We start from the raw sequence: 72089 nt of genomic DNA on the forward strand, positions 1-72089 counted from the left end.
AATCAAAAACCAATAACAAAAAGATTTCTGGAAAACTCCCACATTTTTGCAAACAAAACAACACACTTCTAAATAACCCATGGATAAAAGAAGAGGGCAGAGGGGAAACAGAAAGTATTTGAGCTAATTGAAAAAACAAAAAAAAGAACATAAAAAAGTTGGGAGGATGTCATTAAAGAAGTATTTGTATGGGGTGGGAGGGATTTGTAACACTAAATGCCTTTATTAAAAAGAGAAGAAATATCTCAAATAAGTGATCTCAACATTCCCTTAAGAAGCCAGAAAAAGAATAAATAAACCCAAAATAAGCAGAAGAAAGCAAATAGTAAAAATCAGAGTGGAATTCAATAAAATTGAAGTCAGAAAGATAATCGAGAAAATCACTGAAACTGAAAGGGGATAGTAAAGATCAATAAAAATTATAAGCCTCTAGCCAGATTGGTCAGGATAAAAAGAGGGAAGACACAAATTACAAATATCAGGACTGAAAAAGGTGACATTACTACAGATTCTAGATATTATAAGGGTATATAAACAACTTCATGCCAAAATTATATACAGCTTAGATGAAATAGAACATTTTTTTGAAAGACAGAAACTACCAAAGCTAATCCTAAAATTCACACAGTACAGCAAAAGACTTCAAAAAGTCAAAGCAATCCTAAGAAAGCTGGAAGCACCACAATTTCTGCTTTTAAAACATATAATACAGAATACAATATATTACAAAGCTATTACAACAGTATGGTACAGGAATAAAAACAGACCATTGGAACAGAATAGAGAGCCCAGAAATAAACCAATGCATATGCAGTCAAAGGTGCCAAGAATATACAATGGGAAAAAGATAGTCTCTTCAACAAAACTGGATATTCACATGTAAAAGAATGAAATTGAACCCTTATCCTACACCATAGGTGAAAATTAACTTAACATGGATTAAAGACTTAAAAGCATAAAACCTGAAACTTAAAAAACTCCTAAAGAAAAATGGGAAAAATCTTCATAACATTGGTGTAAGCAATGATACCTTGGATATGACACTAAAAACATAAGCAACAAATCAAAAGGAGACAAGTGGGACCACATCAAACTAAAAAGCTTCTGTGCAGTAAAGGAAACAGTCAATTGCTTTTCATGCAGTCAACAGAGTGAAAAGGCAATTTACAGAATGGGAGAAAATGTTTCCAAACCATGTATTTGATAAGGGGTTAATATCCAAAGTGTATAAGGAATTCCTGCTAACTAACAGCAAAAATAAATAAATAAATAAATAATAAAAATCTGATTTTAAAATGGGCAAAGGACTTGAGTAGATATTTTTTCAAAGAAGATATACAAATGGGCAAAAGATATGTGAAAAGATGCTCAATATCATTAATCAACACGGTTGCGTGAGTGCGCACTCACTCAGTCGTGTCCAGCTCTTTGCAACCCCATGGGCTGTAGCCCACCAGGCTCCTCTGTCCATGGAATTTCTCCAGGCAAGAATACTGGAGTGGGCTGCCATTTCCTTCTCCAGGGGATCTTCCCAACCCAGAGATTGTCTCTTACGTCTCCTGCATTGGAAGGCAGGTTCTTACCACTACCACCTCCTGGGAAGCCCCTGATCAACATGGCAATGTATATAAGTCAAATCCACAGTGAAATACTTCACACCTGTCAGGATGGCTATTATCATAAAAACGAAAGCCAACTAGTGAGGATGTGGAGAAACTGGGATATTTGTACATTGCTGGTAGCAATGTAAAACTGTAAAGTGATGCAGCCACCGCATCAGTAGTACGGAGGTTTCGCAAAAATTAAAAACTGAACTACCATATGATTCAGCAATCCATCTTCTGGGAATATATTCAAGAGAATTAAAACTGAAATATATTCAAACTTGAAATATATCAAGAGAATTGAAATATATTCAGGAAAATCTCAAAGAAATAACTGCATTTCCAAGTTCATTGCAGTATTACTCATAATGCCAAGGTATGGCAACAAACTACATGTACACTGATGGACAAATGGATAAAGAAAATGTGGTATTACACACGATGGAATGTTACTCAGGAAATCCTGCCATATGCAATGATGTGGATGAATCTGGAGGACATTCAGTTCAGTTCAATTCAGCCGCTCAGTCGTCTCCGACTCTTTGCAACCCCATGAATCACAGCACGCCAGCTAAGTGAAATGAGCCAGTCACAAAAGACGTACTGCATGAATCCACTTATATATGTAAAATAGTTACAGAAACAGGGAGTAGAAGGTGATTGTCAGGGGGTTGGTGTTGGCGGAAATAAGGTGTTGCTCTGTTCAATAGTGTAGGTTCAGTTATGCAAGATAAATAAGCTCTAGATATCTACTGTGCCACATTATGCCTATATTAATACTGTATTGTGCACGTGGAAATTTGTTAAGAGGGTAGATATGATGTTAAGTGTTCTTGCAAAAATAATTTGAATAAAGATATAACCTGAAAAGTCTTATATCTATTAAAGAAAGAATTCTATCAAATTCATACAAATTCTTCCAAAAAAAAACTGAAGAGGAGAAAACACCTTCCAACTCATTCTATATAGCAACCATTATCCTGATAACAAAACTAGACAAAGAAATTAAAAGAAAACTGTAATTTCTCTCATGACTGATGTAAAAATTCAAAACAATATTTTGAAAAATCAAATACTGTATATGTGAGGCTAAGTCTGTTTGCTGTCCACCTGATTGTTAATCAGCTATACTTTAATACAAAACAAAAAGTTTAAAAAAATTAGAGGGAAGATGGAGGGAGATTACAGACCAAAAGCAATTTAAAAAATAATAAAATCAAATCTGACTATAAATAAGAGGGTAATACATAGCAATTAAGAAAGGTTTATCCCAAGAATGCAAGATGGGCTTAACATTAAAAAAATCAATGTAAATTATCATATTAACATTTTTTAACCATATGATTATATCAGTAGATTCATATATGAATGCAGTAGCTCTATTTGTAATTGATCAGAAACTGAGGAGAAAAAACAAATTTCTACCAACAGGTGAGTCTGTTCATTGTGGTTTATCCACACAAGGGATGCACTATTGATACCCTCTGTAACTTGGATGAATCTCAAAATAAGTAGGCTGAATGAAAGAAGTCGTATAAAGAGTACATAGTGTATGATTTCATCTACCTAAGATTTTAGAAAATGCAAACCAAACTGTTCTCACAGAAAACAGAACAGTTGTTGCCTGAGGAGGAGGGATGGAGAGAAGTGGGAAGAAGGAATTGCAAGGATCTGAAGACAGGGAGGTCCGGCATGCTGCAATTCATGGGGTCGCAAAGAGTCGGACGCTACTGAGTGACTGAACTGAACTGAACTGAAGATACTTCTGGGCACAATGAGTGAGTTCATTGTCTTGATTACAGTGGTAGTCTCAAAGGTGTGCACTTATGCCCCAAACTTAACCTCTCTAACCTTCTCTTTAAACCTCCATTCCAGAATACTATTAGTTTTACATTTGTTCTGTAACTCCAATTACTTTTGGATGCATTTTCTATAAATTCTTTTTCTTTTCATTGAAAACTAAAAAACAGTATCCACAATACTGTTTGTATAGCAATGTTGTTCACTGCAGAACTGAGAAGTACCGTTAAGCCTGTAGAAGTACCATTACTTTACTGTTGGAAGTAGAAAATAACTTGAAAGTTTGGAGAGGATTAGGATGGCACAGGTTTATAATGATGTAATATGCCTTTGCCTTGTCAACTTCTTAATCACTGTATTTGTTAGAAGAAACCCATACTCTACCAAGAGAGATTCTTCACAGAGCCTCTGACTTCTGTTCTAATTTGAACTGAAGGCTCTCTAGCTCTGCTTCAAAGTTCTCATTTTGGCATTGCTTTTCACTACAATCCTGGGTTAGCTCCACTGCTCCTTGGAACCTATGACTTCCTCTTACTTGGATTCTCTTTGTTTTGCTTGAGTAATTCTTTCAGAACTAGTCTGTGGGTGGTAAATGGTCTGAGCTCTTGCATGTTTGAAAATGTCTCCCTCTCGACTGGTAGTTTGGCTAGGTACAGAATTCTAGATTCAAAAACATTTTTCCCCTCAGCATTTACAGACATGCTGTTTGTTTATTGTTTTGTTTTTTCCCTGCCATATAGAGTTGCTGATGATCTATCCACTGTCACCTGGATCTGCATTTCTTTTTGAGTGACCTATTTCATTAGCTTTCAGAATATTCCCTCTCTTCCTAGTGTCTAAAATGTCACAAGAATGTGTCTTAGGGTGAGTTTATTCATTCATCATCTGCATTTTCTAAGCCCTTACAATCTGAAGTCCTATGTGTTCACACTTAGAAATTGTTTATTGTGCTTCTCTGTTTCGTGAGTTTTTTCATTCCGAACATCCTGTTGGATATTAGAAGTTTTAGACTGTTCTCTAATCTCTTCATTTTTCCTCCCATATTTTCCATCCCTTTAACTTTTTGTCCTACATGCAGAGATAGTTCTTCCATTCTTTCATCCACTGAATTTTTAACTTTGACAATTTTTTTTTTTTCATTTTAAGGACACTTTTTAGGTTAAATTGCTGTTTTCCTTAGCAGCCCATTTTGCTTCACAGTTTTTTTTGTTTTTTTTTTAATTTTCTTCTCTGAGGAAATAGAATTATTTTAAAGATATTTTTCTGAATTATTTGTTTCCTCCAGAGTCAGTTTATTGCTACCTGCCTTTCTGGCCTCATTTTTTCTCAGATGTTTATGATCCTTTGGTTATCAATTAATAGTTATAACTGAGGCAGACCAGCTTATTTAATACAGATAGCTCTGCTTGCCTCAGTTGGTCTCACCTTCTGTCCATGTGGGTGGGCCTTTTGACTGGCAGACTTTGCTTTAGACCTTGAGGGGAGAGAGGAGGTGGAAGATGCCCCTCCCTTTCACCTCCCAGCCTGAAAGAGAATTTTATTCAGAGTGGGCATCACCCCTTCTCGGGCTACATCCTAAGCAGACACTTCTCAACTATTTCAAAGATTAATCCTCTGGTTTTAGCCTAAGCATGTGACGCAGGGAAGGGGAATGCAGGCCATGACTCACAGTTATTCCACAGTTGACTTCTGTCCAACTTTCTCTCATGCTCCAAGTTTTGAGCCTCTCTGTGAGTCTGCTGCCAGGAAAAAATAACTCTGGCCCCGACTGCAGCCCTCTCCTGTAAATGCGATTGAATCTGTTAATAGAGCTCCAAGTAGCTTTTACTTCTGAGCCATGTGTCTCTATCTCTAGTATCCCAGTGCCCCTTCCCCTGTGCCCAGGACTATCTTTCGTGTGTTATTTTCTGTCCCTCTTGACTGACATTACTATGGGGTTTGAGGGCCAAAAAGAGATGCATGTGTGTGCTCTGTCTGCCGTCCTGAACAAGAATTCCCATTGTCTCTTTGCACACCTTTGTGAGTCCTTCATTTCTGTTGTTCAGTTGCTAAGTCAAGTCCGACTCTTTGCGACCCCATGGACTGCAGTGCACCAGCCTTCCCTGTCCTTCATAAGATTTCTTTCTTATTTTTGGGCAAAAAACTCCTTATAGCTTCCACTGAGGGTCAGCCATAGGCTCACGCCGAATTTCTACTTAGGCTCTCCAAATATCTGAAACTAGTTTTATATCCTCCTATCTTCCCCAGGTCAAATATTTCTAGTTTTACTAACTATGTCTCTTTGACTTTTTAGTCTTCCTATCATTCTGCTCATTTTCTTCAGGTCCTCCTCCATCTCTCTAAAGGAATTCAGTGTAGTGCCTAGGGGAATGAGACTGCATACTTCCACAGTATGCATCCAGCCTGTCCAGCTGTTTCCCTGCCTGAGACACACACCACCAGCACCTGCTGGAGAGACTCTCTGTAATGATGCTATATTTAAAAGCCACAACATTATGGGAAGATAGCAAGAAGAATTTTCATCCAAGAATTTCCAGGCTCTCTAGTCCAGCTTCTGACTTATACACAATTATTTTATCACTTAAATAAAGGTCATTTTAAAACACAGTTTTAATTATTTTGTAAAGAATGGTACTATGGGATGAGGAAGACATTGGGGGATAAATTGTTCCAAGTTTGACTGAATCATGCAACTGAATCCACTATATATATTTTTAAGTATTTCAAAGCGTTAGTCACTCCGTTGTGTCCAACTTTTTGCAACCCCATGGACTGTAGCCTGCCAGGCTCCTCTGTCCATGAAATTCTCCAAGCGAGAATACTGGAGCAGGTTGCCATTGCCTTCTCCAGGGGATCTTTTCACCTCAGGGAATGACCTGGATCTGGGTCCCTGGGTCTCCCGTATTGCAGGTAGATTCTTTACGACAGACCTGAGCCACCTGGGAAGCCTCAAGTATTTGAAATGCAACTTCAAACCCCAAAGTATTTCTCATTAGCAAAAATGAACCCTTTTCTAAGACCCTCGGATCATTATAAAATTATTACTAGTTAAAATATATATAAAACTTAAAGATCAATAAAAAGAAGATAAAGAAAAGCATTATGCCAATCTAACACATCACAGTTATAGTGACATCCCAATATAGCAGACAGTTTTAAAAGGCAAACAAAATATTGCCTGACAAAATGACATGGTACAGTTATCAGCTAATACAAATATTTTTTGTGATATGTATACCTTCTTTGGAATATCCCCTGCCTTCAGTTCCTTGAAGAGCACATTTTAAAACTACTGTACAAGAAAAGGTTTCTGTGTATATTAATATATATGGAAAAATTTATAAATCTGATGAAAGACCAAAACATTTTATAGGAATTTTGTAGGAGTTTTCAAAATCTGTTTGTTAAAGAGAGTTGTTTAGGAAACTACTATGTGCTGGGTATTAGTGGTTCAATAAGACACTAGCAAGGTCTGCAGTCTATTTTCATGGAGTCTGTTTATTCAAATTCATTAAATTATTTCATAGTCAATTTATCAGATTTATTAAAGTGCCTTTCTTCTACAACTTTGGTTAAGGAAGGTGGATTCAGATGTACATGAAATGATGCCACCAGCCTCTAGAAAGCAAGAATCTTTTCCATTCTCTGGGCCAAGTGGACTATGTCAGCAACATTTGTGGAATGTTGACTATGAGGAATCAGAGCGGAAAAGTTGGCAAGAAGCTAAGAAGTCATCTCAGGAAAAATTTGTTATCCCACCCTTGCCTTCTCTGATAAATCAAGTTACTTTCTTTGGTCAGTGGTAATTTGGGGAGAAGTCACTCCAGTTCCTGCAGGTGTGTGGCAGCACCTGGCATTACCTGGCATTGGAGGCCCTGTGGGATCCCCTACCTTCACGACTGGCTCTCCTACAAGCCTCATAAACACACACTGGGCTCTAGGCCTGGGCTGCTATTTTTAGTTCTCTGTGGATGTCACACTCTCCCATACCTCCTTTCTTTTGCCTGAAATGCCCTTCCTCTCCTCATTCAACTGGAGTCCCCTTACTCAGGTTCTGGGGGACAGCTCCAACACGGCTTCCTCTGAGAAGCCCTCACCTGGCTGGCTTGTCAGCTCAGTGGCTGTGTAGAACAGTGGTGAGAAAGGATAGACCAGGAAATGGATCTGGGGTTCTAGCTTTTAGGTACAGAACTGTGTAAACTTTCTAAACATTAGTTTTCCCCACTGATAAAATACAGAGGCCTTTCAGGGTGTTTTGAGGATGAAGTACAATGGTAACAATAAAGCGTCCCAAGCAGAGAGCCTGGCTCACGGGCAGCGCTCAGTAAATACTGCTTTCCACACCCTCCTCTCTGTCACACCTGGAAATGGCACGAAACTAGCATTTATGCTAGATCAATCATAGTCATTATTTTGACAGCCACTAGGATTATGATAATCTAAAGTTTCAAATTAAAAACAGTGTTATAAATCAAAGCTCATTAAAGAGTTTCCAATTACAAAGATCCTTTGCGTGAAGAATAAAATAATTAGGGTGATCTTTTACTTCAAGTGTATGCACGCAATACTTTCAAAGATCTTGATCAAAAGCCTCTGCACAGTGTGCCAGGCCTATAAATTTTACATAGAGGTCATCGCTGTATTCTTAGCAATCACGTCTGCTCTTGCACCCATTTTACAAACTCAGAGCTAGTCCAAGAACAGCAGTACATCAATAGCAAAGGTTTCTAAAAGACAGTAACATTATAAAAGCAATCATTTTGCATGTAATAAGAATTTACATTTTTTCCAAATTTCTCACTCATGCCTTAAACACATTACAAAGACTTACAAAGTCTTAAAAGTCTTCTTCATGGCATCTTCTGTGGGAGGTCAGTGGGGCTGGGGGGCTCAGTTGTCCCAGTCTCCAGAGCTGTGTGCAGAAGTCCTTCCATATCAGCGTAGCCGAGCAATGCTGAGTGTGTTTTTTTGAATAGGAGGAACCCAATGAGGAATATGGAATCCTCCCAAACCGGCCAGAAAGTTTCATTTTCCAGTATAGTTTTCATTCCATTTGGAGATATTTGGGAATCTTTAATACCTTACTTAGCTATTCACTCAGCAACTAGTGGGTAGAAACACAGAATCTGGGTTCAAATTCCAGCTGTACCACTTGTAGCTATGAGGCCTTGGGCGAGTTACTTCCTCTGTGGTTTAGCTTCCCATCTGTAAAACTGGGAGAACTACCACACCTACATCCTAAGACTATGGGGAGCAGTGCCCAGGATATAATTAATATTCCTGATTACTGGGAACTATTAGCATTAACTTTTATTCCTGTCCCGGGACCTGAGATGCAATGGTAAACAAAGGCACTCAGTAAATATTTACTTGATGAATAATGTAAAACCACAATAGAATGAAGCTTATATACATACTTTTGGATACCCAGTGGCTTCCACAAATGGTTGATGTCAGAGAACAAAAATTTAATTAAACATTCATATGATTAAGTCTCAGCAACATGCTCATTTGCCCAAGAGCAGAAATAGAAAGATATAATGAAACTATTCACCTGACATCACAAAAGACAGACCAATGAGAATAAGCCAGGTACCTCTGTGCACAATTATTCTTTCTTGGACGCATTATGAATTTTTTAATAAGCTTATAAATCTCGTTTAATTTTTAGCCAAATACAGTGACTCTCCAATGAGGTCATGTTTGGAAAAATATGTATCAATATTTAAACAACTCAAAACCATAAGAAAATCTTAAATACTTCAGCCAAATTTTGTCTCAATATTGAAATAAGTAAAGCGTGAAAATTAAAGGAAGGCATACTCTTAGGATCATTGTTTTTTGTTACCTTTTATATATGAAGTGAAAGTGAAGTCGCTCAGTCGTGTCCGACTCTTTGCGACCCCATGGACTGTAGCCTATCAGGCTCCTCCGTCCATGGGATTTTCCAGGCAAGTGTGCTGGAGTAGACTGCCATTTCCTTCTCCAGATTTATATATGAGTGCAGAGTAAAGGCATTTCAGGATATTATCATTAAAACCGTTTGTAGTTATAAACCAGTTCTAATCATGGCCAAACTTCCAGCACTCTTTAAAAAATACTCAGGAGAGCAGAACCACAATATTTATGTCTGCCTACAAGCACATAATCATCTTCAGTCTCAATTTTAAATACAAATATCTTCTTTTAAAGTTCTTCAAAATGTATGTTCTGTGGAAAGAATTCTAAAAGCATTACCTAAGGCTGCAGAAAAGCTAGAGGTCTTAAGAAAGGTGTGGAAAGAGTCAGTGCAAGCAACTGATACAAATCAAAAATGGCACAGCAGGTCAAAGAACAGAGAGGGATGGAGTAAGACAATCACTTTCTTCCAACTATTGAGAGGAGAATGTGTGTCCACCTGACTAGGAGTGCTGGCTGTTTATATTTCCCCAGAGATGATGAAATATTAGGAACCAGGCATACCTAGAAAGTTGACCTTTTAGAAGTCAGGACAGATATAAGGGTTGTTGTTTTTAAACAACTAATGAAAACAGATTACTGACAAGAGGGAATAGGAAACCAGAAAGAATGGGGAAGCTGTCCTGACCTTCAAAATACAGTCATGGGAAGCTGCCTTCAGTAACTGTGCACCCTGAAAATCATATACACATTCAAAAGTAATGATTGATAAAGGGCAGAATTAACTGTTACTCAGAAATACTTTTGCAGGAATTCCCTGGTGGTCCAGGGGTTAAGAATCCACCAGTCAGTGGATTCTCCTGCCAGTACAGGAGACATAGGTTTGATCCTTGGTCTGGGAAGATTCCATATGCTGAGGAGCAACGAAGCCTGTGCACCACAACTATTAATACTTAACAATAGTTCTGACATCAAAAGTGTGGGGTTTTTCCTGATCTCAAAAAACCAATTCGATTCTCCAGACACAAAACAGTTGTTCTACCACTGAATTCAATTCTGACACTAACTCCTGGAGGTAGTGCAGACTGCATAGGACTGAGTCCTTCTCCCACTCCAGACAGGCTGTCACCTGTACTTCTGACCAACCTGCTATAAACTGGGGGTTCCCACTACTCCCTCCCAGGTCCAGTTTGCTATAAAGGCTCATAGAATTCAAGGAAACACTTGACCTAAGTTTACCAGTTTATTATAAAGGACACAATAAAAGATGAAAAGGCGCATAAGGGTGAGATCTAGGAGAGTCCTGAGCACAGAAGCTTCCATTCTTGTGGAGTTAGGGTGCACCAATCTTCCTGCTTATGGATGCCAACCACCAACCCAGAACCTCTCCAAACCCTCCAGCTGAGAGATTTTTATGAAGGCTTTGTCACAGGCAGGCATGATAGGTTACTAACTCACTCTCCAACCCCCCTTCCCTCCCCTGAGATCAGAGGGTAGGACTTGGTTTTGCCAGTGACCAACCCTATGCTGATACCACCTAGGGGCCCCCAGTCACCGGTCATCTCATTAGTTACAAAAAGGCATTCTTATCACTACGGAGATTCCAAGCATTTTAGAAGCTCTTGTGTCAGAAACTAGGGACTAAGATCAAGTACACATTTCTTATTCTACCACAATATCACAGGTGTCAACACATGAATTTGGGGAGGGGCAAGCATAGTTCAGTCCATAATATCATGTCCTCTAACATATTCAGAGCCTCTGGGAATTAGGACATGGACATGTTTGGTAGAGCCATCGTTCTGTCTGCCACAGGGCGGTCTTTTGAGCAGCAGCCCCACCATAATATGCTCCTGAGGGCAAATGAAGGCACAATGGTGGGCTGATCACAGACAGGACTGGAGGAATGACACTGTGTGAGACAATGGCTCCTTGGTTGTCATGGATGCTTGGGCCACCTCCAAACAGAGAGCTGGCTTCCCTTCCTCTCTGGCACCAGTTCAGGGGAAGATCAACTTGAGCCTGTGCTCAGAGTAGAAGGGGAATGCGGCAGTGGTATAGGGCCCTCCAAACCTTCGGGCTGGGATGGTTGCAACACCGAGGTGACTTGCAGGTGCCCAGGGGTTAATCTGAACATAGTTAAATGGTGTGTGTTGAGCAGATCCTGGGGAAGGGCCTGGGGGTCAAACACTCTGCACTGGGTTTTAAAATCCACATTTCAAGAGTGCATGATGCATGAAAAAGACAAGAAATGAGTACATGTCATAAAGGAGTTGCCTCTGTAAAGTCCAAGGAGAAGAAGCTCCTGATTCCCGAAGAAGGCAAAACCTCCCATGTGGATATTCCCCTTTTATCATTTATGAAGGTCACTGGGTTAATCATGCCCATTATTCATCATTCGTGTGTCAGGACACACAGGGATGCAGCCATCTTGATAAAATGCCTTACTGCTCTCAAGAGGAAATAATTAGCTCGGGGAGTAAGAAATTTGCAGATTCCAAGGCTCAGAGGAGACAGCAAGTATCTGGAGAAAGAAAATCTGCAGTTTCCTCCCTGTCATCTCTACTAGTCCACCTCTTACTGCTGGCCAGATGCTTGGTAATAAATTTTTACCCAGAATTAGCTACCATCCTGATATCACCTGAAATATCTAACAGTGATAGGAAATACTTTTTTGTCCTCCTATCCCACTGAACACACACACAAGCCGTACTGATATAAAAAACATTTATGCCCTTCACGTTATGTTGATTCCTCAAGAAAAAGAGAAAATCAAACACCTATACATTAATTAAGATCTAGTCTCTGCCATGTCCTGAATACAATGTCCACACATCAAGACAAGACCTGAGGCAACGCTTAGTGGAATATAGAAAAGTCTGTTCAACCACGAAACTTTTCCTATGCCCATGGCAGACACTGCTAATCAATCATAGCATTATTTCCTATGAACACAGAGGAAAAAGGCAAGATTCTAGGTAGCCACTATTCAGGGCTGACATTAAATATGGCACCTTTGCCTGCCTTCCTGGTATACAATGTTTCTAATTTCTCCCTTGCTACAGTCTTTTTCCTCACTTCCTCCAAATATACTCAGTATTCCTGCCTGGAGAAGCCCATGGACAGAGGAGCCTGGCGGGCTACTGTCCATAGGGTAGCAAAGAGTTGGACATGACTGAAGCGACTGAGTGCGCACACACACACACATTGTGTGCCATGCACCATTTAAGGCGATGGAAATACAGAGATAGCAAAAACTAGCGTGATCTCTAGTAAGGAGATCAAACCAGTCAATCCTAAAAGAAATCAACCCTGAATATTCACTAGAAGGACTGATGCTGAAGCTGAAGCTCCAATACTTTGGCCACCGTGATGCAAAGAGCCAACTCATTGGAAAAGACCGATGCTGGAAAAGATTGAGGGCAAGAGCAGAAGGGGGTGACAGAGGATGAGAGGGTGGATGGCATCATTGACTCAATGGACATGAGTTTGAATAAACTCCAGGAGATAGTGAAGGATAGGGAAGCCTGGCATGCTGCAGTCCATGGGGTCACAAAGAGTCAGACATGACTGAGCAGCTGAACATTAGTCTAATGTAAGTTACACTTAATGAGGGAGACAGACAATAAACAATCATTAAACTTACAAACAAGATAATTCCAGATACTAATAAATGCTTAAAAAAAAAAAATAAAGCAGGGCAGTATGATGGAGAAGGACTGGGGGTGGGGGGAAGGGCATCGGTAGGGTAGTCAGGGAAGTGCTATCTGAATAGGTGGAGTCAGATCTAATGAATGATGAGTCAAGCACCACACAAGGAGGGGAGGAGTGTCTCAGTGGAGGGAGCAGGAAGTACAAAGGTCCTGAGGCAGAATGAGACAGACATCCAGGGGACACACAGAAGACAAGTGTGGCTAGAGCATACTGAGCTGGGGAGAATGAAGTCAAATAAGGTTGGAAAGTGGTGCGCAACAGATGGTGGAGGGTTTTGAAGGAATGTCAAGGAAATGGCCCGTTTTATCAGTGTGATGAGAGGGCACTGGAGAGTTTAAGTAGAAGGCTCAACAGCCTGGTTTCCTTTGGCATCTCCCTGGGCTTCCCTGGTGGCTCAGACGGTAAAGCGTCTGCCCGCAATGCGGGAGGCCGGGGTTCGATTCCTGGGTCGGGAAGATCCCCTGGAGAAGGAAACGGCAATGCACTCCAGCACTCTCGCCTGGAAAATCCCATGGACGGAGAAGCCTGATAGGCTACAGTCCCTGGGGTTGCAAAGAGTCGGACACGCCTGAGCGACTTCACTTTCACTTTCACCGCTGGGACTGGATCTACACCCACCACAGCATTCCTCACATGGCCCTCCTCCTTCACCACTTGAGGAAACACTCCATTTCCTTCACTCTCCTAAAACCTTTTGGAGAGGGTCTCTCTTTGACACTCTCCAAGCACTTTTACTTACTCAAGAGTTCTACTGAGGCACCATTTTGCCCCAAACTCTATACTAGCCTCTGGGGATTCCATGGTAAGCAGTCCTGGCCCTCATGAAACTTAAAGGCCAACAGTCAAGCCAGTTCTAACAATGAAGCTGAAGGTCTCTGAAGGCGGGGCTTGTGGTTATTAATGGGAAAGCACAGTGGAGCAGCTCGGACAGCCTGGGGAGGCCTGAGTGGTGGCGGGACAGGGAGGGCAGGGAAAGCATGGCCACCTGAGGCTTAAGGACAGCAAGCATTAGCCAGGCTACAGAGAAGGGGAGAACCACACCCAGGTGGTGGAAACTGGAGGTGAGAAGAGCACAGCAAGCGTTAGGGGCCAAAATGGTCCAGGTATGTGCCCGAGAGCCCGAGGAGACAGGAAATGAACTGCCTACTCCTTACTAAAGTGCTCCGCTCACAGGATCCATAGCAATCTACTTCTCTTTTGTCTTCTTTACAAATACTTTTTTCTTAAAGTATATTAGATTTTAAAAAATATTAAGATGTGAATGCTCGTTGTGAAAATTGATGAAACCTATCTAAAGAAAATTAAAATTAAAATCAACTCCCTGCTAAAACACTAGTCTATTTCTCTTTGTTTTTCCTTTGCCATCTCTCTGCCTCCGCCTCCTTTGGAGGAGAGGGCATTCAGTTTTGCATCTTATTTTATTTTTGAAAGGGAAAATTTTTGGCTTAATATTTTGATGTGAATATTTTCCCCATGAAAATGCATAAATTTCTTATACTTTAAGCAATTCTCTGATGGAAACAAGGTTTCTCCTTAGTTTGAAGGCAGGAGGAGAAGAGGACAACAGAGGATGAGATGATTGGATGGCATCATCGACTTGATGGACAAGAGTTTGAGCAAGCTCCAGGAGTTGGTGATGGACAGGGAAGCCTGGCATGCTGCAGTCCATGGGTCACAACGAGTCAGACACAACTGAGCGACTGAACTGATATATAATTATGATTATCCTTGTACACAAATCTTTGTTTATATCATGGATTATTCTGAGAGATATTTCTGGAAGTAGAATTGCCAGGTAAAAGGATGTGAGATTTTCTGAAGTTGTCATACAGGTCACCAAGTTGCTCTCCAGAAAGGTTCTGCTAATTATACCCCAGCAGCATCAGCTAAATGTTTAGAGCCACCCCACACCCTTACTAGCATGGAGGATTTTTGTTTTATTAATTGTTGATTTTCTTTTATATTTTTAAATTTATTTTTATAGGTTAAAATTTTTCATCGTTCTAATTTACATTAGTTTGGATCACAATTTTAATTTTTTTTGGTCAATTTACATTTCTTATATAAAATTTTCAAACATGTCATTTGCCATGCTTGTGGTTTATTAGTGTTTTTCTTAGTGATTTAAAAAGTCCTTAATAGATTAATTAAACTGAATTGGTGCACCTTGAGATTTTATAGGCAAGAAGTCCTCTCTCAAATTTGTCAGATAGAAATCTTTTACTTATCTGTAATTTTTATATAGTCAGATTTTATAAAACACACTTTCACCCCAGTCTATGCAACTCTAGTTATAACAATAACAACACAAATGGTACCTTTGCATGGTCTTTTAACCCCCACCTCACCTCACTTCCTAAACAGAACGTGTGGTGTGAGGCCTTTATTAATCCTATCAGACACTTTGTCCCTAAGTTCTCTCAGGCGGTTAGGGCTCTACTGTCTCACCAAGTCTCACCGTTTCCACTTGGCTCCCTTCCAGTGTTTCTCTATAGGAAATCTGAATGACTGTTTAAAAATCTGCTTTAAATGCTTCAGTGGCTTCCTGGGGCATTCAGAACAAATTCCCAACTCCTCAACGTGGTCTAAACAGCCTTTTCTGTGGTCTGGCCTCCCTTTTTCCTCCTCCTCATCTTGTGTCATCTTTCCTTTTGACTCCAGTCAGTATTCTTGCCTGGAAAATTCCATGGACAGAGGAGCCTGGTAGGCTACAGTCATCGGGATCACAAAGAGTCAGATATGACTGAACACACACACACACACAGTTGATTAACAATGTTGTGATAGCTGGTCACCAAATCCCAAATTCCAGGCTCACAGGCCTCCTGCCATGCCCTGGGATTTCCTTTTTCTCTTTTAACTGATTCTATTTAATTTTTTAATAATTTTTTTAAACTTTTTTATTTTACATTGGAATATAGTTGATTAGAGCTTCCCAGGGGGTGCAGTGGTAAAGTAGCCACCTGCCAATGCAGGAGTCACAAGAAAGACAGGTTCAGTCCCTGGGTCTGGAAGATCCCCTAGCAAAGGGAATGGCAACCCACTCCAGTCAGTATTCTTGCCTGGAAAATTTCACGGACAGAGGAGCCTGGTGGGCTACAGTCCATGGGGGTCACAAAGAATCAGATATGACTGAACACACACACACACACAGTTGATTAACAATGTTGTGACCGTTTCTGGTGTACAGCAAAGTGATTCCCTTATATAAATTCATGTATCTATTCTTTTTCAAATTCTTTCCCCATTTAGGTTGTTACATGATATTAAACAGAGTTCTCTGCTACACAGCAGACCCTTATTGGTTATGTATTTTAAATACAGCAATGTGTATATGTCCTGGGCTTCTGAGTTGCCCTCACCCTTCAGAATACCACACCAACACTGTCATACCAGAGGGGGCTTTGCTGACTGCCCAGCCCACTTTTCTTTCTCACAATATCTAGCTCCTTTTCCCTCATGACACTTCTCATGATTTATACCTGACATTTTCAGGATTATCTGTTAAACATCTGGCCCCCCCTCCCCTATTAAAATGGTATCTCCAGACACCCCTCTCTGCTCGGTTGGGAGTGAATGCCCAGAGGGTAAGATGGAGGGGAGCAGGGCAAAGAATCTCACATCACTTCCACTCACCTTCTACTCAGCAAAACTTCCTCCCGGGTGCTAAGACTGCCAATCTTAGCTTTTGGAAAGGGCCACCTTGCCCAAGCTCAGGTAGAGGAGGGCTTTGGAGAGGAAGTGATGATATCTGGCCTGAACTGAGGCCCACCGAGAAACAGAGTTTGGGAAAGACATTCTTCACAGAGCATGCATTTGTACAGTTGTTGTGACTTGAGAATGTGGCACATTTGAGGAAACCACAAGACAAAAAGGCTTCACCCTTCAAAACAAAGGAATTATCCTTCATTTTCTTATTCTGCAAAAAGCAAACAAACAAAAACAGCTCTGTCTCTGCCTAGCCCTTACATTAGGCCAAGGAAAAAAATCATATACACAGAGTGCTTAATAGATATTGGATGACCAGAAGAATGGATGATACATGCCAGGCCCAGCTGTAGCAAGTCTCTGTTAGAATGCTCTTTTTCTCTCTACCACTTGGACCATCAAGCCCTGGCTGGAGACCCACTCCCTGAAGCTTTCCTTATCTAGCAGCAGCACAAATAACCTTTCCTTGCTCAGAATTACATCTTTTATTAATGTTTTCTATCCAATCTTATCTTCTCAGTTAACATAAAGTCAACTGGAATCTATCTCCTTCACCTTCTCTTTTTTCTTACAGGGGGTGGTTATTTTGTTTTGTTGTATTCAAATGTCTGTACACTAAAAGTATGACTTCTATGGAAGGAAGGAGGGAGGGAGGAGGAAATGAAGGGAAACCTAAAGAAAAGGATAGCTGTTGGAGGGAGATTTGGCATAGCCCCCTTTTCCATCTTGTTTCTTTCTTTTTCACAAATTCTTTTAAAGATACAATTCCTGAAATTTTTTGAATTCAATTAATAAATGAGATTTTCTCCAAAGAAGACATACGGATGGCTAACAAACACATGAAAAGATGCTCAACATCACTCATTATCAGAGAAATGCAAATCAAAACCACAATGAGGTACCACTTCACACCAGTCAGAATGGCTGCGATCCAAAAATCTGCAAGCAATAAATGCTGGAGAGGGTGTGGAGAAAAGGGAACCCTCCTACACTGTTGGTGGGAATGCAAACTAGTACAGCCACTATGGAGAACAGTGTGGAGATTCCTTAAAAAATTGCAAATAGAACTACCTTATGACCCAGCAATCCCACTGCTGGGTATACACACCGAGGAAACCAGAATTGAAAGAGACACATGTACCCCAATGTTCATCGCAGCACTGTTTATAATAGCCAGGACATGGAAACAACCTAGATGTCCATCAGCAGATGAATGGATAAGAAAGCTCTGGTACATGTACACAATGGAGTATTACTCAGCCGTTAAAAAGAATTCATTTGAATCAGTTCCGATGAGATGGATGAAACTGGAGCCGATTATACAGAGTGAAGTAAGCCAGAAAGAAAAACACCAATACAGTATACTAACACATATATATGGAATTTAGAAAGATGGCAATGACGACCCTGTATGCAAGACAGGAAAAAAGACACAGCTGTGTATAACGGACTTTTGGACTCAGAGAGAGAGGGAGAGGGCGGGATGATTTGGGAGAATGGCATTCTATCATGTATACTATCATGTAAGAATTGAATCGCCAGTCTATGTCTGACGCAGGATATAGCATGCTTGGGGCTGGTGCATGGGGATCACCCACAGAGATGTTATGGGGAGGGAGGTGGGAGGGGGTTTCATGTTTGGGAACACATGTAAGAATTAAAGATTTTAAAATTTAATTAAAAAAATAAAATAAAATAAAATAAAAAGTAAAAAAAAAAAATAATAAATGAGATTTGACTCAAAGTCCTCAAATTTCAGCAAGAGATAAATAGCTTACTCAGTTCAGTTCAGTTCAGTCACTCAGTCGTGTCCAACTCTCTGCGACCCCATGAATCACAGCACGCCAGGCCTCCCTGTCCATCACCATCTCCGGGAGTTCACGCAGACTCACGTCCATCGAGTCCGTGATGCCATCCAGCCATCTCATCCTCGGTCATCCCCTTTTCCTCCTGCCCCCAATCCCTCCCAGCATCAGAGTCTTTTCCAATGAGTCAACTCTTTGCATGAGGTGGCCAAAGTACTGGAGCTTCAGCTTCAGCATCATTCCCTCCAAAGAAATCCCAGGGCTGATCTCCTTCAGAATGGACTGGTTGGATCTCCTTGCAGTCCAAGGGACTCTCAAGAGTCTTCTCCAACACCACAGTTCAAAAGCATCAATTCTTCGGCGCTCAGCCTTCTTCACAGTCCAACTCTCATATCCATACATGACCACTGGAAAAACCATAGCCTTGACTAGACGGACCTTTGTTGGCAAAGTAATGTCTCTGCTTTTCAATATACTATCTAGGTTGGTCACAACTTCCCTTCCAAGGAGTAAGTGTCTTTTAATTTCATGGCTGCAATCACCATCTGCAGTGATTTTGGCTTACTAGTACTTTATAATAACTCTATACCCATAGGCATTAATCTTCACCCTTCTCTTTTCTCTAGCAAACCAGAAACTGTATCTATCTCCTTTTGATGCAATGTAGCAAATCAAACACTGAAGTAGCAACAGCTACTTTTCATGCACAAAGAAACACCATTATTATTTCTACTTTAATAACTCTGCATCTTAAAAAGCCCTCCAATCCGTCCTCTTTGAAAATCTGCATTCCTGCCCTAGGCTCTCAATTTACATCTCCTGAGAACACTTCGCATTGGTTTTCTTTCCTCTACTCTGACCCTTCTCAGCACATTCTGCTAAAGCCAGCCAGGCACAGTCCATCTGCTCAGGGCATTTTCCTCCTTAAAATCCCATGGTTGCTTGCATATAGGATAGAGACCAAAATCTTCAACAGCACCTACAAGGCTTGGCATGGCCTGGAGCCCAGTTAGCTCCCCAGCTTCATGTCACACCAAGTTCTCTCATTCTTGTGGTTCTTGCAAGTTTCAGCTGCAAGAACCTTCCTTTAATCGCTCACACATGCCTTGCCCTTAGTTCAGTGTTTCTGTCCGTGCGCTCCTTCCTGTTCACTAGTGAAGCCATTCTTGATCCATACAACGCAACCTCCCCACTTTCATTATCCGCACAACACGGCACCACTGTACTTTTTCTTTACAGCTTTTCTTATGCTTACAACTATGTATTTATTCATATATTAACTTGTCTAATAGCTTGTTTCCAAGTCTAAAAACCTAAAGATAGAACTGTTTTGTTCACCAACATATATCATTAGTGCCTAAATAATACCTGACATGTAGTAGGCATTTAATAAATATTTGACAGGTGAATGCCATCTACAATAGATATTAATAAGATGGATATCGGGGGGGGTGGTTTTTGTGTTCTTTTTTAAAATGTAAGGCTACTCAAGCCAAAAATTCCAATAAATTGAACTCTAGATAAAAGGTAAATTAGGTTAGGTATCCCTCTTCAGAAAAAAGAATAAAAATATCAGCCCAAACTTACCCATACACTTTTTCCTGAAAATCTTTATAAACTGCTTGTACGCTAATCATATTTCCCCCTAAACAACAGAAAACTATTCAATAAGCTTGTACTTTAAATGACGCAAGCCTGTTCATGTGTTTTTGTTTTGTAAATAACACACTTCATTTCTATAAGTGAAGAAATAGTTTAGATACTTAAAACTCCTCAAACTTAGGAGGGGAATTAATTTGGAGTAAAAAGCAAGGAAAGACACAATATTTCTGTTTATAAAATTGGTTTATTTACAATTTGGTATTTTAAAATTATATTTGGAATTTTAATTTTTATATATTTCTTTGGCAGGCATTCTGTTTCTTAAATAGGGAGGCAAAGGAGAGGAAACCTGAGTAAGTTTGAATTTAAGAGATTTACCTGCTGCTAGTCAGTCAAATTTAACTTTTAATCCCTGAGATTTAGTGAAGAGTCAAAAATATCTTCATACATTCATATGTAAAAGCATATGTTAAGAACAATAAAGAATAAAGCCATTATAATCTCCCCCCATATGGCAATATGAGAAGTCCCTCTTTCTTAAATTAACTGAAGGGTGTGCTGGCAGTGCATCTAGTTATTAGATATACCAAGACTAAGCTACCCTAGTCCTCAGTTTCATTTTGCTTTTTCTTTGTAGTTTCTCCCCTTTTAAAAAATATTCTTGGAAACTGGCACACAAGTTATTCAAATAATAGAAATGCCCACTGCTAGCTCAAATTTTCTCCCCTTTCTAACTTTTTGGTTGTGATGTACAATTAGAGATTTTCCTTCATCGTCCAAGAGCAAAGTTCTTTATCTGATTGCAACCTGAAGCCCAGTTTTTTTGCAGTCACTTTGGAGCAAGTCACATCTATCAAATTAGGGTAATTATAGTTCAGCGGGATGAATAAGGCTGAAGTGATATTCATATACCACCATGAGATCTGGGAGGCTTTCTTCATAAAGAGCATACAAGAAGCTCTGGAACACATGGGAGTTATTATATATCTTGTTGCTCCCTTCTATAGATGGCTAGTTAATACTCCTAAAATGTCAGCTTTCCTCAGAGGAATGAATATTAATTTAGTTTGCTCATTAAACGTCCTTGAGATGCAAAGGAATGGCAATTATGTTTCTTCTTCCCATATACACGAAATGTAGCACAGATATTAAGGATGTTAAGCACAGATATTAAGCACAGCAAAACACTAAGTCAAAGACAAACCAAATAAACCAAATCCTTTGCAGTAAGAGGCAATTTTCTTATGTATGTGTAATGCGCTGGCAAGTCATTTTTCATTTTGGAAGGTGTTAAGCATCACTCATGACAAGTGTTTATTTGCCTAATCGCCCAAAGGAAATGCAGCATTAATTCAAACTTTTTTAAAACAGCAATGAAACAAAGTCACAAATACCCTTTTTTCAAATCTCTCTCAAGTTCTTTTTCCAAAACAGAAAATAAACTAATTTCTCTTGCTCTAAAAGATCAGTACCAATGCCAGCTAGGAACACCCTCCAGTGCTAGTTTGAAGACAACTTTGAGGTTCCAAGAATATTTGTGTATTTATTCCAAAAGGGAAAAGATTACAGAAATTCAAATAAAAAGTAGCATATGTCAATTTAAGAAAGAACTTTGAGAAGATCTGACGATAGAGAATGCACAAGAGCTATCATCTGCTCTGTCAAATCTGGACAATATTTTAAACTGTAGCTTTAGCATCAACTTTCATTTTCATACATAAAGAACATCTCTTAAAAATCTGTATCAAATATACTGGGCTTCTCGGTTGGTTGCTATTTTTTCACTGGGTAAGAACTCTGAGAAACAAGTGGAGCAATTACGGAAGTCCATGGCCTAGGCTGTGATAAGACCAAGTCTGGGGCTGGAAACTCCTATTGCATGCCCTTGCTTTCGGCATAGCCCCCTCCTGCTGCAGGAAGCCAAGTTCCTCTGCTGTTGCGGGCAGGACGGGTGTAAATACAAATGTGAGGTAGTTCTTTCCACAAGAGGGAAATATTTGTCTACATAATAACCCTGCAATGTCTGACAAATTACCACAGCATCTGCTCACTGGCATCTGTGAGTAAACTCTCCACTTGGTATTAACTTGACAAATCACGAGCTAGCTGCAGTTCACAGGCCTTATTTTCTGATCCAGCCATGACTAAAGGAGCCACTAAAAACTCCCAAAAATGTGAACCAAAGAGACCACGAGTACAAGAACTGCAAAAGCATAAGCATTAAAAAAAATATAGGGGAGCTGGTGAGAGCACATTAAGAATAATTTACCAGGACTTTAAGTACAGGGAAGAATGAAGACCCGTGGGAAATAATTTCGACTCTGCTCCCAAGGCCCTGAAAATTAAAAAGAAATTAAAAAACAAACACACACAAAAAAAGATCTGAAGTTCTACAAGATACTAAATATAAGATAGAGAATATAGCAGAGGCTCACAAAAATACTAAAGGTAAAAGAACAGAATACATTGAGAAAAAGCAAGAGTGATCTAACTAAAACTCCAGCCTTTCTGACTTGGCATTTGTACATTTATATGGAACTAATAAAAAAATAACTGGTGATTGCTGAAAAATATTTGTATTCTAAACTCTCTCCAGGCTACTAGACCAAGACTAACACCAGAAATAGATCAGGAGTAAAGTTACAGTTAGAAAAGGGGAGAAAAGTAAGGTAGGACATTAAAATTTTATTCTGAAATTATCTCTGGCCACGACAATAAAATTTAACAAATATTCACTGAACAGTCTTACTCCTGTCATCAGCTGTACAATACATACAGTATCATAGAACTGGCCACTAGGATTAAAATCCACTAGAACATATTTCATGTTAAGTGGCGACAGCAGCATCTCACAGAAATTTTTACATACATATATACACAGTCCACATTCAACCATTTTCACATATTTTCAGTACACACAGTTGCAGCATATTACAGTCACGTGTCTAAGTTGTTGCTCGATAGAAACCCAAGCCACTGCCCTAGACATAACTGTAGCAGTTGAGCTGAGTATAATTACAATTAACTTTATCTGTGTCCATAGCAGAGATGTACAAGCCCCTAAGAAACAGAGTTCACAAATACTTTTTTTTTTTTAATGCTACCACAGCATTATGTTGGGCAATATTAAAACCTTTACCAACCAAATCAGTTTAAGTCTTCTGCTTACCAGAATATTCTTGATGAAAAAAATTACAAAAATGAATGCTCTCTTGAAAATAATTCACACTTTGAAGATTCCAATATGGCCCAATGCTACTGATGCCTAAAGTGTTTCCTAACATTCTGATGGAGTCCTTCCACATGACTCCAAACCACCTAGTAAGTTTAAAAGTGGCTTAAGTGCCTTGCACCCAAATTGTAAAAATCCCTGGCCATCCTTACTAGAGCCAGGCATATATAAAAGGAATGCACTTTGGTTCATACCAAATGCCCTGGGATTAATCACACTATAAAATTAAATGGTTTGAGGTAAATTTTTACAAATACAGTCGATTTTTGTCTAGTGTTAGCATAACAAAAAAAAATATCATTTAAAAAATCAGTCTGATGTTAAGATACAACAAAGACCATCTTTAACCCCTTAAACATAGGAATTCCATGTGTAACTAACCAGTGGTGACCTTATTTGGTGCCTGACGATGATTTACGCCTTATGGTTTCTATTAAGGCCAGTAAGTATCTGGATGTTTAAGACAGATGTCTCTTTGCAGAGGTGGGTTCCATTCTTACTGCCTAGTATTCAAAGAGTTAAAGAGGCCAAAAAATGCATGCCCTACAACATGGCATTCAGAACAAAAGGCACATTGTTATCACTAAGGGCACAATTTCTCCTCTACTGTTAATCGACACTGTCTTGCATCACTGTTGTAGCAATATACGTAAGTGGTAATGCACGCTCTGGGGGTGCGAGAAACGGAGCCTGATGAGACCACAACCAAAGACCAGACCACACTGTGCTCTTCCTGAATCTGAAAACAGCTCAGACATCCCTAGACAATGGTAACCTGTGAGACCAAGGACTGTTTCCAAGCCAACTCCTAGTAGCCTATCAGAGCCCTTCATTGATTTATGTTTTAAAATCACAACGATGCAACATTTGTCTTTTTCTTTGACATGATAATTAAGCTAGACTTAAAAAGCAGCTCTATCACTAAACACTGAACGTGGTGGCTCTTTGTGAATAAGGGAAATTTCACTGTATTTAGGAGGTGCAGGGGAGGGGAGCCCCATAGTGCTGCACGTTTTAGTTTGGCTTAGAAGTTTCCGGTTACACTTGTGAATAAAGATAGTCACAAATGCACTGTTGGCATCTTAAGAACCAGTTCTGTGTGGTGGGGGAGGAGACAAGCAGTATTAATCTGTTTATAAATTTTAACATGGATAATCATTCTATAAGGAAATTCATATTAATGGCAGGCTCAGGTTCATTTATTTCAGTGAAAATCTTGAGTGGATACAGCAGAAGAGGAGCATTGCAAGGGGAAAATAGCCTTTATGTTTCTGTTTGTTTTAATGACCTACAGATGCTAACCATCATTAAGAGGCTTATGGTTTTATAAAGCCACCGCAAGTCTTACACTTCTTATGCCTTTAAGCCAAAATTTTAATAATACACAATCTTTAAATTCTATAAGCCACTGACTGATCACATGAGCATCATTTAAAATGCAACTAACATTATTGCACTTCCACAGATTACACAGAAATGTGTACAAGAGGCTAAAGAATTTGACTAGGGGAAAGAATTTCTAAATACAGAAGTATAAATTATCAGTGACACCCTTAAATAGTAAAGCAAATATCAACACCACTACCTTATTAATAAGCTAACCTTATTACTGACTTTTTGGCAAATATCTGTAATATTTCCTGAGCATTTTTCTCCACCATCAACTGACAAAGCCTCAAGATAAGTAAAGTGTTTTGTTCAAAACTACTCTTTTTCTTTTTTAAAGCAAGAGAAACTGTAGGATTAATATTAAAAGAACTTAACCGGAAACTTTCTTGGCCTCACTGGGGACCATGCTTTAAGTACTTGTAAATCAATTTACAGGCAATCCATACAATAATATCTGTGCATATAAAAGAGTATTTATCCTATTTTATACTATCCAAACCTATTGTCCAAACAGGCAGAAATCTTTCTATATTAAATTGCACATAACTAAATTTTTTTCCACGTGCCTTGAAATTGATATGTATCACTGCTCATACATTAGTGATAAAATACTGAAATTTTCACTGTGAAAATAATTATTATTCAGAGGAGAAAATATTCTTTTACCTAACTCTCAAGAGTCAGTTTTCCAGGTAAAGTGTCATTCCCACAAAAACAATCAAGTGCAATCCAAACGAAAGTAAAATAAAACAGAGGAATGCAATGTCTACGGTTCTTCTAATGATGCACAGAGTAAGTCAAACCATTTAACTTGAGGCTGAACTTTTCCTCCTTAGAATGTGTTAAAATTGGCCTTGCTGGACAAGGACAATTGACGTCTGTTGATGAAGAGGATTTTCAACCCTCTTTCTTTTTAAAGAGGTGATGTTTTCCCAGGCTAAAAGAACCTTACTGTGGCACCTTAAGTGTGAACGCACTCGAGTCTGCTAAACTGTCTTTGGAACTATGGAAATCCCCACCTTAAGTAGCTAGGCTGTTCTTTTTTAAATTGGAATATGAAAAAGATGGTCATAATCACAGCTAAAAATGTCTCTTTTCTGTATTAACAGTCTGGGATATGTATTTGAAGGAAGGAAAAGAAATTAGATGCAAGCAACAGATGTGTGGTGAAAGAGGAACAGCGGGGAGAAAAGCAAAGAGAAGGGAAGAACAGTTAGTTCATGGAATACATTTCTAATTTTAGGCGCAAAACCAAATTCTGTTAAACGAGACTTCTTTGCAAAACAGCTCGCTGATCACATTGGAGAATTTGGAGGGATACACGTGTTTCCATTCATCCACCAGGTCTGCTTGGCCAGCCTTTAGAACGTCAAAATGCTAACTGGGCATTGCAACTGTGGGGATTTTGTCTCTGAGCACAATCTCAGGGAAAAAAACCTCTAAGGTGCAGTTTTTCTTACAATACCATTTTCGTCCTGACCATCCTCCTCCCACCATCACTACCACCCAGCTAACTAATGGAGAACGAAGCAGGACATGCTGCACCTGTGCGTGAACCTGGAGTGTGGAGAGAGAAGGGCTTGGGGCGGGGGGCGGCCTTCAGAGGCAATCACCTCGGGGAGAATATACTAGGAACCATGAAGACATAGTGAATGTCTTTGACACCAATCTGTAGATGCGCGGCAGTCATGACGTGATCAATGGCCTGCCACTGATGTTTATTACTCTGCCACACTAATTACAGTAAGGCTCATCGTACTTTTATAACACAAAAACAGTTTCAGAAAGTATAAAAACTTAAAGCATTGTCCCCATGTATTTTATAAAACAAAACAAACAACTTTCTTACATTAAAACAAGTGCCGAAAAGATACAAATGAGTCGAGTTATTAAGCAAATAAAAACAGGTCTGAGCTACTCTTTTTCAACCCAATAAGGCTCAGCAATGTCGTATCTTTCAGAATTACCAGCATCGGGGGGCTCAGCTCAGCTAACCAGTTTTGGCAATACTGTCCTCTGCTGAATATTCCCATTAGCATCTGTCATCTGTGCCAGATTAGTCCTCAGTTTGGAAGCTGAGCTGGAAGGTGGAGGTAACTTGGAAATGGATGTGATAGCACCAGTGCTCTCGGTGATCCTCTTCACAGACGTCTTCTCCCCCGTCGGAGGCTTTGGCAGCCGCCTCCTCAGCCAGGGGTGCCGCAAAGCCTGGCCAGGGGTCATGCGAACTGCAGGATCCCATTCTAAACACTGTTTTAAGAAGTCAAGAAAGAGGGGATCGTCACACCCCTTCAGTGCATTCCCCCACTCTCTGCTCTCTGGTGGGCCCCTCAGTTTCCCTCTCCGGGAGCGGCCACCATTGAGAACCACAGAGCCATCTGAGAGAGTCGTGACAGTGCAGTAACGGGGATAACCCTTGGAGCTCACAAAATTTTTGGCTCGTTTGGATGCATCCAGCAGTTTCTGGGAGGGCATGCCCAGCAGTTCAATCATACAGGCCAGCTGGTCCCCCTCATCCTCCCCAGGCAAGAGTGGGTAACCGGTCAGGAGCTCTGCAAGGATGCAGCCCAGGCTCCACATGTCGATGGGCATGCCATACCTGGCGCCGAGGATCACTTCCGGGGCCCGGTAGAAACGGGATTGGATGTATGTGTAGACCCGCTGGTGCTCGTAACAACTGGAGCCAAAATCAATCACTTTAATCCCGCTTCTACCCTGCTGCTTCAACAAAATGTTCTCGGGCTTCAAGTCACAGTGAATTATCCTGTTTTTGTGCAAAGCGTCCAGGCACTGCAGGATGGAGTGGGCGAACTTGCGAACCAGAGGCAGACTAAAGCCCTGGAACTTGTTCTTCTTGATGAGCTCATAGAGGTTCATGCTGAGCAGCTCGAACGTCATGCAGATGTGGTTGCGGAAGGTGAAGTTCTCCAGCATGTGGATGACGTTCATGGTGTTGTCCTTGTCCTGCTTGCGCAGATGCTCCAGGATGCGGATCTCCTCGGCCGCCTGCCGGTGGAAGCGCTTCTCGTTCCGCACCATCTTCAGGGCCACGTGCTGGTGGACTTTGTGGTCATAGGCCTTGACCACCTGCCCAAAGCTCCCCTTCCCAATGACCTTGAGGACCTCGTACCTGTAAGCCACGTGATCGTGGGGCACCTGCACGTAGGATCCCTGGTCGTCATCGTAGCCACCGTTGTTGGGCCCGCCTGTCATGCCCTGGCGCTTCTTTGCATTTGGACCCAAGAAGTATATTTCAGGGTAGCTGAAGATCTCATGGTGTTCAAAGCTGGTTAGTTTTTGCATGTATTGCTTCATTGCTTGCTCAGGTGTCATGGGTGTGGCTTTCACCTTCCCCATGCCTTCCAGAGACTTCAGAGAGGTGGAACTCCCCTGCCGTCTGTGGATGCTCTCCAGCTGCCGCTCCGGCACCACGGGCAACCCCGTTTTGCCCACCGTGGTAAGCCCATTTGGTTGTGTCGTGAGCACTGTCCGCTTGTTACTGTTATCCTCAAACAGCTGCTGAACCTGGATCTGTCCGTGGCTGCTGACGTGTAGGTGGTCATTCATTGTGTGCTTACTGCCGCCAATCTGGAATTCAGAGAGGGAACATCAATGGAACAGAAGCGGTTTGTTCAAAAGGGCTATTATATAAGTTGGCTCCCACCCCCACCTTTACGAAATCCAGTTTGGTTTGAAAGTACAGTCTGTATCAGGTTTCTTCAAAGGAAAGAGCTGTGCACGCAGCAGGGACCTCACCAACACTGCCGCAGGGAGAGTGGACGTCATGACGCAGATAGCCTCAGACAAAGGCAGAAGAGGCTGAGGGGCTGGGGATGGCTATGACACTAGGGATCCGGAAAAGAAGGACGGACTCCAGAACTGCTGCCCCTGAGGCTGAGGGGCTGGGGATGGCTATGAACCTAGGGCTGGAAAAGAAAAAAGGACTCCAGAACTGCTGCACCTTACGAAGAGTTTGCTGTACATGTTTTCAGGGTCCTTAGAGTAAGTTCTCAGTGGAGGCAGAGATCAGGTTTCTTGGTCATCCTTCTCTACCTAATATTTAGCAAAGGCACTGTGGTATCATAGACATTCCATTCAACCCATACTTGACACCAAGATGAAAGGATACAGAAAGCGCATGAACACGTCGGCACTCCACTGGCTCTCCCGCCCCCAGATTACAACATTTTTCACACTTCACTAGTAGTTTCTTTATTACCATGAGGGTAGGGACCAGGCCAGTCTCGTTCACTACTCCATCTCTGGCATTTAGCTCTATTCTGAGAGCACTGCTGTCTTCATTCTTGGTCTTCTCCACTACTTGCAAATCAAACTAATTACACCTAGGAAAGTACATGATCCAGAAGCAGAGAATTGTACCTTTAGGCTGGAAAAGATTCCCATGTAGATATGCACCGTAGTATCTTGTAAACCCCAAACCTATTTTAAGTCTCTGGGCTGCACTGACTGTGATGACCATTTAAGGCCATCCAGCCCAACAATCCAACCGCCACACTCGGGCCTTCCTTTGGTCAATGGCTTGGCTCTCTCAAAACATGTATTTCTCCCCGCTGCTGGGATACTCAGCTTTCCAACAAGGAATACAATGTAGTGATTTCTATTTCAAGAACACAAGCCATCCCTGAACATTCCTGTATGAACAAAAATGATGGCATAAGCCAGGGGGCCCCAGCCTTCCTACGGAGAATCTACCTGGGATTTCTCTCAAGCGTTTATTATGGCCAAGAAGTGAGGGGTGGAAGAAAACTAACAACCAGGATCCCCTCCCAGTTAGGAATTCTTGCCAGCCTCAGACAATAACTCACAAGTCTTAAAAGCATCTCAGCAGGTAATTTTTTTTATATGAAAGCTTAAAGATCAACTTGCTATTTGCAATCCATCTCATTCATTCAGTGTTCTCTGAGGTCTAGCCACACAGCCCTTCAGGAGTATACAGTCAACGAGCTGAAGTCCTCAACTTTCAGTTTTTCCCATCATCTCCTAAACCCTATCTCTTGGGCTTTACGTATCACTAAATGCATAGAAGTGCTCTATGTAATATCATAATTCAAGAAATGGTTTGGGACTACCTAGATTACAGAATTGGAGAAGGCAATGGCACCCCACTCCAGTACTCTTGCCTGGAAAATCCCAAGGGTGGAGGAGCCTGGTAGGCTGCAGTCCATGGGGTCACAAAGAGTTGGACACGACTGAGCGACTTCACCTTCACTTTTCACTTTTATGCTTTGGAGAAGGAAATGGCAACCCACTCCAGTGTTCTTGCCTGGAGAGTCCCAGGGACAGGGGAGCCTGGTAGGCTGCCGTCTATGGGGTCGCAGAGTCGGACACGACTGAAGCGACTGAGCAGCAGATTACAAAATGAAATTCCAAGTCCATCTTACTAGGAGTCCAAGACCTTCAAATTTTTTTTAACTGATGCACTATCTGAGGCATGTGCTTTCTCTGCAATCTTCTAAAACAAAGGAGAATACAGTTCAGTACTTGGGCCTGTCTGAAGTGTGATTTCATTGACTGAGGGATTTTACTTCTTAGATTTCTGCAGGACTTCTAGTTGAACCCTTCTACTAAACTCACAGATGGTATTCTATGCTAAATGAACTTATCTTCTGTCAGTGTAGCTAGACAAGTTATTTTATCCTCATTCTTTGCCAAAAGCAAAGCAGTTCATAAAAATGAATTAGGGAAGTCCTGGATGTATATATAAACATAGTACAGGCTTGTCTAATGCTTTTTGTCCAAGCCTCACTCTCTGTACCTCTCCTCCTCCCCACTGTGGTCTTTCAAGTATCAGGAATCAAAGGACCTGAAATTAGAAATATATGTCTCCTAGAGAACCATTCTCTTCAGGGCAGCCTGGAGAGATTTCAGAAGAAAAACCAACATCACCAGTATACACAGTACAAAAGCATGAGGCTTCACTGGGGACAAAATTAACCTTGGAGCTATAGGAAGTTATAAAAAGAGGGCAAAGTAAAACACTCTGAGCTTCAGAAACCGACTTCAATTTTCATAATAGCAATTTTGATATTCTGCATAATTTAAAATACCATCACAAAAGCTGAGTGACTAGAACTAGAGTTTGCCAATTAATTGGAGGACCTCGGTCTCTACCAACTGTCTTCTCTTGGTCTCCTCCACAGCAGCAATCAAGGAGGGTTCCAGGGTTCCCCCAGGGTTCAAGCCTCAAGTTGCTCGTGGCTTTTTACTCCCAGAACACCTCCAGCTTAGACAAGCCCAATCCATGACCCCTGAACTCAAGACTCACCTGTGTCCAACTACAGATCAGCTGCCTTCCTCGCAGGCAACTCAAACTCAACTCACACTTTTTCCACTCAAACCACTTCTTTCTCCCAGAACCCTGAGTTTCTGAACAAGAAAAGGCTGTGCTGCTATGCTCAGTTGTGGCGAACTCTTTGCGACCCCATGGACTGTAGCTCAACAGGCTTCAACGTCCATGGGATTTTTCAGGCAAGAATACTGGAGCGGGTGGCCATTTCCTTCTCCAGGGTATCTTCCCCACAGAGGATCAAATCTAGGTCTCTTGCATTGGCAGGCAGATTCTTTGCCTACTGAGTCACCCTCCCGAATAGTCACTCAGTCCATCTCCGTATCTCCTGTACCTGTCCAAGTCACCATGGAGCCCCACTGTCATTTCTAACTGACCCACTCCACTCCAGCCATGCTATCCCGCCTGGCGTTCTTGGATCTTTTACTGGGACAACGGAAGCAGCCTCCTCACGTGTCCTTTTGCTTCTAAGCCTAGAATTCACCGCCTCTTCTCTCCATGATGTTTCTGGAGTTACCACTGAAAATGTCACTCACACTGCCCTTGACTTTGCCTAAGGTTCATGTGGGCACTCCATTTCCACAAAGAACTCAAGAACTCACAGGTAAGAACATGAGGTTCTAAAATGCTGAGCCTAAATGACCTGAGTCTTTCCAGTGTCACCTACCACTCTCACACTCTCTCTGAGAATAATAAGCTGGATTCCCTATGACCCATGGAGACAGCACACTCTCTTTTATATTCCTCTCTTTTCGGTGAGGTCATGTTTCATAATGGTTAGGTGTTCAGGGATTTTCAATTAGACACAAGGGAAATGAATCTAAGCTCCACCACTTCAAACTATGTGACCTTGGGCAATTAATCTCTCTGAACTTCAGGGCCCTTATCGGTATAAAGAGGGTAACAAAGCTGCCTCATTAGGGGCGTTAGGAGGGTTAAACAAGGTAAAAGGCATAGTGTGCTTAGTATAGTAGTGAGTAAGCAGAGACATTACTTTGTCAACAAAGATCCGTCTAGTCAAGGCTATGGTTTTTCCAGTAGTCATGTATGGATGTGAGAGTTGGATGGTGAAGAAAGCTGAGCGCCGAAGAATTGATGCTTTTGAACTGTGGTGTCGGAGAAGACTCTTGAGAGTCCCTTGGACTGCAAGGAGATCCAACCAGTCCATCCTAAAGGAGATCAGTTCTGGATATTCATTGGAAGGACTGATGTTGAAGCTGAAACTCCAATAATTTGGCCACCTGATGTGAAGAACTGACTCATCTGAAAAGACCCTGATGCTGGGAAAGATTGAGGGCAGGAGGAGAAGAGGACAACAGAGGATGAGATGGTTGGATGGCATCATCGACTCAATGGACATGGGTTTGGGTGGACTCCGGGAGTTGGTGATGGGCAGGGAGGCCTGGTGTGCTGCGGTTCATGGGGTTGCAAAGAGTCAAACACGACTGAGCGACTGAACTGAACTGAAAGGAGAGCTAGAACTACTGTCCTTTCCAAGTGCTGCCGGAAATCTCCTTGCTAACGTGGGCTATGTGGAAAACTCCTACTCACCCTTCAATGGCCAGTTCAACTCTCACCTCCTCTTTGAAAAGGTCCCTTTCCCTTCCAGCATGCTTACAGAGCACTAATATATTAATACTTATTTCATTTCACACCTGTTTTCACACCTGATATACCAACCAGGATGTGAGCAGTTCCAGGGTGGGGTCACCTCTTATCTTTTTACATCCTTATTGACATAAATCCAAACATACAGTAAGCACTCAGTCAATTTCTGCTGAATGGAAGAATGTATGTCAGCAACTCCTTTTTAACTCTCATCTCTTTGAGTTATTCTTGACAACTACCTTTGTAGCTTCATAAGAAAACATGAAGTTAACACCCAGGGAATCAAGACTTTTCACTGGTGACTCAAGTCACAAAATGTTAGGATTGCAATACATAAGCAGAGACATGGAGGCAAGGACAGCCCGTTAAAACAATAATAGCATCAACTAAATACCTAAAAGTGACATGTGGAATCTTAAAAACTTCCCAGATGTTAAGGAAATTCATTTGAGGGGCTCCAGTAAAGGAGGATATTGTCTTAAACACCATAGGGATCTACAATCACAATCTGGGTCAGAAGCACAATTAACTGTTCTATAAAAAGGGGGAAAAAACCCTAGAAATGCCGAAACATTTCCAGAATACATAGGCCAGGACTATACCATAAACTTAAGGATGTTTAAAACCTCTTACTTGCTTTTTCCTTTTTTGCCAATGCCTATCTCGCACAGTGCCTGTTGAATTTAAAAATAACACAGTGAGTGGATGTAATTGTTAGATACCTAAAATGTATGGATTAAAGCAGAGATCCCTAAAAAAGCCCTCTTTGACCATGAAACATCTTTGCACTAAAGATTATATAAGAACAATAGTCTATCCAATTTGGTAGTTTTAATCTCTTCCAAAAATAAAAGGGAAAATCACACATACTTCCCTGTGTTAACATTTCTGGGAGTTTTAAGAGTCATCTTAGAAATGCTATATAGTGTTATGGGAATAGAACTGAGTCCAAAAAGATCAGAATTTTAGCTCCTCCTCAAACACGGATGGTCTGTGTGGCCCTGAGTCAAATGTCTACTTTTCTTCTACCAAACTCTACTATTTTTTAAAATGGGAATATTCATTCTTCAACTCCAATTATTTTACAACAGTAAAACTGGTAACTGGAGAGTGCTTTAAACATTAAACAGTTATAAAAGGGATACAATACTAATATTTCAAATTTTTTAAATAAGCAAATTAATATCCCCCATAAAACATTAAAAGAAAAACTATTAAGAATCAGAATAGTTACTAGGTATGCCTTTAGGACCAAAAGAGATAAACAAAATGACTGACGTACAAGATATCCATGGAGACAAGGAACAAGAGGGCAATGTGCCAGATAAATTCCAAAGTTTATAATTCTCATAGTCATGTATTTATCTACCTACTACATCACTCACAAGGGAAAACATAGGCAACTAGTTCCTTCTTCATAGTGCTTCCCCTACTCAATCATTAATAGCAATTCGTAGTTGTAACTGCTGTGGAATTAAAAACTAAAAACTTTTAAAAATCTCAAAGACATATAGAAACATGGATCTTTAAGGTTTGTGCATTTATAAAGAAACCAGTTCAATTTCCTAGAATTAGCAGTCAAGCAGTATGTAAAGCTGGACTCAGGAGGGCCTGGGCTTTAGCTCCAGCTTTCACTGAAATTAGCTCAGGCATCTCAACCAAACCAGTTAACTTGTCTGCTCTCCTCATCCAAAAAATGAAGGAGTAGAACCAGATAAAACCCCATGGTCCTTTTACTCACCCATTTGAGGAAGTCTGCAATATTGTGTAAATAAATTCAAAACTAAACAACAACCAGAACCAAAATTCATACTTTCCAAACCAAGCTTCTAATCAATGGCACATTGAAATTTTAGGTGAATCAAATAGATACCACAGTAAAATATAAGCACTATCATTAGGAGAGCTGAGAAGCACCCACGTATCTTTTCATTTCTGGTCTCCCACAGACTACTCCTCTAGTAGTCACCTTTCATTTTCCATCATCTTATACACATTTCATTTGCAAAGAGGTTCTGATCAAGCAAAGCCCACTCTTAAAAAACCAGAATCCAGATGCAAGCCAAGTAGTATTTCGTTTCCAGGTCACAACAAGTCATGTGATTACGTTCAGACATGGAAAAACACTGGATGTTATACTTCCAAGTTGTCAGATGATTCCAAACCAAACAAACAAACTGAAACACCTAAAACCCAATGGCAATTTCTCAACTAAAACATCACGGTGACAAGAACAGGCAGAATCAGCAGTCTACTGATTGGCTTCCATCAACCACAGCCCCCACAGATTGGTTAACTTCTGTGCAGTGAATTCTTAGCCCCTGGGTCTAGATGTGTCATGAGAGACAGAGAAGGAGAGAGAGAAAGAAGATTTAACAAGAAAACATTTTCCTGTGGAACTATACACAGATGTTCAGGTCTAACAGAAAACATTCCACTTTGGCCATTCCCTCACAAATTCTCCCCTGATAAACAAGTTTCCGCATAGCACATGACCCTCAGAGCTACCCCTCTGTAGGCTAGAAATGGCCTTTTCTATAAGAACTTAACTTTCACTTGGCAAACAAAGCCATATCCCTAGCAAACGCCCCTCATTTAGCACCATCTTAGGCGTTTCCTCTGAAAGATCCAGAAGAATATGTAAACAAGACCCTGGAAACCATCACCTCCTCCGGTGCACAGCTCTGCTAGGCTGTCAGCCACCATCCAAGGGCTCTCTCTGGGACTGAGAAAAGAGGTACACGCTGAAGTCAAGTCCAGCTTGCCGATCTCTGCAGCCACGGGTCTGGTGCTGGGCTCTCACCTCCCTCTTGGCCCTTTCAAGTGCCCTGCCCTTCCCACCTCCCTGGGAAGCAAAGCTGGCCCTTTCCTTCTGAATACCCAACTGCAGAAACCTACAGGGGTGGCTTGTTTTGACTGCAGCTGCGGCTCTTATTTTTGTTAATGTTAATTACAATTTCTGCTATGCTCAAACCTGTAGCACTCATAAAACATGCTTCCACACGCGGGGGACAACTGGCGGTGCTCCCTGCTGGCTGAGGCCAGGCCTGCGAGGCTCTTTGGGGGATCTATTTTCCGGGCAGGACAGCCGGGCTGACCCTAACACAGATCTATTTCTATAAATATCCACTACCCAACTTGGTGGCGGAGGGGGAGGGATGTTTATCGGGTCTGGGAAAGGAGCTCGAGGAAGCAAGGACCGGGGTAAAAAAAGAGGGGAAAAAGAGCCGGAGGAAGTTCGAAGCAAGAGGAGCGCAGGGGTGGGCGGGCTCCGGAGGGGAAGTGAGGGGCCCGTGCCACGAATCCTCCTTTGTGGCTGCAGCTTTAGGCTCGCCCAAGTTCCAGAGGGCGGCGTCCCGGAAAAGGCCACTGGCCACGGCCGTGGAGACACTCGCACTTCGACCTCTCTCCCGGTTGCAGAAGCTCCCAAGTCCGGGTGCTGGTGCCCCGGGCCCCTCTCCCGCCCCTCGTCCCCATCCCAGTCGCCCACGGGCTGGGTCTCACCGTGTGGGCTGCGGTGGCAGCGTTGCTGGCTCGGAGAGGCGGCAGGGCGATGGGGGAGGGCGGGCCGGTTCCCACTCCGCTCCGGGGGGCCCCCGCACCAAGCCCCGGGGAAGCCTGAAGCTGGCGGACGGCGCTGTCCCCTCCTCGGCCTGGCAGCCACGCGCGGGAGGAGACAAAAGAGGGTCAAGGGGGAGAAAGTCACTGGGACCCCGTGGCCCCGCCCCGCCCCACCCCACCCCTCCAGGCTGCGGAGCCCGCTCTCCCCCGGGCCGAGCCAGGGACCTTGAGTGCGAGCGCCCCAGGAGCGGCGGGAGGCCTGGGACGCAGAAACCCGGCGCGCCCGCGGGCGGGGCTCCGGCGGCTGCAAAGTTAAGTAGGGCTCCCCGCGCGCGAGCGAGTTCGCGACCCCGCCAGGGAGCCGGGCTGAGCCGGGCCGGCGGTCCACTCTGCGGGCGTCCGTAGGCCCGGAGCGGGACTGGACTGCCGACCCGGGCGCCGCCGCATCGCCGAGCCCCAGACGGGGGAGGTCAGGAACGGCTCCAGTCCAGCCGGAGGGCTCCGCTCCGAGGAACCTCGGGGCCCGCGTGTTAACAATGAGCTGAGACGAGGGCGCGCCGTCCACCCGGGGAACCCCGCGCCGCCCAGTCACGGCGCAGACTTTGTTCGAGGTCCTGCTGGCAGCGGGCGCCGGCGCCACGAGGGCTGGCCCGGGGGCCGGCGGGGGCAGCGGGGCCCGGGCCTCCTTACCGGTCGGGTAGGCGGCGGGAGCGGCGGCCGAAGGTTTCCTGGTTAACATGGCCGCTGGAGAAGAAAATGCATCTCAAGGCTGCCGTCTCCGCCGCCGCCGCCGCCCGTCCTGCTGCTACTTCTCGCGGCCGCCACCGCGGCCGCCCCCTGGTTGCCCCTTTGGCGGATCTCCGGCGCCTCCTCGCCGCCTCGCGTCAGCTACAGTCAGACACACACAGTCCGCTGCATCCCCTCGGCCCGGGCCCGCCGCCGCGAGCCCCCCGCTCTCCTCGCCGCCGCCGCCGTCCTCCTCTTCCTCGGGCGGCCTCAGCACCCTCCGGCCCGTGCACATGCCTCGCCCTCCCCGGCGCGCCGCGGGCCTCCCCGATTCCCTCACATAGGGCGCGGGGGAGCAGCAGGCTGCACCGCCTGGGCCGACTCGCTCGGGAGCCTCCTCCCGGGCCCGCGCAGGCGCGCCCCCGCGCACACTCGCCGGGAGCCCGCGCGCCGCACGGCCCAGGAGGGCAGCCCCGCCCCCGCTCCCTCCGCCGCCGGGCAGGCCCCGCCCCCGGGCTCCCCCGCCGCCGCCGCGCCACTCGCTCCCGCGCCCACCCCTCCCCCACCCAGCCGCCCACCGAAGTCCCTCCCCGCTCGCCCCCGCCCCCAGTCTTCGGTGTAGACACCCCTCCACTCCCCGGAAAACTCCGCAGCTTCCGCTCGCCCTTCGCCTCCCCCTCCGGCCATCTGCATTGCTCCCCTCGGCGCCTCAGCTAACGACCTTCTGCCCTCCCCGGCCTCGTCCTCTCCCCGCCCAGCGCAACCCACCACCGCTTCCCTCCCACCGAAATGACTGCAGAAAACCCCCCTCCCCTTCCGAGCGCTTTCCCCAAACACGTATGCATTTTCAGCTTTCCGAACCTAATGGCTGCTCGCAGACAATACTGCCCGCCCCCCTCCCCGCCTTCCGGGTCCCAGTGGCTTAACCACCCCATCGCCCCATCTGATCGTGAAAATAACTTAGTTGTGCGAGGGTCACCTGGCTAAGGTAAGTCTAGCCCCTTTGGAGAGCCGAGCCTTAGCCTGGTGACCCAGAACGTGGGCCAAGGAGGGGGCTGCCCTCCCGCTTCCACCTCCACCTCCACCGCACATACTCCCTCCCCGGTTTACTGACACCAAATGACCGCTCTCCAGTCGCTAGGACGAGGGGAGGCAGCGAGGCGCGTGTGGACGGCTGCCGGGGAAGCAGCTGGCTGTGGGTTGCTAGGCAAAAATAAACATCAGAGACACCTCCCATTTCCTTAACAACTCCGAGCCTTTCCCTGCTCGGCCACTGGGAGAGACACACCTTCCCAAGCGATACCTTCAATTCCTTTCCTCCAGAGACACAAAGTCTCTTTCCCTTTCCCATCCAAGACACGTGGAGAATTTCCCTTTTTATTTTGCCATATACACCCTCTCTTTCCCTTGCAGACGGGAAAACTGCTTGCCCTTCTCACACCCGCCTCGTGTCGTCTGTGGCACAGGTCTTTGTGCAAAGGTCACAGGTTTTGTTACTTCAGCGGGAGGGGAGACGGGAAGCGGGAAGCTTGCCTTGCGCTTTCTTCCTAAGATTTGCCTGGTTTCTGAAGTTCTCCTGGGGGCCTGGGTCCGTTAAGTCTGTCCTGGGACTCTGCGGCCGCTGGCCAGATCAAGTGTGCACGCCTGAGCTAGTGCAGATTCAAATCAGAATGGGGACCCATCCCCTCTACTGTTTGCAAATTGTCATAGCAACCTGTCAGCAACATCACTCTCAGCTTTATGCAAATGCCCCCAAATGGGTGTTTCAAAGTTACAGTGTGACCCTCTCAGAGTCTTCAGGGATCCCACACGGGGCAGCAAGGGTTGAGGGCGCTGGCAGAGAGAACAGGCGGCAAAGCATAAAATTGTGACTGGTAATATGTACCTCAAACGGGTCCTCTCTGTGCCTTCTCTTAATAAACTAGCACCACACTGAAACAGTCAATCCAATAATAAGCCTTTACAAAAGAAGATCTGGTCCTGATCTGGTCCCAGAAGAGGAGAGTCCCCTTTGCTTGTCATCACAGGCTGTCACACTCAGATTCACCTGGGGAAACATATTCAGTATTCTCAATGAAAAGGGATTCCTTAGTAGCAGAGTTGAAGCTAGAACTCATTTTCTGAGTCCCTCTAATCTAACCCTGCGCTGTGTTACACTACCTTGGCTTAAACCTCACACCTCTTTTCCTTCCTTCCCTTTCAAAATAATTATTTCATACTGTTTTCCTTTTCTTAGTGAGCCTTCCATACAACTGATGTTCAAATGAAAAATGTGAAGCCAAAAATTCAAAATAGATATAACGTGACACTGTTATTTTACTCAAATAATTATTACTTCAACAAAAGCTAACTGTTCTGCTTTTTCATGAATAAGAAAAGCAATAACTGCTAGATGTCATAGTTTGTGGAATCCATGTTAATAATATTAATTTCCACATTAAACATGAGGAAAAGGAACACTGTTTTTCCAGCGAAGGAAAATCACACACACAATGGAGCATTAACTTTGATCAAAGGAAAACTGTATGTTTAGAGAACTTTTCCTAGTGTATTGCTTCATGACATGACAAGTGCAATTTCCATTTTTTAATTTTTTGCTTTCTTAAGGAAAATTTGCAATTAGTCTAATATCTTTCACTATTTTAATTATAAATGCTATATCTTTCAAATCAAAGACTTAAAAATCATATTCTTATTGACCTCTGAATTAGTACTTACAATTGCTGGGACTTCTCTCATTCTATTTATTATTGATGGTTCCAATCTGTATTAATGGCAAATATAGAAATATTAACAAATGCACTCCCCGAGCTTTCAAGGAGAATGAACTAGGTGAATTCTAGGAGTTACCCTCAAACTTTATTATTCTAATGCATCATTACTAATTACACTATATTAATCTCTGTATAGAACCCTTTCACAAATACTATCGTGTTTAATCATCACAACTCATAACCAGACCAGAGTTGTATTGATGTTAATAGTAACCAGGACACCAGGGGCTCCATTCAGTTAGTAAGACTCTGTTCTTTGGTTCTTGCCCATTGTAAAAACATCATCTGCTCTGAATGTTTACAAAATCCAGATCGAAATAACAGGTAGGCAGGGTGAGCAAGAAAGAAACTTTGGGGAATTCAGCCTGGTGTCTTGTAGAAGGGAGTTGATTCTTCACTAGGAAAACTGCTGATCACAGAGAAAATTGGAAATGTACAAGAACATTGCTGGTTTCAAAACTTATTCACTCACTTAATATCTTTATCCCAGAAACATGTACAAAGAATTTAGTATGTGCTGAGCCTAGAGGACAGGATGAATCATCAGATGTAGTGGGAAAGGCTTCAGCCAGGCAATCTGTTAGGACCTCAATTCTTTTATTCAATGGAGCAATAAGCAGTAAGCACCTAACATATTTTTGACACTATTGATACTGGAGCTGTACATTTAAATAAAGAGTCCTTGGCTCTGGCCATGGATATTAATAATCACAATCCAGTAGGGGAGATGAGATACTTAATGATGCAATGGGACAGAAATCAAGGCAGGCAGGAGGCACAGTGGTGGTCCATGGGAAGGAATCATAACTTCAGCTTAAGTGGTGACTGGCCTCAAAAGTGCTGTGATGTTAAAGGTGCTTGGGAGGTTGGCAGTCAGACAGGCCAGGCTAGGACATTCTAGGCAGAAGAATAGGATGTGCAGTGGCACCAAATAGAAGAAAACATAGTGTCCTTTGGGAGAAGCGTAAATAGTTCAAAGTACAGGAAGCTGGAAGTGACAGGAGGGAGAGTTAGTACTACTATGTTCATAAGGTTAGGGATATTGATGATACATTTGGGGTAAGAATGATCTGAAACTTTACTAGCTATGGAAATGTGAAAACAAAGTACAAAGTCTTTTAAAGCAAGTAAGGTAATTGCTAAGGAACTGACTCATTTTGGATAATCTAGACCTGTCAGTTAAGCCTAACACCCCTTAGAAGGGTACCATTTACTGACGGTATCATCCCTGTGTCCATCACCAAGGTCCAGAACCATTTAGAGAAGAATATCAAGACCACATGGCCTGAAGTTCAGGAATATTACCTCTTCAGATGGGGGCATGGATGTCATAACCAAATGGCCACTGGTATTTGCCTCTGTGGCCATTGCTGGTGTGGAAATCTGGAAGAAATGTCTGTACCACTAGAGAGCTGGTGATCTGAAGTGTCTAAGCAGGTTGGTGGTGTTCTGGTCAGGGTACTTACAGAGCCAGTTTCCTTAGTCCTGGGAAAGGGGGATGCATTTGTGCCCTAGATGAACTAGGTGTCTGGAAAGGCTAGGCATATTATCCAGCATTTCTTAGGGCTGGTTCATCTGCTTTTTTTCCAACTGCATCCTAAGGACAGAGTTAGTGTTCAAAAGAAATAAGCAGAGAAAAGAAAAAGCTATATCCTGGATGTGGAGAGTGCTGTGCAGGGCCTCTACCTTTGATGCCACCAGGACAAGTGCCAGCAAAGTGGTGCCCACTGTGTCCAGGAGCTTCAGAGGGACAGGAGGGCCATCACCAGGTAGGGCCCCCAGCAGCAGGCCCCTAGGCCAGAGCATCCCCTGCCACTGGCTCAACTCACAGAGCACTTGCTAGTAGAGTCAGGCACCAGGAGACAGGATCACCAGGCCACGCTGGGAGCTACCAGCCAGACACAGGCTGATTCCAGGACGCCAGCAACCATACAGGTCCTTGTACGTGGTAAGGAATGAGTAAGTAAGAATAGTTCAGCAACTCCAAGAATGACTTTCTCCTGGGAAGTCTGCTGTGAAAGAAACAGTGGTGCAATTCTGCAAACCAGAGAAGAGTAGGGGACAGGACCTGTAGTTCCAGCTCTTGGGATCTTTGGTGACACTCTAACCGAAAGTAACGCCATCTAGAAGCTGCTGCTGCTGCTAAGTCGCTTCAGTCGTGTCCAACTCTGTGCTACCCCACAGACGGCAGTCCACCAGGCTCCTCTGTCCCTAGGATTCTCCAGGCAAGAATACTGGAGTGGGTTGCAATTTCCTTCTCCAGGAATCTGAAGCTAGGAAGGGGCTAGTGGGATGGAGTGGGTGCCCAGGGCTGCAATGGGCACTGCTCCTGGCTTGCCTTAGCACAGACTCAATAAAAACATTTAAATGGTGCACAGTTTAGCTTAGCCTAGGATGGGCTAAGAGTGAGCATCCACATTCAAACTTACAAACAATGAAAAGTGATTCCACTCCACTTTACTTCTACAAAAGACCTATAAAAGGACCTGCTTTCCCTAACAGAAAGAAATCCAAAGAGGATTTTCATTTTTACAAAAAAAAAAAGAAAAGAAAGAAAGCGAAAATAACACCCTTCAACATTTGTTTTGCAATGAGTTCTTAGAGGCATCACACATCCCAAGGAACCAGAGTGACACCACCAAATTCTTTCCCCTGAAACTGCATCTCAGCACAAAGCCACCATCGCTTTGAACTTGTCTGCTTTATCTGGACTTATTCTGCTCCTTTGTTAGCAGGGTATGTCCTAAGGTCACTATTTCTCCACTTAATGCCATTTTGGCTTATGAAAGGTTTCAAAGGAATGCTGTACTTTGAATAGTGGGGGGAAACTATATATGTATGTATATAATCAATTATCAGCTCTTACTACATGACAGGCATTGATCTTGGTATTTGGAACAAAGCAAGTAAGATCCTTGCTCCATGGGTCTTGTCTTCTGTTGCAAGGAGGATAACAAGTAATGGACAATACATACATCACATGTCAGAGAGTGATACTGTACAGAACATGATGTGAGGTAAGAGGAGACAGAGAAATGGGAGATGGCACTGTTTTACTGAGGATCATCAGTGAAGGCCTCTCTGATAAGACAACATTATAGGACACTTGACAGAAGTACAAAGCATGTGGAAATCTGCAGGCAAATTGCCCAGCAGATGCACAGGCCCTGAAGTGGAAATATACTTGGGGGACAGCTAGAGGGCATGTGGCTAGAGCAGTGGCATGGGCAAGAGCTAGGAAGTCACAGGGCTGAGGTCAGAGGGACAGCTAAAGCCACATTAAGGAAACTGGATTTTACTTTGAGTTGGGAAGGTAAGGCTTAGATGCTTCAAAAGATAGCAAACCAAAAGTGGGAAGTAGGGAGAAGGAGGTTCAAGAGAGAAGAGAGATTGCATATATATGTACGCATGTGTGCTAAGTCGCTTCAGTTATGTCCGACTCCTTGCAACACTATGGACTGTAACCCACAAAGCTCCTATATCCATCGGATTCTCCAGGCAAGAACACTGGAGTGGGTTGCCATGCCCTCCTCTAAGGCACTTTCCCAACCCAGAGACCAAACCTGAACTTCTTACGTCTCCTGCACTGGAAGGTGGGTTCTTTACTACTAGCACCACCTATAATTGTGTTGTGTTGTTGTGTGGCAGATACCAACACAACATTGCAAAGCAATTATCCTCCAATTAAAAAAAAAAAGTGCGGGAGGTTAGAACCAGCCCTCTCCCCCTTTATTTTTCATACAATCTCAATGTATATGCATTTTGACACTTTTCCTAGTTCACACTGAGCTAAGCACTGTGGAAGACAAAGACCAAACACAAGTCATGGTCTCTACCCTTTAAGTCTAGTTTGGGAGAAAACATACTCCAGGAAACTTTTCAACCCCACAATAAAGACCACATGTTGCGTGTTTTCCTTTTACCCCTCAGATCCACTCTTCCCACCCTACTCTGTGCTATGGGGGGCTTTATAGACAGCATCAGTGGGCTCTCATACCCACTGGCTTCCAGCTGGATTTAGCTGATGGAAAGTTCTGGCAAGAGACCCAAGGCTCAGGACAATGAGGTCAAGCTCTTGATCTTCCTATCTTCCTGCCATGACAGCTTGCCACAGGCCGGCCAGGTTCCTTGGCCTCAGCTCTTGTCAGGTAGCCCTTTCATACAGCTACAGCTTGGAGTTCTCGAAACCATTCAGTTCCCTTGCCCTTTCAAGCCTACAGGTGGTTAAGAGTTTCCTGAAATTGCTAGCTCCATGCTGCTTCATTTTGCCTTGCTTATTTCTCTTTACCCAACCCACACTTTCACACATAGTCTTTTAGCTGAACTCTGTGTCATGTTTTTTTCCGCTGGGTCCTAAGTGATAATCGAGCTCCCCCAGCAAGGAAAGAAGGTAAGCAACAGGCTCAGCAGGAAAAGAATCTGCCAACAAATCAAGAGACACAGGAGACACGGATTTGATCCTGGGGTCAGGAAGATCCCCTGGAGGAGGAAATGGCAAACCACTCTAGTATTCCGGAGAATTCCATGGACAGAAGAGCCTGGCAGACTACCAGTCTAAAGGATCACAAAGAGTCAGACATGACAGAGCAACTAAACACACTTAAATGATACAGAGGATAACATATATAAGTCCTATATAGTATAGGTTATGGGATCTGAATATTATAGAACCTGAAAGGGCCAAAAGGATCCGGGTTTGTTGGAAAAGGCACTATAGGAATCTTGGAGAAGATAGAATTTGATCTTCATATTCTAAATGGGCCTCACAAAGTGGGTGAGTTTCTCTTAAGCAGAAGAAAAAGCACTCCGGGTCAGGGGAACAATGTGGGGGTAGGCAGAGAAGTGGGAATCAGCACTGGAGAAGCGAGAGCCCCTAGAGTAGAGAAGAGGACAGAAAACAAGATGGCAGGTGGCAGAGTGTGTGTGCCCAGGTCCCAGACTACAGTGGAAGCTGGGCAGGAGAGTTTCTACTTGGTGTAGATGGAAACACGGAGCCACTGGAGATTTCCATGTTAAGCAAGAAATGTAGATCAATTTGGCTGGAGGGGGCTTCCCTGGTGGCTCATACGGTAAAGAATCTGCCTGCAATGCAGGAAACCCAGGTTTGATCCCTGAGTGGGGGAGATTCCCTGGAGAAGGGAATGGCAACCCACTCCAGTATTCTTGCCTGATGAATTCGATGGACAAGAGGAGTCTGGTGAGTTACAGGATCGCAAAGAGTCAGACACAGCTGAGTGACTAATGCTTTTCACTTTCAGTAGAGCTCAAGAGAGAGGTCCTTGAAATGGGAAGAGGCCAGAAGTAATGGAGGGGGCAGATGGTTTCCTTGCTACATCTGGGTTTCAGAAGCAGACACAATTCTTAAAACTACTTATCTAGGAATTTTACAATAAAGCTCATTAAATGATCTGCTAAAAGTGAGACATAACTTAAAAAATCTTTGAATCCAGAAAGATTCTCCCATCATGCCCTTTCTCAGTGGTCTGTAGAGAAGATTTACCAATCACTCAAGGAGAAAATAAGGTATTATAAATAAGAATAAATGGTGCCATCACTTCATGGCAAATAGATGGAGGAAAAGTGGAAACAGTGGTAGATTTTATTTTGGGTGGGCTCCAAAATCACTGAGGACGGTGACTGCATCCATGAAATTAAAAGAAGCTTGCTCCTTGGAAGAAAAGCTATGATAAACCTAGAGAACGTATCAAAAAGCAGAGACATCACTTTGCCAGAAAAGATCTGTATAGTCGAAGCCATCGTCTTGCCAGTAGTCATATATGGATGTGAGAGTCAGACCATAAACAAGGCTGAGCACCGAAGAGTTGATGCTTTCGAACTTCGGTGCTAGGGAAGACTCTTGAGAGTCCCTTGGACTGTAAGGAGATCAAACCTGTCCATCCTAAAGTAAATCAACCCTGAATACTCATTAGAAGGACTGATGCTAAAGCTGAAGCTCCAACACTTTGGCCACCTGATACAAACAGCCAACTCATTGGAAAAGATCCTAATGCTGTGAAAGATTGATGACAGAAGGAGAGGAGGGTGACAGAGGATGAGATGGTTGGATGGCATCTCCAATCCAATGGACATGAACTTGGACAAACTCCTGGAGATGGTGAGGGACAGAGAGGTGTGCATGCTGCAGTCCATGGAATTGCAAAGAGTTGGACACGACTTGACTGAACAACAACAACAATAACAAGAGATTTGACAAGACCATGAGGACCTCAACCTCATTATTACCAACAATAGCATTTTAAGCACACAATGAATTTGGGGGGAACCCTCTCATGTGTATATGGTCATTCAGATCTCCGGTTATCCTTGGTAACCAATAGCTCAAGGCAAGCATACGTAATAGATGAGTAGAGTGAGAATTCCTTGGACAGAGGATTCTGGCAGACTGCAGACCATGGGGTTGCAAAGAACTGGAGATGATGGAGTGACTAACACTTTCACACTTTCAGAGTGAGATGAAAACAGCAAAGTGGCGCACCATGCCCAGAACCACCGGTAGCAGTAGAGGAGGCCCTACGGTCAGAATGCAGTCTTGTTGATTGTAATGCAGTTTTTTTCTCCCAAATGAAGTTATTATAAAATGTCCTCCGTTTCAGAGATGAAGGGATATATACTCCTTAAAGGGATGTATGCATGCCACATAAAGGACAAGTCTTAAAACATTGGGACTTTGGGGACAAATTTTTTATTGTGGCTTCCCCCAGGAATGATTTCAGTCTGGCCTTAATTAAAAACCAGAATTAAAGACTTAACTTCACCAGAGTCACAGAGTGTCCAAAGACAAGTAACTCATTTCTTCTTTATATTATCTGTAGCAAACCAGCCCTTTGCCTCAGGCAAATGGACAAGAGGAGTCTATATTAGTTCAAGTGGGTCCTCTCAACCAACATGGCGCTCCCATGGTGGAATCTAGACCACACAAAGTTCTTGGGGAATTGCTCTTCATTAAATCATACATTTACGTACATCTACACTTTTATTCAGGTTAAAGTCTGACTTAACAATGCTCATGCTCATTAAGGTAATATAAACAGCTAAGCCAGACCCACTTGCACTTCAGTTACCTTGGCAAAAGCAAGACAAGGCATTTTTGGTGAGTAATGTGGGTAGCTGTTCAATAGTCCTGGACAATTTTTTAACACTTTTATATTCCAAAATATCTTTGAAGAAAAGCCACTCTAAATATCACTATGGACAATTACATTGTGCTTGCTAGTTATTTCTAAGAACATGATAATGGACAAGGCCCTTTGTTCACATAGCAATGTTCTCTAGCAAAGGTTCTGATATACAGAAAAACTGAAGGCTAGTAAGCAAACACCTGTATTTAGCACATGTGCATGTGAGTGGTCCTTGATCATCTCCAGGTGGCATAAAAAACAAAAATTAGCCAAGAGAAGATGAGCAGTGGGCAGATAATAATGGATACGAAGAAGAGAGGCGTTTGTGAAGTAAAAAGAGGATTGCTTTTGGAGAAAGAAAAAATAGTTTTCTCATGATCTGGAAGGGAGAAAAAAGAAGGTAGCTGGCAGGGTAGAGGGAGTAATGCTTTACAAGAACAGCAAAAGAGAACTAAGTCATAATGAAAGTACCAGTGAGAATTAAGAGGGAAAAAATGGGTGCGGGAAGAGAGCAAGAATGACAGAGGAGAAGTGGGAGGAACCTTACAGAAAACTTTGCAAGGAAGAAGAGGGGCATGGCGAAATGTGTGAGGTGAGGCTGAACACAAGATAAAAGTGGGGAAACGAAACACAGGACTGCAGTAGAACCAGAACGCTCAAATCGAATGATTTTCTAAGAATATACACAGTTGTGCCTGTGGCTTACTTTACCTAAGGGTTCTTTCTGATGCTTTGCCTGTCTCTTTCCACATAGAGTTATCTGTGATCCCCTCTCACTGGGGTTGTTCCATTCCAGTGCTCTGATTTCCCTTCTTTCTCCTCTCCCACCAATGCTTTATCATCTTTCCTCTTTGCCTAGTCCACAGCGAGTGAGGAACCTGTCAAACGTTTCATGTAATACACACACACTTTAACAACCACAACAACAAATTCTTGACGGCTTTCTCCTGGAGCTATGCGTCAAGTTCTGTGAGTGTGCTCTGTTTTGTCTGAACCATCTCCTTCAATTATCCTACAATTCAATGGAGCAGGTATAGTATTATCCTGATTTTAGAGATGAGACTCAGGTCTCAGTGAGTTGTTAGTAATGGGCAGTGAACAGATTAGGATTCAGGGAAATCCAGAACTCACTCTTATCCATCCAGAACCAACCAAGAGGGAGATGGCATATAGTTCTCAGACTGCATACTGCTTGGGGCACGAAGGATGCCCACGGCGTTCCATCTGACCTAACAGTATCACCTTCACTTCCCCGCTGGTATTTCTGTACTTCCCCTCAATGGCTGAGTAGTGGAAAAACAGAGAATTCCCCTCCATACAAGTCCTGCCATTAGGGTGCTCGACCTAAGCAGAATCCAGGGCCACTTCCTCTTTTGCTGTGGGTCTGTTTCCATGGTGCTGTTTCCCAGCTTGGCCTGGATTTTGTCTTCCCTTTCCTCAGTTGAACAGAATTGTTTCCTCTAACTACTGAGCTATTACGACCGCATGTGGGAAATGATGAAGCAAGACCGAGGGGATTTAGGCAAAGAAATGAGTGTATCAACTATATGAGCTAGTAGACAATTACCCATTTTTGATGTGATTCAGTCAAGTATCATGTTATTTGCAAATGAAAATGTTAAATAATAATCTCACTTAGTAAAGTAAGATTATCCAGCACTAAGAACCTACTATCTTCTAGTTCAGATCTTTGAAACACAGACATGTTTACTACATGGTACTTGGTGAGTTTTTCTTCATTGAGAAATAAAAAGTCAACATAATCTTTTACTGTAAGCACCCCTTTATCTAAAACTGTTGTGGACTGAGAACATAGATCTCATGGGGTGACTAACGTCCATAACCCAAGTATTTAATGAGAATAAAATAATATGCTAACCCTCTAAAAAGAAATAATATGCTCTAACCTGATAAGGCAAGGGAAAAGAGAAAAGACACCTCCCTTTCTTCCCTTTTTCACAAAAGGAGTTTTGCATGAAGCTAACTGGTAGTGAAGGGTATCTAAAAGTTCCGTTTATGAAGAGTAATTCAGGAGGAAGCACTAATATCCTGAAATCCTACGGGGTTTTACAAAGTGCCAAAGAAATCACTGAGCAAACGCATGGCTAGCAGGCATTTGCACCAGAGCCTACAGCAGAGAACTTCCTTATTTGTGAGCAGGGTCTCATTTTCAACAGCAGCTTCTGACCTCAGGCTTACCCCTCCTTAGGCCTCTGTCAGCAAATCTCTCCAAAGTTTGCCTAGGAAGACCTGCTCCATTTACAGGTAACTGACCAAGATAGATTAGTCAACTTGGAGCCAAGCTCTTCCAGTTTGCTTTTTCCTCCACAGTTTTCCACACATCTTTTCCATAGTCAGGAAAGTTTTCCTGCAGGCATCAGAGATAATACACAAAATTGGGGTTGGGTGAAATAAACTAAAATGATCCTTCCTCTCTCTAAATTCTAAGCTCTTTTCTATTTTCATCTGGAGCAACAGATACTTTAAAAAAAATCCCCCAAAAAACCCCAGAGCATTTTGATTTGTCACTGCATGGAGATTTGCAGTCTGTATCTGCACCCTCGCTCCTCTGGGAATTAGAGCTAGCACTAGGCAGCATTAAGCGACACCTCACACCTCCAGTTCATACCCTTTCCAGACTTCTGATGCCTCTGTCGTGTCTTCTTGCTCTTGCTGTCTCAGCTCCCTGCCCCTGTTGAGAGCAGAAAAGAATTAAGTCATTCTCTCACATAACGTGTTAGCTAATAAGTGTTTTAAGACATCACCCTACTCTGGGGTATCTGCTTTCTCAATTATTTTAGTAAAAAGAATGAAGATTCCTGCCCGCTACCCCATCTATCTGTATGAGTAGAAATGAAGCCACCATAGGGCAAGCGTCCCTAAGGAAAGTTTCCTGGAAGACAGAACTCTGCCCAGATCTTTTTCAAATCACAGGGCCTGAATCCTAGTCTAGCTGTCTGCTTGGGTTAACCCAGCTTAGAGGACATCCGGATGTAAACCAAAGGAATCCAACCATTCCTCTAAAGCTATTCACTCATCCAGTATGCTTGCTTTTTAATGGAACTTTCTATACTGAATGGTGGAGAAAATGAGTTATAGCAGAGACTATGTAGACTGACCTTAATCATAATGAAAACTGCTCCCTCCATTTGTTTGTTCCAGTTAGAACCAGTCCTTTCCCACCAGCTTATATAATTTCTGAAGCTAAGCATCCTCAAAAAATTATTTCACGAGAAGTTTGCAAAATGTCAACCGATTTTGGAAGCAGCATGGCATGGCTGCTTCATTCTGCATTATACTTAATTTAATGTAGACTTTAATTTGAGGAGATTTATGCAAGAATAGTAACAAAAGTCAGTAACTTTTATTTTTAAAAACCCCCAAAAGGAATTATTTTTATTATATGATTACCTTATATTTATTCTTTATATTAGGACTTCATAGTGAAACAGAAACTCCAGGTCCTACACAAATAAGAATGGATTCTCCTATTTAGGAGAAATAATTGTCATAACTATGTTGGAATTTAATGACTCAATTTAGTCAATAGTTAAAACTATTTGTATGTAAATAGCAGTGTTAGAAGTTGTGAAGTGGGGGCCTAAAGACTGAAAGAAGCTTGCAGATGTTTCGTTTGGCTTACATAGTGCCCTTCGGAAATGTGAACTAAATGACAATATTTACAAATCAGGAGATTTCACATAAATATCTAGATGTCTGGCTTTTCTTAAAATCAGGTAAGATCTGACCACTCTGTGCTCCCAGTCTTGTATGACAACAAAAAGCCTTCCCCCCAACCCCCGCACCCCGACAAGCTCCCTTTCGGAGGAAACCTGTGCCCAGCTGATGGATCACCTCAGTCCCCACCACTTCCTGTTATTGTGTACATGTGCGCATGAGCACAGGAGGCTGGCTTTACCCACTGAAACTACCTGCCTTTCTCCAGAAGGCATTTGGTTTTCTAACCTCTACTTTAAGTTTTGTATTTCCTGAAATTTCCTCACTACCATTCCCTGTTGCTCTAAATTTCTCTTCATTTCTTTTCCCATTTCTCATGCTCCATGTCTTGGTGCTATTGCCACCCCTGACAGAGGTCAGTTGCAATTGGAGTGTTCATGCTGAGAGCTTTCAAACTATTTTGTGCAAAAATACATATCTGGCACAGGAAACATTGTTTGCCCGTGTGCTTGAAAATCAAACCAATCTATACTTAGTACCAAAGAGCGTGGAAACACTTAAAACCACGGCCTATTTGAGACTGAACTGCAGTTAAACCTGTTCTCTTTTACTCTTTGGTGCCTGTTGCAGCTGCTGTTGGCAGAATTAGCTCTATCTGGGACTCCTTCTCGGAGAAGGCAATGGCACCCCACTCCAGTACTCTTGCCTGGAGAATCCCATGGATGGAGGATCCTGGAAGGCTGCAGTCCATGGGATCGCTGAGGGTCGGACACGACTGAATGACTTCAGTCTCACTTTTCACTTTCATGCATTGGAGAAGGAAATGACAACCCACTCCATTGTTCTTGCTTGGAGGATCCTGGGGACGGGGGAGCCTGGTGGGCTGGCGTCTATGGGGTCACACAGAGTCGGACACAACTAAAGCGACTTAGCAGCAAGGACTCTATCTACTTATAAACATAGAAAGTATATTCTTCCTGTTAGTATTTTGCTTTCTCTGAAAGCAGCGTTGAGGTTCCAAATTTCTTCTAGAAGTTCACAAACATGTTTTATATCAAGTGGCAATTCATGTATGTCTCAGTAGTATAGAAACACGTAGCTGGAAGGACTATATTCAGGACACAGAAGAATCAGAAAGCCAACTGCAGATTCTACACTGCTGCTTAGATAGCTAATAAATAGACGTCTTAAACTTATTGTGTCTAATAGCACATGTCTAATTTCATCCCTCCACACCTGTTTATCCCAGTGGGATTCCTATTAAGCAAATGGCAACTCCAGCCTTTCAGTTGTTCAGGCTAAAAGCCTTGGAGTCATTCTTGATTTCTCTCTTGTTCTTATACCTCACATTTCATCCATTTGCCAATCCTGTTGGTTGCACATCCAAAAATGTCCAGAATCCATCCATTCCTCACTACTGCCATTAATATCAGCATAACCAAAGGCACTGTTATCTCTCACCTGCTTTACAGAAGCAGGCTGTTACCTGGTCTCTCTTATCCCCATTAGTTCATTCTCTAAACAACAGCCATACCACTCTTCTTAAATGTAAGATTGTGACACTCCTCAGAACTCCCCAAATATCCCATTTTCCAGACGAAAAGCCAAAATTCTTAGAGTAGCGCAGGTTACTATATGATTTACGTGCTGTCCCCTCATCCTTATGTCTCTAAACTTACATCCTGTTCTTGTACCCGGCCTTGCTCAGTTTGCTCCAGTCAGACTGATCCTGTTCCCATTCCTCAAATACGCATGCCCCACCTCAGAGCTTTAGTGTCTCTGGGTCCTTTGCCTAGAATGCTCTTCCCTTAGAAAAATTCTCAACTCCTTGAGCTCAGTCATGTCGGACTCTCTGCGTCCCCATGGACTGTAGCTCACAAGGCACCTCTGTCCATGGGATTCTCCAGGCAAAATACTGGAGTGGGTTGCCATTTCCTTCTCCAGGGGATCTTCCTGAACCACAGATTGAATTGTCTCCAGCATTGCAGGGGAGATTCTTTATCATCCGAGCCACCAGGGAAGCCTCATCTCCTTGAGGTCTTTGCTAAACGTTTTCCTCATGGTGAGGTCTTCCCTGACCACTCTGTTTAATGAATTTTCTGTCACATGGCGTATTGCCCTCACTTGTTTTTTCTTTGTCTGCCTCTGCAACATATACACTCCATTATGTGTACACTGTGCAGTGTATACACTCTACAGTGAGAGCTTTATGAGGGCAAGGACTTTTCCATTGCTCTTTTCAGTATCCAGGACAGTGCCTGAGACATAATAGTTCCTCAATAAATATTTGATGAATGGATTAGGTAGAAATGCCATCCACTTTGTAATTATTCTATTTTCATCACTGAAGTCTACAAAGAAGTATGCATGCTTCCAACCATGAGCATATTTATGTGATCTTTAAAAGAACGGAAACCAAAATAAAAAAGCTTTATTTCTTATATTTTCTAGATATGAGCAGCAATTCTTGATTTATCAAAGTTAATCCCTCCTGCTGAATTCTAAATATGTGGAACCTTAAATATCTGATGAAAGGAAAATTTGCCATTTCAAGTGAAGTCAAGCTAAGGGGTAAAGGATTCCGGTTTTGATATTGACTCTTGTCAACTGCACTGAGGATCCCAGTGCTTCTTAAGTAAGGCCCTTTGGGGAGACATGCTTAGGCTATTATGCGGGGCATGGTTCTGGGTCTGAGGTCCACTCTGTTAATTCAGTGGCATCATTGATTGCTGTATTTGTTTTGGTCAATTAATTAAACAAGGAGACCATTATACCGAGGTGGTTCTAATGCCCCAGTAGTCCACATGCATAAAGAAACCAAAGCCTTAGCCTGTCTATCCCTCAAGGTGAAGGTCTTAAAACCTGAGGACAACTCACCACAAACAGGAAACTGCTGCTGCTGCTGCTAAGTCGCTTCAGTCGTGTCCGACTCTGTGCGACCCCATAGACGGCAGCCCACCAGGCTTCCCTGTCCCTGGGATTCTCCAGGCAAGAACACTGGAGTGGGTTGCCATTTCCTTCTCCAATGCATGAAAGTGAAAAGTGAAAGGGAAGTCACTCAGTCGTGTCTGTCTCTAGCGACCCCATGGATTGCAGCCTACCAGGCTCCTCCGTCCATGGGATTTTCCAGGCAAAAGTACTGGAGTGGAGTGCCATTGCCTTCTCCAAAACAGGAAACTAGGCTTTCCCAAATAACGCAAATGCGTAAGCTACTGGCAATCAAATAATGTACTTGCATACTTCTGCCTCAAAACGCCTGTCCCCCAGCTCCTGTGGGCAGAGGGCTCCTAACAATTTTCAGTTGGGTACTGCCTGATTCAAATTGATTTTTACTCACATCAGCTCTTAAAATTATTCATAGTCTTCCATTTATCTTTTAACAGTTCTAACACCTTAATGTGTGTTAAGACCTTACAGCCATTGAAAGTGAAAGTAAAAGTCGCTCAGTCGTGTCCGACTCTTTGTGATCCATCCACTATACAGTCCATGGAATTCTCCAGGCCAGAATACTGGAGTGGGTAGCCTTTCCCTTCTCCAGGGGATCATCCTACCCCGGGATTGAACCCAGGTCTCCCGCACTGCAGGTGGATTCTTTACCAGCTGAGCCACAAGGGAAGCCCAAATACTGGAGTGGGTAGCCTACCCCTTCTCCAGCGGATCTTCCCGACCCAGGAATCGAACCAGGGTCTCCTGCATTGCAGGCAGATTCTTTACCAACTGAGCTATCAGGGAAGCCTGTTAGGCTATATTATTTAAATGCATCATGCTTCTTCTGAACTTGAAAAATATATAACTGCAGGAGAAAGACAAAAAACACAACAGAGAAGTAGGAAAAATTACAGAACAAAACAAAATGGACCCAGATTGACCATCTTTAAGTGCCTGACTTTTGTTTGTCAGGGGTTAATTTGCCACGGGTGTGGTCCTTGTTCACTGCATATGCCACTAAATAAGTTAAAACATAATGTGACCAACTATCCAATGCCCTTGTTAATTCTGGAGTTGCCATTCTCCTATTTCAGGGGATTCTTTAATGCTGATTTTTATTCAAAGCACTGTGGGACAACCTAAGACTTGACAGATAATCATAGCTAATATTTACAAAACTCTCACCTTGTATGGGCACTGTTCCCTGGGCTTAAGCATAGTAACTAATTGCAATGCTGTGAAGTGGAGACTGTCATACAAGAGGAAAAGGTTGTCCCTGACCTTCTTCTGGGTCAGAAAATTTAACTGACAAAGACAGATTAATAGGTGAAAGGCATATTAAGTGTGACTGTATTTTTACATTATACATGGAAACCTTCACAAGATATGAGGAAATAATCAGAGCAGGAAGCTTTTATACATTTTAGACAAAGAAACAATAAATTTGTGAAGAACTGATAAGATAAAAGGCTTGGACTAGGGATAATAAGCAATGAAGAATTAACTAGGAAGAATGAGTCTAGTTTAACAAAGTTTGCTTGTACCTGTTTCTTAGCCCCATATTCCCTATCTCTGGAAATAAGAATCTCTTCCCTCCTCTTGGTACATGGAGGACATCTCTCATGTGGAAGTTTTACAGTCAGTTTCAGGGAAGAAGGGCAAGAGTGAGCAGGTCAGAGTGACTTTCCTGCTTCTGCTGTGTTTTACATTCCTTCAGTGCAAGAAATTTAACACGTCGAGGTGGCATATTTTGTGTAGTGTCTCCTAAACCCCATCACTGTTATTATCTCCATTTTACAGATGAGGAGACTAAGCCAAAAAGAGGTTAAGTAATTTGACCTAAGGTCACAAATCTAGTTAGTTGCAGCACTGCGTTTGGACCCAGGTAGGAGCAGGAAATGGCAACCCACTCCAGTGTTCTTGCCTGGAGAATCCCAGGGACGGAGGAGCCTGGTGAGCTGCTGTTTATGGGGTCGCACAGAGTCGGACACGACTAAAGTGACTTAGCAGCAGCAGTCTGGTTCTAGAGCTCATTCTCTTACCCATGGCTATAAAAAAAGGAAATAATACTGTAGTATAATAAAAGGCTTCCCAGGTGGCACAGCGGTAAAAAATCCACCTGCCAATGCAGAAGACACAAGAGACGTGGGTTCAATCCCTGGGTCAGGAAGATCCCCTGGAGTGGGAAATGGCAACCTGCTCCAATATTCTTGCCTGGGAAATCCCATGGACAGAGGAGCCTGGTGGGCTACAGTCCATAGGGTCACAGAGTCGGACACGACTGAGCACACACACATAATAAAAGATATATCTGGTCTTTGTCCCGTTTCTGGCAGATCTCCTAAAATCCTTGAAATCCCCTGAGAGATAGGAGTGTCTTTCACTATTCACAAGGAACCCCTTTGGAGCACATCTGAGTACATGTTAGTGAAGCGGCTTAAACTTAGGCTTCTAGATAGTCTCAGAAAAGGCTGTCACCGGAAAGAACTAACAATCAGAGGGTTGGAACTTTCAGTACCACCCACCAACATCTGAGAATTAGGAGAGAGGGGGCTGAAGATTAAACTCTTAATCTGTGTGATTTGAGTTAAATCGGTAGGATACCCAGTATCTGCTGAGAATTGGAGAATTAACTTGGTGGTATTGGAAAACATGCCAGAAATACAAAAACAGAACTCAAGTATTGACAATGAGATAAGAATCCTCACTCAGAGTTATTCAAAGTCTTATTCATAAGTTCTGATGGAGGTACCTGATAAGATCTCTTTCTTGCAGAATCACTAGCGCTATTTTGAGTTTGACAAAATTTGAACACATATATTTAATCAAGAATGTAAAGCTCTAACCTCAATCAATATAAGCTCTTCTGGAAATGCTTTTTACCTCCCCACAATCCTCAACTCTGATATGAAATCATGAAAGTGATTAGAGATCATTTAACACCAGAAAGGTGGAATAAGGTTATAGAAGGATATTCTGCCCCAGAGATTCTTTTTATTGAGGCCCCTACCAGGAGTCTCAGGACACCATTGGTTATTTGGAGAGTGTAGCAGGGAAGGGAAACTCTTTGACACTTCAGCTATACTCATGGTAGGGTATGACACCAATGACAGGATGGTTAGCCTTCCCAGGCAGAAAAGGCCAGGAGCTTATAAAGAATGTAACTTTGTCTCTTTGTAAATTCTAGTCACGTGTATCAAACATACTTTCAGAATACATGTCAGCTTGCTTCTGCTGCACATTTCTGAAGCAACAACAAAGTTTTCTGACATTGAAAGTTGTAAATGTATTCCTTCTCAGTCAGCTTTTTGAACATTTAGTTTTTAATTTTTGGAAATAAAGAAAACAGAATTTGTTTAACTTATTTAATAATAGTAAAATTAATTAAAAGGAAAATAATTCATTTAAACTAAAAAAATTTTTTGTATCTTTTCCATATTGTAATTAACTTTGGAAAAACAAAGCTTTTTCAATACCTCTTATGCTTAAGACATGGTTTACCAATACAGTTTAAAATTTCTTTCCTTAGGCATACCTTCTAATTTCCCCCCAAGCACAAAGAAAAAACATTTTGATTATTGTGTAAGCATTTGATAAAATGCTTGTTTAACACACTTTGAGAATCAGAGGACAGTGTGCTCTTTCTAAGAGGTAAATCTGGTCATGTTACACTCTGATTCAATGTTTCCATGTCTCCCTACCACTCTCAGGATAAAGTCCAAATACCGTGGCATAGAACTGAGGGTAGGTAGGAGCCATATTGTGCCGGACCTTTGAACATCCTGCCTCCTTCGTCTGGAATGCCTTTGCACACTGTGCCCTTCATCCAGCCTCCTCCTGCCTCAGCTCTCAGTCTGATGATCTGTCTTTCCCGAACACCCCCCGCCCCCGGCTGGACCAGGTTGGGTGCCCCTGCCATGTGCTGCTAGTCTACACATTCACTGATGATAGAGATTGTATTTTTTCTTCCTTGGATTGCTGGGACCTAGGACAGTGCCGATACACAGTCTGACAGATGACTATTTGTCGAATCAACAAGTCAGCAATATTGATCTACATTATCAAAAAGTTGACATGAGACCAAGGTAGGTCATGGATACCCAGACAAATGCTGTCCACAGCATACTCTCTGTACTTCCCTTTAAAAATGCTTTTAATTCATTCCACAAATAACATGTGAATGCCAATTTCCAGGTACTACTCTAGGTCCTTGGGATATACGTTGGTGAACAAAACAAGGATCTCTACCTTGCTGGAACTTAATATTCTAACAAGGAGAGTGACACCAGACATAACAAATAAGTTAGGTGATAATTTTTATGGAGAGAAAATGTAGAGCAGGGCAAGGGGGTTCAGATATTTGAGGACAGGGTGCAGCTTGTAACTTTAAATAAGGGAGTTAGATAGGCCTCGTCGAGAGGGAGTCATCTGAGCAAGTATTAGAGTAAGTGAGTATTTGCACATGGATGTTGAGGGGAAGAAAATTTAGACAGAGAACAGCTGATGCAAAGGCCAGATCCAGAGTAGGAGTTTGCTGAGCTTATTCCAGGAACAGCCCAGAGGCCAGAAGAGTTGGAGCAGAGTGAATGAAAGGGATGAAAGGGAAGGGCAAGGCAGAGAGGGGGCAGAGGTAGGCACTAGGTGTATAGGACCTGAGATCTGTTCTGAATCAAATGGAGGGCCTGGAGGAGTGGCATGCTTTGCCTTACATTGAGTCCATAAGCCCTATTTGGGAAATGAGCTCTATTTTTATAAATAAGAAAATTATCTTTCTTAATTGATAGTTTCCACTTTCATTTTCTTGTGCAACCAGTTCTGTACCAAAGAAGAGCTTCCTCCTATATGTCTAAGTCTTATCCAGTATTTCTCAGCCAAGTGATCTTGGTGCACAGCTATGTTATGACCTGTGGCTAGAGTTTTTTCAGAATTCACAGCCAAGCTGATTTTTAGGATGTTTTAAGTGGAATATAAAAAATGTGATTTTAATTCTGATTTTTAAATATTATTTCAAAATAAAGAGTAGTAAGAGTTCTTATATGAAGGAGGCAGGCAATTAATGATGTGGTATAAGAATTGATCATTATAGCTACATAATTGTCCTGCAGAATGTTACAGTATCATTGAATCAAATGCTCTGTGTAAACCTTGGGAACAAAGCCAACGTTAGAGAAACCTCACTTCCAGATTCTAGTGTTTTTACCGTATCAAAAGAAAATGTATTTTCTAGGAACTGGTCCTAGACATGTTTTGTTATCAGTCCAAAGGAAAAGCCACATAAAGAGTGTTTCCAAAATGCACCAGAGAAGATATTTTACAGAAGATAAGTAGATAATAAATCTGACAAAACTGTTTACCTACAAAAAAATGCAAAATGTTTAGCTGCAAAAAAAAAGCAAAAAATGAGGTACTTAAATGACTTTTGAGAGGGGAAAAAAAGAGAATATTAGAATATTCAGATGAGAACATAGAAAGTTAGTGAAACACATTCTCAGACTGGGAGTGAGAACATCTCTGTTCTCACTGCTGGTGAACAGAAAGCAATGTGATACTGTGGATTATAAATCTGAAAAGGTATCACATCTTTTGGCCTTGTACTCCTGGGAAAGTTTGTTTAAGAAATAATGCAACAAAAAAGTCAAATTGCAGTTTTTGTGAGAAATTATATATATATATGAAGTGAAGTGAAGTGAAGTCGCTCAGTCGTGGCCGACTCTTTGCAACCCCCTGGACTATATAGCCCACCAGGCTCCTCTGTCCATGGGATTCTTCAGGCAAGAATATTGGAGTGGGTTGCCATTTCCTTCTCCAGGGGATCTTCCCAATCCAGGGATCGAACCCAGGTCTCCCACATTGCAGGCAGATGCTTTAACCTCTGAGCCACCAGGGAAGCCCCATATATATATATATATATATTCCAAAGAAAAGAGAGTTAAATAACACTTTATCCATATTAAGAAGTGTTACAACTTTAAATATTTTATGAAAAATTAATGATATTTATAATGATAAGTTTGCAGGATGAAATAAAGTTCAGATACATGGCCTGAGCATATTTTATTATATGTATGATAAAGTATGATAGCAATAAAACCTTAGTGGAAATACATTAAACTATTAATAGTCATTATTTTTAAATGGTGGTGTCATGGAGGGGCATTTTTTCTTATATTTCTGTTCACAGCATTGATAATAAATATTTATGTATAATATTTCTAACACTTTTCTGTTTGCACATAAACTTTTAAGAGTATTTTAAAATAAGATAAAACTCTTTTCAAAGTGTGCTGGCTCAGTCACTTCAGCCATGTCTGACTCTTTGTGACACTATGGACTGTAGCCCACCAGGCTCCTCTGTCCATGGGGATTCTCCAGGTAAGAATACTGGAGTGGGTTGCCATGCCCTCTTCCAGGGGAACTTTTCAACCTAGGGATCGAACACATGTCTCCTGTAATGCAGGCGTTTTCTTTACCACTGAGCCACTTTTTTTAATTAAAAAAAAAATTGAAATCTTTTGATCTAGTCAGTGGTATAATATGAATACAAGCATATAGGATATATCAGAAGATCTTCATTGAAGACTCATAAATTTTCTAGTGTCAAACCATTAACTTGCTATCAATCTGAGTAAAATGAATTAGTGACAGCCTATTTGATGCTAACTAGGATATGTTGGGCTTCCCGGGTGACTCAGACAGTAGGGTATGATAACATTTACCAAATTATTAATGAAACTGGCTTTATGGAGAGTTTAAGATAGGTCAAACCTTAAAAGTACTATCATAGATGCGCTGGGTAAATATTTCATATAAATGTGTGTAAATATTTCATGTAAAAATCAACAAGACAAGGAATGTTTGTGTAAGAATGTAAACTCTGTATACCTACAGTGTCCTTGTAGAAAGTGTGGAAGAAAAGCTGATGCAAATTTGCAACTCTTGGTGAACACATTAAAACCTCTATGTAGACATTACAGACGGAAGAGCATCATTGTTGCTAGTTAGATATTTCACTCTGCTAGTTTTGCTCAGTGACAGCTCACATTAATGTCAGGCTTGATAAAAAATCATTGCCTTTCTTTTTGGCAAACGAGGCTTGTTTTTCAAAGGCAAGTCACTTAACTTTCTTACTAGGAAGAATGGGTATCAATTATTTTTAAAACATAGTGTTGTTTTTTTTTAATGAAGTCTTTGTTCTTGAAATGCTGGGACGATCAGCATTTTTAGAGTGACATTCCATTGTAAGGCAGTTGGGCTTAATGAATTCAAACTTTGAGATGTTTTCTTTCTTCTAGAAGTCCTCATGTTATAGTTGGCTCACTTTTCTACACTTTTGTGGCCTCAATTGTCCCAAGCCTCCCTCCAAAACAAGTTAAGCATGTGGGCATTCAAACCACTTTTCCAACAAAGTGTGTTTTCCCTCCAGATTCAATGGTGGGAATTCTGAATATTGTCCTGACACAAAGCCACTGTAACACTTCCGGGACTTAACTCCCAGTTTCCCCGAAAGGCAGTTTCCTAGAAGAGCTCACCGAGTTCATCCAGGTGAGCTGCTTTTTCCTCCAAAGCTTGCTTCTCACTGTGCTTCACCCTTTTGGTGCTTTTAAATATATTGTTGGAAATCCTTCTCCCAAGAGTTGGAACCCTTGATACAAACTTATTATGGCAGTCCCCAGTGTTCAGTTTAGTGGGAGTGGACATCAGGTTTTTTATCGATGGTCACATAGATATTTTGGCTCCTTCATTTGGGCAATGAAAGCCACGGTATGAACCTCACACCAGCTCTAGCCAAACACTGCATTTTCGGACCCCTCAGTCATAAAAAGACACAGCACCATCACAATTTAACACCCAAAATTAGGCGGAGGATGGGAGGTCTTCATCCTCCCATCTGTACTTAAATTCCTTCCTTAGCTTGGCAATCACTTACTTTCCTAGATTCCTTTCGAGTCAGTCCATAACAAACTTAGTAGAACATGAGCCAGCTGCCTTGTGGGTGAGTTTGGAAGCTGATCCTTTAGCCCCAGCTAAGCCTCAGATCTGCAGCCCCCGCTGACAGGGGGATTGCTTAGTTACATGCTGACATTCTAAACTGCCTTTCAGAATTGCCAGGTCTGCATTCAAAGGGGCAACTTGGTATCACCGTGGCCACCATGACCTCCCATAGAGAACAGCTGTCATGAGAAACCATTATGGAAATATTCCAGAAAAACTTGCTTCTCCATTTAGCCTCAGGGAAGAGTGGGAAGAAGATCTGAACTTTAAACCTTAAACATTTAGGATGGGAGGAGCTAGTCTCAATATTACTTCTAAATTTCCTCAAACAGCGGGTGTTCTATGCCAGGAAAGTGTCTACCATTCACTGGAACATCATCTTGGAACACCTCTCTTTTTCAATCTCTATTTTAGTCCATTTTTTATTTGGTAAGGAATCCAGATACTCAGTGGAATCATTACTCAGTCTCCTGAAATGCATGGTTTTGATTCCTAGTCACAGGTGTTCTGCTTGTGTTTACCTGATGTTCCCCTCCAGCTAATCCAGAGATACAGCCATTTTTATATTATTTATACATGTGACACACGTACTTTAGAGATTTTCATACTGAGCATATAAACCTTTTAAATTTTTAAATCTTGTAATTTATGGCAGTTTTATAGAAATCTGACCGTTAAAGCTGGATAAAGAACCACAATGGTGTGGGTGAGTAAAGAAGTTATTTAGGGGGAAGAGATGGCCTTGAACAATATTGTGAGATAGACCCAGAGTTCCTTCTGAGGACTGACAATTTAACATCCGTCCCCCATTCTTGCCTCTTCCTCTGTGTATCTGTGATGAATCATTACCCAAATAAACCAGATTAGCTACTTTATCGCAAAGCTCTGGGTGTTCGGTTATTAATAAACTCCTTTATACAGTAGATAAGAACTGAGGCTTAAAATAAGATGCCTAGCTTAAAGTTATACAACTCATAATGGCAAACACAGAGCTTGAAAACAGGTTTTCTGGTTTAAAATTCCATACTCTTCCATATGTCAATGATGCTGAAACTGACATTGGTTTTTATCTTTGTAAAATGATCTGTAATTAAGGAATAATTTGCTTTGTATCTTTTTAACATTGAAAATGTTTATAGCTATTATTAGCAACATCTGCATAGAGAGTCCACTAACCTCTCTTCGAGAGTCACTGTGAAGGTAGAGTGTGATGAGGTCTATAAGTCCCCAGCATGGTATCCAGGCAGTACGAGCTCCCTGCCCATGCAGTTCTTACCCTTCTTGAGCTTACCTGCATGAGTAGGCACCCAGTGACCACCCCTGGGATTTCAAGACAAAATTTCATTACACTATTATTTCAATCTAAAGCTAAGCAAAACTAAAGCTTTTCCCCCCTAAAAGTATGAACACCTTTCCCAATGAATGTAGAATTTCTGTTTTAATATCAGAACTAGTTTTATTAACGTCTTCTCAGTTACTACTTTCCTAGTTGCCTTACAATCCCAGTTATGAACCCACAGAGCATATCTTTCCTTTTCTAGTAATCTAGATATCCTCTGGTTCAAAGGGTATGTAAATTAACTGACTGTTAAGACTTTGGTCTTAATTATTAATATGCCATCCTTTCCTTGGGTATATTTTCCTTTCAAAAAGAAGAACCAAGAGAAAGAAATACTGTACACAAAGGACTCCCCTGTGGCTCAGGTGCTAAAGAACCTGCCTGCCAATGCAGGAGATGCACGAGTCTGGGGTTCAATCCCTGGATCGAGAAGATTCCCCGGAGAAGGAAATGGCCACCCGCTCCAGTGTTCTTGTCTGGAAAATTCCATGGATAGAGGAGCCTGGAGGACTACAGTCCACAGGGTGGCAGAGAGCTAATCACGACTTAGCACGCAGGCAATTGAAATAGCAGTTGTACAGATTGGAGGAAAGGAAAATGTTTTAAGCCCTCGAAAGACCCTAAGATGAGTCAACTTTCTTCTTTTTTATATATAGGTGATCTTTTTAGTAATAATTGGAACAGGTTCAGAGAATGAGATAAAATGTTACCTTTTCTCCTCGGCTTGAAATGTTGCCCCAGAGTCAACAATAAAAAACATCATGATGGGAAGCCAAGGCTGTGGGCTCAGACAAATCTAGATTCAAATTCTTAGCCACATACAAGCCATGTGTCCTTTGGCACGCTGCAAATTGATCCTCAGTTTCCTCTTCTGAAAACACAGATAGCTCCTTGGCAGAGTGGTTGCAGGGCTTAATGAACCGATACAGGTGATGCAGCAGCCCTACCTAGCCCTTTGCCTTCTGTACACCATTTCTACTCCATCCCTGTAGTATTAAAGTGTCCTCACAAATCCCTTTCTTTCTCCTCTCCAGATAAATGCTGTGGTTTCTTGGATTTATTTCTTAAAACCAGAGAAATTTCTAGGAATTGGCAGCAGTTAGGAACACGGGGAATGATTTAGAAGCTCCCCTAAGAAGTCAGAGAAAGCAGTTCCACGGTAGAGATATTCTTCTGCATCCACAAAAGTTTATTTATTATTCAAAAGACTACACGAGTTAAAAAATAAAAAAGAAGATTCATTAGATCCCAATCCCCACTCTCTTTTCCAGGATCTAAATTAGATGTCCTCCCAGTTACCTGTGTGCTGCCCAAGCTGCCAAAACTTGAAATTTACAACCCCCTTGACTTTGTGTTTCAGGAAATTTGATTTTGCGATTTAATTTTAGAATAACAAATAGTCCTCCACAGAGAGTCTCAAATGTTCCTGTTTCTCAAGGAATTACAATTTCTGAGTTTCTCTATGAAAATCTAAATATATAATCTTCTATTTCTGTTTTTTTTTTTTTTTCAGGAAAGGGGATAAATCACTCAAGATATAAATTCTGTGACAATCAATCAACAGTAGAATCTTGTGCAGAACCATCATTTATTGAATAATTCTCCAATAAGGCAAAATATACTAAAGTACTCTGTAAAGTCTCAGTGATATTTACAAAGGCCAAAATAAATCTATGAAACGTATGTACATAGACATATTTTTATTTTTAACTGGTCTAAAATAAAACCATCTTCCTTATCTGAACTCTTCACAGAAGCCAAACTGATCGTCTAAGGCTAACAACCACCTGAATGATCATTTCAACAGCTCGGTGCTTGGCCCTGCCCTCTGCTCAGAAAACAGCATCGAGCTCAGCTTTGGACAGGCTTTGGACAGGCTTTGGACAGGCTTTGGTTAAGCCTGTACAGCATATTCAAAAGCAGAGACATTACTTTGTCGACTAAGGTCCATCTAGTCAAGGCTATGGTTTTTCCTGTGATCATGTATGGATGTGAGAGTTGGACTGTGAAGAAGGCTGAGTGCCATAGAATTGATGCTTTTGAACTGTGGTATTGGAGAAGACTCTTGAGAGTCCCTTGGACTGCAAGGAGAGCCAACCAGTCCATTCTGAAGGAGATCAGCCCTGGGATTTCTTTGGAAGGAATGATGCTAAAGCTGAAACTCCAGTACTTTGGCCACCTCATACGAAGAGTTGACTCATTGGAAAAGACTCTGATGCTGGGAGGGATTGGGGGCAGGAGGAGAAGGGGATGACAGAGGATGAGATGGCTGGATGGCATCACTGACTCGATGGACGTGAGTCTGCGTGAATTCCGGGAGTTGGTGATGGACAGGGAGGCCTGGCATGCTGCGATTCATGGGGTCGCAAAGAGTTGGACACGACTGAGCGACTGAACTGAACTGAACTGAATTGAAGCCTGTATATATGCTTTTGTATAGTTTCATCTTTTCCTTGCTCTCAATTCAAGAGTGAGATCTTACTCTGTGGTTTCAACATCATCTGTCCTTTATTTTGGAATTAAAAAAATACAAGTTAAGCAATATGTGATTTCCTATGCCGCAAAGTCAAAGACCCACATATTTTTCCTGGTAGAACTCCTGACATTCAAGATGTTTAGAAACCTTCGGATTTATTGATACATTTTTTAATTGGAGGATAATTGCTTTATATTGTGGTGGTGGTCTCTGCCATACATCAGCATGCATCAGTCATAATTATATATATATATATCCCCTGCATCTTGTGCTTTCCTTCCCACACCCTCGGTTGTCACAGGGACCAGGCTGGGTACTGATAGAATTTTTATTCCGTTTTCTCCAGGTTTCTCATAGAACTTAACATTCCGTGCTGGGGATTTAAGTTCTCTACTGTGTTGTTTTTCTGGTGTGACTCACTCATTTCACAAATAACCCTCTTGTCTCTGCAACAACCTTCAACTTCCCAACTGAGGAATCTACGATGTTTTAAAGCGTTCTTAAACCTCCCACTATGTCTACCACTGAGTTTGATGATTAAAATACCACCAGTAAAGTTTAGATGGGTTAAAGTGAATACCTGATAGTTGAAGATATTGGTTGAAAGACTTCAAGTTGAACAAATACATTGTTTAAAAGTTTATTTTAATGGAAAATTTGGAGAGAAGATATATAATGAACTCATGCTCCCATCACCAGCTTCAATAATTCTCAACTCATGGACTAATCTGCTTCATAGGTGTAGTTTTTTTTAAAAACGAATAGACTACATTTTGAGCAGTTTCAGGTTTACAGACAAATTAAGTGAAACAGAATTATCATATATTCCTTTCTCTCTTTTCCCAGTTTCCCCTATTATTAACATCTTGAGTCAGTGTGGTACATTTGTTACAATTGATGAGACAATACTGAGACATTATTATGAACTAAAATCCACAGTTCACTTCAGGGTTCACTCTTTGTACTGTACATTCTATGGTTTTAACGAATATATAATGACGTGTACCTACCACTACTGTATCATACAGGCTGTGCATGCATGCATGCTCAGTCGTGTCTGACTCTTCAGACCCCATGGACTCTAGCCTGCCAGGCGCCTCTATCCATAGGATTTTCCAGGCAAGAATACTGGAGTGGGTTGCTATTTACTTCTCCAGGGGATCTTCCCGATCCAGGGGTCAAATCCACACCTTCTGCACTGTCAGACAGATTCTTTACCACAGAGCTGCCTGGGAAGCCTCATCATACAGAATAGTTTTACCAAATAGTTTTTAATATTGAGAAAATAATAACTAACTCTTAATTACCACAGGGATAATTATGTTCACACTATTGAAGATATTTCTATCCAGATTCAGTTCACATTTTATGCTTATTATGATTTCATATCTATTGTATATTTCGATTCATAGCAGTCTCCTTTGGTAGGCATTTATATCCCCATTTCCTAGATAAAGACACTGGAGATCTGGAAGATTAAATAACTTTCCAAAGGTCAAACAGCTAGTAAGGAGCAGAGCAAGGATTCCAAACTAGATTAAGTGGGATTAATTCATGCTGCAAAATTTATGACTTGGTAAATGATGGAAATGCTAAAATTAGTCCTTCCTACCATTTGCAGAGCAATTAAGCATGTAGTTGAAAGCAGATCCAGATGGCAGAAGGCTTCCCTGGAGTAAGGTTTCCTCTGTTACGGCAGAGGAGTAACAATCTGGAAGTGACGCTGGGGGAGTGCTTGGTGGCCCAACTCACCTCCCCTGAGCTTGTCCATCACGTGTAAGAAAGAACAATTGTAAGAGACGTGTTGGGTCCAGGGAGATGGCCAGGCTTCAGTTAGGCGATGGAGCTGATGGTAGACAGTGTTATTTGCCATGGCGTAGAGCTTCCATATGGTACACGGGACAACTAATGAGGGGAAAAGGAGCCGTGGGAGGATGCGCAGAGGAACAGAAGCCCTAAGCACAGTGGAGATGAGCACAGAAGCCAAAAAGTCTTCCATCTCAGCTAGTTATTGAGGGAAGAAGAATGCTAGGCATGATGAGTTTAACTGACCACAAGGTTTTCAAAAGCATCCTCCTTTGAAGCCCTGGGTAGGATTTGGCAATCCCCACTCTGAGTCCAGAACATCTGCAGTCAAAAATCTGCTTTCCAGTTGCTCAGAACCACGCTGTTTCAGAGGGAGTCTCTCACTCAGCAGCCTGGTCACTGCACACAGGATGGTCCCACCAGGTCCTAGGGGGTAGTGGTCTAATGCTGAGCATGGCTCAGGTTGACGCACAGGTAGGATATCCCCTAGGGGTAAGCTGTGGGCTTGGTTTTGATGGAGAGGTCTCTGGAGATGCTAAGGCACGTGAGCAGGGCTGTGACAGTGAACATGGCTCTTGAGAAGTATTCTGCCCTTTCCAATCATAGTGTAGGGCCAGTTCTCTGAAAACCTGTGTCACAGGGGAAATACACTCGAGTTTAGAAAGCAGCCTTTTTCTTCCATTCTGGTGCCTTCTGCTCTACTCTTTCCCATGACTCCATCATCTCTGCTGCCGTAGCCCACCACTAGATAGAGTTACTCGCCTGGGCATGTTTTCATGCAAACTTTTTGTCTCTCTGGATTCCATAAGAATGTAACTGTTTTATATCTGATCCTATATTAATTTGCTCCATCATTCTGATAGTCATGCAATTGCTATAATCTATTCGAACTACTTATGCTATGAATAAATGCCTCAATAATACCTGAATTGAAGAATAATGATAACTAGGAATTCAGCAGGAAATAAAAGAGATAGTCTTTCTGTTTCAAAGAACTTGTACTGTGATAAGCTATGACAGAAAAGTACAAGTCACCCTGGGAAGATTTTTAAATGTAGTCCTCACTTACTGTAGGTGGTCAGAGAAAGCTTCTTAGAGAATGAGACATTTGGGAAGAAATAAGAGTGAGCTACTGGTCTCTACCAAAGGGTCTTGTCATCTTGAATACATGTAGGGACAGAAAACTCACTACCTTACAAAGCAGCCTAGCTTTAGGTAGGCCTGAGTGATAAGAAATTCTTGTTGAGTTAAAATCCTTTTAGCCTCCCCGAGTGTAATTCTTCTTCAGGCCATCCATTCAAATATCTGCCCCAGGTTTAAACTATGGCAGCTGCTGAATCCTATGTCCCTCAGACATTGAATGCCAGTGTTGAAGAGTGAGAGCACAGTTTCCAGTTAATAAACCTGCCTCTTACCTTTTTTAAAAAGCCACATTATACCTTTACTCCATGCCAGACTTTGTGCTAATTGTGAAGATTAATTTGATTTGATTAATCCTTCCAATAATCCCAGAAGGGAAGTATTGTTTTCTTTCAGCAGATGAATACACAATGGCTTAGAGAAAGATGTGATTTACCTAAAGGCAAGCTGTTCTTCAGGGGCTGAGTCAGCACTGAAGCTTAGATCCTCCAAAGCTCTTTCTCTTGCCATTGCATGACCAAGAGTGACCCTCTTCAGACAATGACCAGTCCAGTGTTGGGAAGTCTACACAAAATTACAGGTCTGAAGGCTGAGGGACAATTTGAAGCTTTTAAAAAAAATGTCCAAAAAGCATAACATATAGGTAGTGTGTGTGTATCAATTGCTCAGTCATGCCCAACTCTATGCAACTCCATAGACTGTAGCCCACCAGGCTCCTCTGTCCATGGAATTCTCCAGGCAAGAAGACTGCTGCGGGTTGCCATTTCCTTCTCCAGGGGATCTTTCTGACCCAGGAATTGAACCCAAGTCTCCTGCATTGCAGGCAGATTCTTTACCAACTGAGACACCAGGAAGTGCTAATATAGAGATAGGTAGGGACTTTTCTTCGTTACTCTCGAGGCCAAGATTAGTGTGATGGAATGGTGTCATAGTTATGGTAGGAGGCAGTAGTTACTATGACAACAAACACAAAAGTGTCTCACACTGTGTCTAATGAAGATGGCCCTCTTTGGCAGATGACCTTCCATGTGGCCTGCTATGGGCTGAAAAAAAGTGATCACGTTGAAGTCCTAAGCCCCAGTAGTACCTCAGAACATGATCTCATTTGAAAATGGAGCTGTTGTTGCAAATGTGATTAGTAGATGAGTGGGGTGGGCCTCTAATCCAATAGGTCTGGTGTCTTCATAAAATTCGATACAGGTGCCTATACATGAGGATGAACAGGCCTCTACGAGCTGAGAGAGTCAGAGGACTGAGTCCTCCTTGCAGTCCTCAGAAGGTACTCACTCTTCCAGAATTTTGAACAGAAGCCTCTATCCTCTCAAACTGGGGGACAAGTTTCTGGAAGAAAGAGGCCACTTCTAGAGAGGCTGAACAGGAATCATCTATCACCCACTGAGTCCTTCATCCATTCACCAAGTATTTTTTGGTTGCCTGGTATTTGCCAGCATTGAACTTGATAACTAAGGATTCAGAAGGAAGAAAAAGAGATTGTCTTTCTACTTCAAAGAACTTGCACTGTAATAATCTATGAAAGAAAAGTACGGTTAGCCTGGGGAGATTTTTAAATGTAGTCCTAACCTACTATAGGTGGTCAGAGAAAGCTTCTTAGAGAATGAGACTTTTGCGAAAAAAATGAGTGAACTGCTGGTCTGCAGTCCCTTTGCTACAGTTCTCAGGTACTTTGAAGCTCCTCTTGATGTCACATAACTTAAACCAGAGATCAAGGCCAGGTCAGGGCTTCCCAGGTGTTGTTAGTGGTAAAGAACTTGACTGCCAACGCCTGAGATGTAAGAAATGTAGGTTCAATCCCTGGGTTGGGAAGATCCCGTGGACAAGGGAATGGCAACCCTCCCCAGTATTCTTGCCTGGAAAATTCCAGGGAGAGAGGAGCCTGGTGGACTACAGTCCGTAGGGTTGCAAAGAGTCAGACACGACTGAAACACCTTAGCACACAGCACACACAAGGCCAAGTTTATGGAGACATAGCCTAATTTTTATACTGAATGGAGTAAAGTGAAGCTTATAAATAGAGACGTAATGTGGTTTCTCCACAGCCGTGAGAGGGTGATATGAGATCTCCCACTTCGTAGATATTTAAGGACAGTGTCAATGACAATCTCTCTCAAGTATTTTACACTTGAACTTGGAAAGAAAGGAGAGGCAACGAAGTCAGTCTTTTCCAGCCCCAAGTTCTTAGGAGTGAAAGTTGAATAAATTTAGCCTTATAAATCCCCTAAAAAATTTCCCTATCAAAAGGAAAGACCAAATTCTGAAGAATTTCTCAAAGTTCAGTAATTAGAATGCTGTGGATTTGTGTGTGTGCGTGTGTGTGTGTGAATTATTGCACTGAAAACCTATAGTATTTTTTAAAGGAAAACTGAAACCCTTATCCCTGAAATAAGTACCTAAATCAAAAATAGTCCTATAACTATTAATTTGTTTTTGTTCTTTGTATCCAACTCTCTGTGACCCATGGACTGTAGCCCACCAGGCTCCTCTCTCCATGGGATTTCCCAGGCAAGAATACTGGAGTGTGTTGCCATTTCCTTTTCCAGGAGATCTTCCCAACCCAGGGATCAAACCTACATCTCCAGCACTGGCAGGCGGATTCTTTACTGCTGAGCCAGCAAAGAGGCCCATAACTATAAATGGCCTACAGAGATGTTCATGCCAAGCAGTAGATATAATAGTAATTGCAGAAAAACAGAATTATGATTTCATCTTCTTTATTATGTGAATGTCATATGTGGTAGATTTCTTTTTCCTCTGTTGGCATAGATTTAATGGTAATCCTTCACTGAGATGTGTTTAGAAGTACTATTGTGATGCTTCTGCTAATATCCTCTGGATTACCCCTGTAGATCACATGGACCTATTCAACTGGGGACAAAAAAATGTAGTTATATTTACCCCCTGTCATTCTCCACTATCAAATTTGTGAATTCAGAAAGGAGGGAGGAACCAGAGGAGGCTGGCATCACCCTGGAAAATCTGTTATACAGTGCTTAAATTAACTTGCCTTGTTGTAGTCATTTAATAGGACATTAGGACCTTGTAACTTTTTATGTAGGTGCTTTTGCAAGTCTGATCTCCTCTGCTCACACTTGCTGGTTACATGCTTACCTATCTCTCTACACATGGACCAGATCTTTACATAGACTGTGCAAAGAAAGTATCAGCAAGTGATAAATAGCATCATTTAATAGATAATTTTGGAATAATTAATTATTATTAGTTAAAAGTAGTCACACGTGATAGAGATGATGCTAAGATTTATGAGCTCATAAGGCAGAGGGAGGAAGGAAGATTTTGTAAAATATCCTAAACTATTTTGGCCATTCACAATAGATAATGTTTGATAGCCTCATTCAGAAGAGGGTGGGGAAGCAATCCATGTCCCAATCAACAGATGGCTGGCTTAAGAAGACATGGTTTACATAAACAATGGAATATTACTCAGCTATAAAAAGAATGAAATGTTACCTTCTGCAGTGACATATATGGAAAAAAGTAAAAAGGAAAGTGAAAGTCACTCAAGTCCTGTCCAACTCTTTGCAACTAATTCTCCAGGCCAGAATAATGGACTGGGTACCCTTTCCCTTCTCCAGGGCATCTTCCCAACCCAAGGATTGAACCCAGGTCTCCCACATTTCAGGCAGATTCTTTACCAGCCAAGCCACCAGCGAAGCCCAAGATGAACCTTGAGAATATTATGCTAAGTGGAATAAGTCAAAAAGAGAAAGCAAATACTGTATGATATCACTTTTATGTGAAATCTAAAAAATAATATGAGTGTATATACAAAATAGAAACAGACTCACAGATATAGAAAACAAACTTATGGTTATCAAAGGACATAG

At 42.2% G+C, this 72089-nt stretch overlaps 1 protein-coding gene across 1 annotated transcript; it reads right to left on the reverse strand.

Annotated features, from left to right (window-relative positions):
- Window positions 1-26586: 26586 nt before the first annotated feature.
- DYRK2 (dual specificity tyrosine phosphorylation regulated kinase 2) lies at window positions 26587-36973 on the reverse strand. The gene is made up of 3 exons (XM_068971137.1): window positions 36919-36973; window positions 36172-36320; window positions 26587-28340 (listed from the first exon to the last, which is right to left on the reverse strand). The coding sequence occupies exons 1-3, from the start codon at window positions 36965-36967 to the stop codon at window positions 26739-26741; spliced, it is 1800 nt and encodes a 599-aa protein (XP_068827238.1). The 5' UTR covers window positions 36968-36973; the 3' UTR covers window positions 26587-26738.
- Window positions 36974-72089: the final 35116 nt, after the last annotated feature.

The sequence above is a fragment of the Capricornis sumatraensis genome, chromosome 4 (assembly GCF_032405125.1).
Source record: "Capricornis sumatraensis isolate serow.1 chromosome 4, serow.2, whole genome shotgun sequence".
Classification (NCBI taxonomy): domain Eukaryota; kingdom Metazoa; phylum Chordata; class Mammalia; order Artiodactyla; family Bovidae; genus Capricornis; species Capricornis sumatraensis.

Coding starts and splice junctions, on each gene's coding strand:
- DYRK2 (XM_068971137.1), bottom strand. CDS start 36,967: ATGTTAACCAGGAAACCTTCGGCCGCCGCTCCCGCCGCCTACCCGACC. Junction 36,321..36,918: donor TCCCGCCGCCTACCCGACCG/GTAAGGAGGCCC, acceptor CGTGGCTGCCAG/GCCGAGGAGGGGACAGCGCC. Junction 28,341..36,171: donor CTGCCACCGCAGCCCACACG/GTGAGACCCAGC, acceptor TCTGAATTCCAG/ATTGGCGGCAGTAAGCACAC.